Source organism: Cricetulus griseus, chromosome 3 (assembly GCF_003668045.3).
Source record: "Cricetulus griseus strain 17A/GY chromosome 3, alternate assembly CriGri-PICRH-1.0, whole genome shotgun sequence".
In the NCBI taxonomy this organism is placed as follows: Eukaryota; Metazoa; Chordata; class Mammalia; order Rodentia; family Cricetidae; genus Cricetulus; species Cricetulus griseus.
Window position 1 is genome coordinate 243,987,163 of NC_048596.1, and position 72,089 is coordinate 244,059,251.

Sequence of the window (72,089 nt, forward strand, 5' to 3'; positions counted from 1 at the left end):
AAGTGACTGCTGAACTTACAAAACAAAACAGTACTAAAGGGTTCCTGTTAAAATGGAGAAGTGTGCCAGACACACTGTGGCGTATGGGCTGAAGATGGATGTCCCAACAATACAGAGGAACTTTGGGTGACTGTCCAGGTAGTGAGATGTCCTGTCAATTCTAGAGTTTATATATTTTTCCTTCTGTGGTCTTTGATAGAGTTGAAGACAGATAGTTAAGGTTATAGTTTTCTTCAGTTATTATAAAAGATAAGTTATCCTTTTATTTAGACAGAAAAGAGGAAATGATGGGGAATGTACTTCTGTGTATGTTTATCTTATTGATTGTTAAATAAAATACTGTTTGGTCAATGAGACAGCAAGTTAGACAGGACTAGAAGTCAAAGAGGATTCTGGGAAATGTAGTAGATAAGTGGTGATCCAGGCAGGAAGTGACATGGCAAGGAGACTCATATTTAAGCAAAAGAGAAACAGGGGAAAACCTCTTTTCCCCTCCGCTCCTGCTCCAGCGGCACGATGTGATCCACCAGCAAAGAGGGACGCTAATAAGGCATCTGATAAGATAAGTCTTATAAAATATATAGGTTTATGATAGTTAAGACTGAGTTAACAGATGAGAATCCTAGTCATTGACCAAGCAGCATTATACCTAAAAATAAAAAAAATTAAAAAAATCCTTTATAACAAGAAGACTGAATAAAACCTGAAGCATCGTTTTGTACTGAGAAAGTTTAAGCATCTTCAATTGTGTGTGAAAATGAAAGACTTGTTAACAACTGAACCAAACCCAGAACCCTGTGTCTCTGAAATTCTATCTCAGAAGTCAGCTGACAGCATCTACCTGATAATTCCTGCATGGAGTTCACTGTCTGAACTGAGAGGTAAAAGGACACACACCTACTTCTCTGCTCCTGAGTGGAGCTCTATTGGCAGAATCTGCAGAGAAAGTCTTTATCAACACCCATAGCTAAAAAGAAAACTTTTTAAATACTAGATGAGCTTCCCATTTCCAGCTGGACTGTAAGAATAAATGATGAGAGCAATTTTTCAACAAAAACATCATAATTTTTCTTTGAATACTACCAAAGCTGGTTACTTTTACTCCAATTTTGAAGACCAGGTTGTGGGCAGATCTAAATTTGAAGGTTCACAGACAGGGCTTCATATGCTGCAGGTAACAAAAGGTTAGGACATAAGGCTACTGTGCTTATAAGTTTGTCCTCCTGGAGAACAAGCGAGTGCTCCCAGATCCTCACTTTAGAAAGTAATTGGAATGAAGAAACAAAGACTGAGTCAAAGTTTTCTAAAGGCAGTATTGGTGATCAATATCTGAGATCAATCGTCCAGCCCCCAAATTCCAGTTTGTCTTTTTCCAATATGCTCTATAAAATGTTTTCATAATGTGTTCTACATACCCCACTTGGAGCCTTACGGACGTTATGGTTTGTGTCTGTGTGCTAGCTCAGGGAAGTCTGAATTCCAAAGCACTCATTAGAAGGATGCAGATCCAATAATATCTTCCTAAGCTCTTCAACACCAGCCTGATGGGATGAACAGGGTTCCATTCCCCTCTTGGAAAGAAGTCATGAGCTCTTCATTCATGAGCAACTGAGAACACGAGGGATAAGAGAGTCTTGTGGGTAACTGGAGCTCATATTTTCTGGCATTGCTTTGCAGAGTGTACATGCACTGCTCTTTTCAGAGTCCTCTCATCAGGACTGCAGAGGAAGTGGCAGAGGGAGATTATCAGTGCTGGGCTGTGCTCTGGCTTGCTCAAAAGGATGGCAACCCTTATTATAACCAACGATGATACCCAGTGGGCTTCTCTGGAACCAGCTCTTCATCATTCACTCACATTTGTTTTGTAGAACTCTTTCCCTGGGGAATTTCTCCTCAACTGTGTCCAACACAAAAGGGAATGACAATGGGGACTAAAATACTTTATGTTGTATGATTCAAATTTGTGCCATCAATGTAGGAATTTGCTTTCTCTTGTTAAAGGCACCAAGAGAATTCTGTGAAGCCACAGAGAACTGTGGATTCTCTATGGAATTGTATCTGAAATGCATGTTAATACATTGGACAACCACAAATTTCCTATAGACCATGTTCTTATGATCTCAGTTCCCAGTTCACAGAAGCCTATATAACCAAACAATTTCTGTCCTTGTTTGGTTTAGCTTAGTTAAACCATCTCTCTGTTCAATAAAGATTATTACAATTTTTTAAACTTCATAATTTGATTTGTATTTTTAATAAACTTCTCTTATCCAGATTTACTTTACATATTCTAAAATATAGTCTCATATCAGTTTTTCATATAAATAAGTACTAGAAAACTAAAGTATGTCTTATTCCTCCAGTCTATAAATAATATAGTAGTGAAGAACTAAATATATTAATATACAATTCATATTGCAAACATACCTAAGTAGCTTTTAATTTTCTAAATATTCAAGGAAATATAATAAAGATAAGTCATCTACTACATAATGAAAAGTACTCAGCAGACCTCATATAACTCGTGTTACTGAAGGGGAAAAGAATACTCATAAAATGATGTTTACTGTCCTTCCAGAAGTAAATAGAACAATCTTTTTTTTTTTTTCGAGACAGGGTTTTCCTGTGGCTTTGGAGGCTGTCCTGGAACTAGCTCTTGTAGACCAGGCTGGTCTCGAACTCACAAAGATCCGCCTGCCTCTGCCTCCCGAGTGCTGGGATTAAAGGCGTGTGCAGCCAACGCCTGGCTAGAACAATCTTAAAACCACATATCCAGTACCCCAGCAATCATGCTCATGGAAATATCACTTGTAAAGTGGATTAAATGTATGTCAAATGGGATACAGCAAGCAGTCAATTGAAACAATGTTCGTAATGAGAAAATATGGATGGATGGAGAATCTCTCTCAATAGGGAAGGACAAAGTTATCATTACTAGGAGTCAGAAGTACTCAAGTGTGATGTTGTTGAATGAGAAAATAGTGACAGAATTAAAAATAACACAATATTAGTTATGGAATTGTGACCCAATTGATCTAAACATATGTTATTCTCCCTTTTAAACAAAAATTACTGTTTTGTTCAGTTATTAAGAAGAATTCATTGAGACACAAAGAGAACGTCAGCAAGCAATGTTTGTTAGCATAAAATTGTGCTTGCATGGGCAGGGGTGGGACTGAGGATAGAAGGTCAACCCAGTGTCTCAAGACATGTTTTATTGTTTAGTTTTGGGGTTTTGATTTTGATTTTTACCTTTTGTGAATTATCTACTCAAAAAATTCACTCCTATCCTTTAATTGGTGGCTTTAACATATAATATTGTAAATTTTTACATCTTATTTATTGTCTATATATGTGTGTATATGTACAAGTGTTCTCCTGTACATGCATGCATATGTGTGGATGCCACAGGACAACTTGTGAAAGATAGTTCTCTCCTTCTAACATGTAAATTCTGGGGATTGAACTAAGGTCATCAGGTTTGGTGGCAGGCATGTTTGCCTACTGAGCCATGGTGATAGACTGAGTTGGGTATTTTGAAGCTTATGTCCTCCCATGTTGTTCCCATCCACAGAAGTTTGAAATAGAAGCTCTTTGCTTTCTTTCTATCATGATTGTAAACAATGTGTGTATGAGTCATAATGTCCCATAACTTGGTCTCACAATAACTGGCTTTAGTAACCTTTCCCACAATGATAATTGCTTCTGGACTTGCTCTAATGTTGCCCCAATACTTTCAATTATTCATGTATCAATATTTTCATACTGCTGCTCTAATATAATCAAAGGCTTATAATAAAATTTCACATCCTTGTTCCTATTTCGTGGTGAGAAGAAAAACCATCAGGAAAGAACACACACAAACTACCATGATTTATCAGCCCAAACATTCACATCTATGCTTAGGCAGGATCCTTCCCTCTAACATTGTGAACTCTTGCCACTACTTGAAGCCAATCATTCTAATTTCTTGGATCCTTTTCCTCTTCACCTACTAAAATCCTCACTCTTGTATATTTCTTACCTTTCTATGTCATTATTTTGTGATTAGATCTTTCCTTTATTTTTATCTTATATACATGATACAAATTCCCCATCTTAAAAATTCTCTCCTTTACCATGCAACCTTTTCCTACATTGCTCCCTTCCTCTACTCTTCTTTAAGTTTACCTCCAAAAGAAGATTCAGATTGGTTGCTTCATTCTCAGATGCCCCCCGCCGCTCCATCTTCCACATTCTCCTCTCAAGAGTTCATGCAATCACTCACTTGTGCTGGTTTTCTGGGTCTCACTAGACTTAACCTAAAGGTTGACTTTCAGGTCCTACCACACTTGGCCAAGGAGCCACGTTTGAAAGCATTGATCATATTTTCCTCCTGGAAACACCTGCCTTTCCAAGATGGCCCCTGGGCCTGATCCTTTCCTACTTCTCCATCCCTTGTTTTGGCTTTTTGTCATCATTCTGGACTGAAGGTTGTATACATTGTTCCTCTGCTGAGAATTACTCTCCTCAGGTGTCTGACACATTGTCCACTCATCTGTATTATACAGGACTTTGCTGGAATGTACTTTCTGATATCTTCCTCAGCAGAATCCTGATGATGTTATAACCAAATGCCCAGCTATTGAAAATATCAATTGGTAAGAATGACCCATGATTAGTGAAAGGAAAAACTCACAGAGTTTAAGATAAAATATTTCTTCTATGCTGTATTTTGAGTGATATTTAACAATACTCATAAGAGAATAGGGTAGTTTTAATTTATCCTACCAAGTGCCAAAACACTATGCTTTGCAAGTATTCTATAAACATCTGGACAGTAAAAATGTTAATAAGACATAGTAATGTTTTTTTCATTAACTCTCACATTGTTAGTCCCTTTAACCTAGTAGAGTGATGTTAGCTTTTTGAGAGGAATGTGGAAAAACAACATAAGTTTCATTAGAAATGAATTCACATGGAGTTCCATTAAGGGACTTAAAAAACCAGTGTTTCAATAGAATGATTTACTATGTCTTTAAATATCTTCATTGTCACATAGTAAGACTTTGCTGTCAATGAAAAAAGTAATGGAAAAAGAGATTAATTTGGTTTACAGTTTATTTTGACTTATCCTCCACCATGGAGGGGAAATCCTGGTAGTAATGTCATGGTGCAGAAGAGTATGGCTGGGTCTCCTCATCTCTTCCCATGTCTGTAGAATAGGAAGCAGGAAGTGGACACAGAAGTGGGGTAGGGCTGGAAAACCTCAAGCCCAGATCTCAGGGAACTACTTCCTGCAGTGAAGCTCCACCTCCCACAAGGCTCCATATCTTTATAACATAATACCACCAGCTGGAGACCTAGTGTACACACAGTAGTGCTTCTGATGTATACTTAAATTGGTACAATATGAAATGCTCAAATTAATTACCATGATAGCAGGGGAGGCATTGCTGTCAATAATACAGACAGGAATAGATAAATATTCAGAGAATAACCAGTTACAAAATAACAAAACCCCCATATTTTATCTCTTTTCTTTCTTTATGTATTCAAAATATTTTCATACGTTCTCTACACTTGTTTAATTGTACCGCTAAAATAAAATCATGCTTACAATCATTAAGTTGTGTCTCATCCATGGAATTTGGTGACTTTTCTCACATTGGGAAATACTTTCCACAAAGATTAAAAGGACAATTAAAGCCCCATATCACATCCTACTGGATTGAACATTATCAGTAGAGCATCAGTGAACACGGTTGAGCAATTGTTCAACTTATTGTAGGATGAAGCATCCTTTTGGTATATGCCTAAGAGTGATACAGCCATTTCTTGAGGTAAATTGATTTCCTTTTTTCTGTAGAAATATCATACTGCTCTTCATAGTTGCTGACAAGTTTGCACTCCCTCCATCAATGGTCGAGTATTCTTCCACAAACTCCCCAGCATGAGTTGTCACTTTTGTTATTGATCTTACCCATCCTGACAGGTATAGGATCAAAGTAGTTTGAACTGCATTTCCTTGAAAATGACAAGCATCTTAAAGGCAATGGACAATATCATTCAGACAGAAAGTACACTGCAGAATGGAAAGTGCTTTTTACATTTCAAGTCCAGTCAAATAGAGGGCTCATTGTAGTAGAAATATAGAAAAATAATTGTATCAAGGGTGAACATTAGAATGAAATACCTGTTTTCTAGAAGTACTTAGAACTTGAAGAAATCATTATGAAAAAGTGATTGTTTTCTGGGATTTATAGAGTTGCTTCTCTGAAGGAGCTTTACAGCCTTTGCATAACTTTGGTCACAAGATTATCTTGCCACACCTGGAGCATCTTGCATTATTGGGTACTGCAAACAGTACACAATAAGGACTAAAATTACAGGGGTGTGATGTTTTTCTTCAGAAAACATAGAGATAAGATCAGAGGCTTTAGTATGAGGAACTTGTTTACCCCAAAACCAATCTTTGTATAACAATCAATAAATATGCATCTGCACAACTCTTTGAGGTTCAGTTCTTCAGCTCTCCTGCCAGCTGCCACAGAGCCTGAATTACATCCTGGAGTGACCCTTTTTGATTGCCCTGTGCAACAAAGAACACCAGCAGCTCATGTCAAAAATATAAGGAACTCAAGAAACTAGATACCAAAACATCAAAAAATTCTAGTGTAAAATGGGGTAGAGATCTAAACAGAGTTCTCAGTTGAAGAAATTGAAATGACTCAGAAACAAAGAGATGTTAAAGAATAAGTTTTAGATTTTAGTAATAATTGTCAGTTTTCTTTCATACATTGTGATCTTGGTGATGTATCTAAGAATTCATAATAAAAAGTAGGATGATATAGTTTTTTTCAAAGCCGATGCAGTCACTGTCAATCTCCAGTAAAAGTAAGGGCATGTCATTACAGATTGTTTTTCCATTTTTTAATTTGAATTAGAAACAAGATTATTTTACATGTCAATCCTAGTTCCCTCTCCCTCCCCTCCTCTGCTCCAACCCCCTAAGTAAAACCCTACCTATTACTTTCCCTTTCTTCTCCCCAGGGAGGGTGAGGCCTTCCAAAGGTTCTTCAGAGTGTACCATATCCTTTGGGATAGGGCCTAGGCCCATCCCCTTGTGTCTTGGCTCAGGGAGTATCCCTCTTTGTGGAATGGATTCCCAAAGTCCACACCTATGCTAGGGATAAATACTGATCTACTACAAGAGGGCCCATAGATTTGCAACGTCTCCTCACTGACACCCACATTCAGGGGGGTCTGGATCAGTCCCATGCTGGTTTTCACAGCTATCTGTCTGGGGACTAAGAGCTCCCCAGTTGTTCAGGTCAGCTGTTTCTGTGAGTTTCACCAGTCTGGTATGGACCCCTTTGCTCATCACTCCTCCTTCTCTGCAACTGGATTCCAGTTCAGTTCTGTGATTAGCTGTGGGTGTCTGCTTCTACTTCCACCAGCTGCTGGATGAACACTATAGGATGGCATATAAGTCAGTCATCAATCTCATTATCAGGGTAGGACATTTAAGGTAGCCTCTCCTCTGTTGCTTAGATTGTTAGCTGGTGTCATCTTTGTAGATCTCCAGACATTTCCCTAGTGCCTGATTTCTCTGTAAACCTAAAATGTCTCCCTCTATTATGGTATCCCCATTCTTGTTATCATCTATTCTTCCCCTGACTCAACCTTTCTGCTTCCTCATGACCTCTGTATCCCTCCTCTTCTCCCCTTCTCATTCTCCTAGCTCCCTCCCCCCTCTTCCTGTGCTCCCAATTTGCTCAGGGGATCTTGACCCTTTCCCCTTTTACAGGGGACCATGTATGTCTCTCTTAGGGTCCTCCTTGTTTATTAGCTTCTGTGGCAGTGTGGATTGTAGGCTGGTAATCCTTTACTTTATGTCTAAAATCCGCATATGAGTGGGTACATACCATGTTTGTCTTTTTGTGACTGGGTTACCTCGCTCAGAATGGTTTCTTCTAGTTTCATCCATTTTCCTGCAAATTTCAAGATTCCATTGTTTTTTTTTCTGCTGAGCAGTACTCCATTGTGTAAATGCACAACATTTTCTCTATCCATTCTATGGTTGAGGAGCATCTAGGAAGATCTGGCTATTACAAATAATGCTGCTATAAACATCGTTGAACAGATGTCCTTGTTGTATGAATGTTACTTTTGGGTATATTCCTAAGAGTGGAATTGCTGGATCTTGTGGGAGACTGATTCCCATTTTCCTGAGGAGTCACCAAACTGATTTCCAAAGTGGCTGTACAAGTTGGTACTCGCACCAGCTGTGGGGGAGTGTTCCCCTTTCTCCACATCCTCTCCAGTATAAACTGTCATTGGTGTTTTAGATTTTAGCAATTCTGACAGGAGTAAGATGGTATCTCAGATGGCTAAGGATGTTGAACATTTTCTTAGGTTTCTTTCAGCCATTTTAGATTCCTCTATTGAGGATTGTCTATTCAGTTCTGTGCCCCACTTTTTAGTTGGATTTTTTGGTGTTTTAGAGACTTGCTTCTTGAGTTCTTTGTATATTTTGGAAATCAGCCTTCTGTCAGATGTAGGTTGGTGAATATCTTTTCCCAGTCTGTGGGCTGCTCTTTTGTCTTGCTGACTGTGTCCTTTGCCTTACAGAAGCTTCTCAGTTTCAGGAGGTCCCATTTATCAATTTTTCATCTCAATGTTTGTGCTACTGGTATAATGTTCAGGACACTGTCTCCTGTACCTATTAATTCAAGGGTATTTCCCACTTTGTCTTCTAATACATTCAGTGTGGCAGGATTTATGTTGTGGTCTTTGATCCATTGGGATTTAAGTTTTGTGCATGGCGATAGATATTGATCTATCTGCAATCTTCTACATGTCTGAATCCGGTTAAGCCAACACCATTTGTTGAAGATGCTTTCTTTTTTATTGTAAAACTTTAGCTTCTTTATTAAAAATCAGTTGTTAATAGGTGTGTTGGTTAATATCAGGGTTTTAATTTGATTCCTTTGGTAAAACTGTATTTTTTTGCCAATATCAATCTGTTTTCAGGATTATGGCTCTATAATAGAGTTTGAAGTCAGGCATAGTGATGCCTCCAGAAGTTCCTTTATTGTACAGGGCTGTTTTGGCTATCCTGCGTATTTTTTTTTTGTTTTTCCATATGAAGTTGAGTTCTGTTCTTTCAATGACTGTGAAGAATTGTGATGGGATTTTGGTGGGAATTGCATTGAGTCTATAGATTGCTTTTGGCAAGATTGCCATTTTTACTATGTTGATCCTACTTACCCAAGAGCATAGGAGATCCTTCCATTTTCTGGTATCTTCTTTAATTTCTTTCTTTAAAAGCTCAAAGTTCTTACTATACAGGTCTTTCCTGTTATTGGTTAGTGTTACCCCAAAATATTTTATGTTTTTAGTTGCTATTGAAAAGGGTGATGTTTCTCTGACTTCTTTCCCAGTGCATTTATCATCTGTATATATCTGTATATGCATATATCATCTGTAGGGCTACTGACTTTTTTTTTGAGTTAATCTTGTATCTTGCCACTTTGCTGAAGGTGTTTATCAGCTGTAGTAGTTCCCTGGTAGAGTTTTTTGGGTCACTTATGTAAACTATCATATCATATACAAATAGTGAAAGTTTGACTTCTTCCTTTCCAATTTGTATCTCCTTGATCTCTTTTTGTTGTCTTATTGCTCTAGCTAGAACTTCAAGTACAATATTGAAGAGAGAGTGGACATCCTTGTCTTGTTGCTGATTTTAGAGGAATGGCCTTGAGTTTCTCTCCATTTAGTTTGATGAGTTTGATGTTGGCTGTTGGTTTGGTGTATATTGTTTTTATTATGTTTAGGTATGTTCTTGTTATTCCTGATCTCTCCAAGACCTTTATCATGAAGGGATGCTGCATTTTTGTCAAAGGCTTTTTCAGCATCTAGTGAGATGATCATGCGGTTTTTCTTTTTCAGTTTGTTTGTATGGTGGATTACATTGGTGGATTTTCACATGTTGAACCATCCCTGCATTCCTGGGATGAAGCCAACTTGATCATGGTGGATGATTTCTCTGATGTGTTTTTTTTTATTCTAGTTGCCAGTATTTTGTTGAATATTTTTGCATCAATGTTCATGAGGGATATTGGTCTGTAGTTCTCTTTTTTAGTTGTCTCTTTGTGTGGCTTGGTTACAAGGTAATTGTAGCATCGTAAAAAGAGTTTGGCAATGTCCCTTCTGCTGCTGTTGTGTGGAACAATTTGAGAAGTATTGGTATAGCTCTTCTTTGATTTTCTGGTAGTATTCTTCACTGAAGCAATCTGGCCCTGGGATTTTTTTTGGTTGTGAGACTTTTTATGACTGTTTCTATTTCATTAGAGGTTATAGGTCTGTTTACATTGCTTATCTGTTTTGATTTAATTTTGGTAAGTGATATCTATCCAGAAAATTGTCCATTTCCTTTAGATTTTTGAATTTTGTAGAGTACAGGTTTTCAAAATATGACCTGAAGATTCTCTGAATTTCCTCAGTGTCCATTGTTATATCCCCCTTTTTGTTTCTGATTTTGTTAATTAGCATGCTCGCTCTCTCTGCCTTTTGGTTAGTTTGGATAAAGGTTTGTCTATCTTGTTGACTTTCTCGAAGAACCAACTCTTTGTTTCATTGAGTCTTTGTAGTGTTTTCCTAGTTTCTACTTTATTGATTTCAGCCCTCAGTTTGATTATTTCCTGGTGTCTATTCTTCCAGGGAGAGTTTGCTTCCTTTTGTTCTAGAGCTTTCAGTTGTACTGTTAATTCTCTAGTGTGACTAATCTCCAGTTTATTCATGTGGGCACTTACTGGTATGAACTTTCCTCTTAGCCCTGCTTTCAAAGTGTCCCATAGGTGTGGGTATGTTGTGTCTTCATTCTCATTTAATTGTAGGAAGTCTTTAATTTCTTTTTTTATTTCTTTCTTGACCCAGGAATAGTGCAATTGTGCATTATTCAATTTCCGTGAGTTTGTAGGGTTTCTGCAATATGTGTTGTTGTTGAATTCTAGCTTAAAGCATGGTGGTCTGATGAGATACAGGGGGGGCATTACAGTTTTTTATATCTGTGTAGGTTTGCTATGTTGCTGAGCATGTGATTAATTTTAGAGAAGGTTCCATGTGGTGCTGAGAAGAAGGTATATTCTTTTGTGTTCAGATGTAATGTTATATAGATATCTGTTAAACCCAATTGGGTCGTACCATCTGTTAGTTGCTTTGTCTCTTTTTTTCAGTTTCTGTCTGGTGGTCCTATCTAGTGTTGACAGTGGGATGTTGAAGTCTCCTACTATAAGTGTGTGAGGTTTTATGTGTGATTTGAGCTTTAGTAATGTTTCTTTTACGAATGTGGGTGCCTTTTTATTTGGGGCATAGATGTTCAGGATTGAGACTTCATCTTGATGAACTTTTCTTGTAATGAGTATGAAGTGCCTTTCTTCATATCTTTTGATTGATTTTTTTGAAGTATAATTTGTTAGATATTAGGATTGCTACACCAGCTTTTTTCTTGGGTCCATTTGATTGGAAAATCTTTTCCCAACCTTTTACTCTAAGGTACCCTCTGTCTTTGAAGTTGAGATGTGTTTCTTGTATGCAGCAGTAGGATGGATTCTGTCTACGTATCCATTCTGTTAGCCTGTATCCTTTTATAGGCAAGTTAAGACCATTGCCATTGAGGGATAATAATGACCATTGATTGTCGATTCTTCTTTGTTTTGTATTTGTTGGTGGTGGTGTTATTGTGTGTGGATTTTCCCACTTTTTTGGTGTTTGATAAAGTGGGATTATCTATTGCCTATGGTGTTTTGAGCGTAGTTATCTTTGTTGGGTTGGAGTTTTCTTTCCAGTAATTTCTGTAGGGCTGAATTTGTGGATATGTATTGCTTATATCTCGTTTTGTCATGGAGTATCTTGTTTTCTCCATCTATAGTGATTGAAAGCTTTGCTGGATACAGTAGTCTGGGCTGGCATCCATGTTCTCTTAGTGTTTGTAGAACATCTATCCAGGACCCTCTGGTTTTAAATTTTCTATTGAGAAGTCGGATGTAATTCAGACAGGTCTGCCTTTATATGTTACTTGGCTTTTTCTTTTGCTGCTCTTAATATTTTCTCTTAATTCTGTAAAATTGGTGTTTTGATTATTATGTGGTGAGGGAACTTCTTTTTGTGGTCCAATCTATTTGGTGTTCTGTAAGCTTCTTGTACTTTCATTGGCATAACCATCTTTAGGTTGGGGAAGTTTTCTTCTATGATTTTGTTGAATATGTTTTCTGTATCTTTGAGCTTAATTTCTTCATCTTCTTCTATACCTATTATTCCTAGGTTTGGTCTTCTTACAGTGTCCCATATATCCTGGATATTTTGTGTTAGGTATTTGTTGGAGTTGAGATTTTCTTTGGTTGATGACTGTATATCCTCTAGTGAGTCTTCAACACCTGAGATTCTCTCTTCCATCTCTTGGATTCTATTGGTTATGCTTACATCAGAGGTTCCTGATTGTTTAGCGAGCTATTCTATTTCCAGCATCCCCTCATTCTGTGTTTTCTTTATTGTTTCTAAATCTGCTTTCAAACCATGAACTGTTTGAATTGTTTCCTTCACTTGTTTGGTTGTTTTTTTTTCCTTGGCTTTGTTAAGATTCTTTAAGAGATTTGTTCATTTCTTGATTTTTTTGGTTTGTCTTCTCCATTTCATGTAATTATTGCTTGTTTTTTCTTCTACTTCTTTAAGGGATTTTCTTGTTTCCTCTTTAATGGTCTCTATCATCTTCATAAGATAATTTTTAAGGTCCATCTCTTCTTCATTCTCTGCATTGGGCTTTGCAGTTCTTGCTGGTGTGGAGTCCCTGGATTCTGGTGGTGTCATATTGGTCTTTCTGTTGTTGAGTGTGTTCTTACTCTGTCATCTTCCCATCCCTTCTTCCAGTGAGTGCAGGTGGGGTCTCTCCCTCTCTCATTCAGCAGGTGGAGGGTCGAGGGCAGAGGGAGGACAAGGGTGAGGTTTGTCCAGACTCAGGGTGGGCCTTCCGGTCTGGGCAGGTCCACTCTTGTCCAGGGGAAGGCTCAGGAAGAAGCAAATAGGAGTGATCGGGGAGGTTGGGTGCAGAACAGTGCCCAGACTCACCTCAGGCGGCAGGCAGAAGGGGGAGGGGGGCAAGGGTGAGGTATGTCTGGACTCAGGGTGGGCCTTCTGGTCTCTCTGTATGCTTTTTGTACTTTCATTGGCATGCCTTTCTTTAGGTTAGGAAAGTTTTCTTCTATGATTTTGTCGAATATGTTTTCTGTACCTTTGAGTTGGATTTCTTCACCTTCTTCTATATCTATTATTCTTAGGTTTGGTCTTTTCACGGTATCCCATATTTTCTGGATATTTAGTGTTAGGGATTGTTGGACTTAAGATTTTCTTTGGTTGATGAGTCTATTCCTCCTACTGTATCGTTAACTCCTGAGATTCTCTCTTCTATCTCTTGTATTCTATTGGTTATGCTTGTGTCTGTAGTTCCTGATTATTTACCCAGCTTTTCTATTTCCAGCATTCCCTCAGATTGTGCTTTCTTTATTGCCTCTATTTCAGTTTTTTAGGTCTTGAACTGTTTCCTTGAAAAAATTGTTGATATCTTGTATTTTCTGTTTTGTTTTTTCTTCCATTTCTTGTTTTGTTTTGTTTTGCTGTTTTTTTGTTTTTCAAGACAGGTTTTCTCTGTGTAGCTTTGGAGCCTATCCTGGCACTTGCTCTGGAGACCAGGCTGGACTCGAACTCACAGAGATCCACCTGCCTCTGCCTCCAAATTCTTCCATTTCTTTAAGGGATTTTCTCATGTTCTCTTTGAGGCTCTCTATCATTTTCATGAAGATGTTTTTAGGGTCATTGTCTTCTGCTTCATCTGCATTGTGATGTTCAGGTTTTGCTGGTATAGGGTCCCTAGTCTCTTGTGGTGTCATATTGGTTTTTCTGTTGAATGTGCTTTTATATTGTCTTCTTCCCATCCTTTCTTCCGGAGGGTGTATCAGGAGTCTCTTCCTCTCCTGGTGGGTACAGAACCAAGGTTCCCTTCTGGTAGATGCAAACAGATCCATACTCTGATGCCGGTCTTCTTCTCGAGGCTGGAGGCCTTGGCAGTCTCTGGGTGTGTTGGATCCCGCCAAATTCGAATCCCGTGAGCAGTCCCCTGGTCTCAGGTGTCCCCGAGCAGGGCAGTGGAGGACAATATAGATTTTTAAAATTGTTTTCTCATTGAATTATTTACTGTTTATATATACATATATAAACAATGTATATATTATTATTATTATTACTTTTACTGATATATGAGTTCACGTCATGTATCCTGAGCCCATTTGTCCTCCTGTATCCTCATATGTGCCCTCCGCCTTTAAACCTCCCCACCAAAACAATATACATTTAAAAGAAAATACCAAAACAAAACCAAACAACAACAAAATGGAGATTTTCATCATGGAAGCTATGCTGTGGTCCTGTAAGTCACACAGTTTTCTTTTTAGTCCATTCTTCTTTGCTTGCAAGTGTTCATTGGTCTGATTCATTGGTCTGGTGTGAGGCCTCTGGCTTTGCTATACTATAATGGGCTCTCACTGGGGTGGTTCTTGGGTATCCTGTTGTTGTCCTGTGATCTGGAGATCCTGCAGTTTTGGATCTGTAGATTCCTCCTCTTCACATGCTCCAACAATTCATAGTTGAGCTGGAGGTTGGGCTGGGCCAACTCGTATCTCTGGTACAGAGCCTGGGTGGTAGCTGGGTTGGTCAGCCCAGCAGATTTCCCTCATTGTCACTAACCAGGCCAGCTCTCCAGCACTGCCTTGGCCAGCCCATCCAATGCAGCCTGCAGCAAGGAATAGGTCAGTTCTCTTTTTCAGAACCTTGGGTCTGGTTCACCAATTGTTTTTATGTTTTAACATGTCCGTGATAAATTTTGAGCATATAGCCTTTGGCTACCTTCATATTTTTACATGTAACTGATAATGGAAAAGAATAACCATCCTTTATCAATAGTCTGTGGACTGTTCTCACACGAATATATACATGATTCTTTATTATGCTCTGTTGATATGTAGTTTATTATTTTGCCAATACCAAGATGACTTGATTTCTGTAATGTTATATTCAGTCTTTAAATTGAGTAAGATGTACCCCCCCTACATTTTTGCTTTTTATCTATTTAATAACCTAGATATTTTGATATTTCTTTTTATTATTTATATTTGCACAGCTTATATCTGTCAGATATTTTCTGAGATTTGATCTGAATTGCAGTAAAACTACAAATCAAGTTGGGAAGCCATGTCTTAGCAATACTGAGTCTTCTTATCCATGAATATAAAATATCTCACTGACACAAACAATCAAGAGAAACTAATTCATATTCTTAGACCTTGCCATCGAATTCCAGACCACACATTCTTTTCAAGCATTCATGGGATATTTGCAAGTGTTTCATTCAAAATAGTCTGTTACACTCAAATACGATAAACTGGGTAGTTTATGAGTGTCAGAAGTGTATCTCTCATTGTCCTAGAGGTTAAGAAATCCAAGGTAAAGGTGAGGTTTAGTTCTGTATCTGATTCAAAGATGGTGGATGTCCTTCTGCACATATATATGAAGTGTGGTGGCATCTGGTGGGACAAGAAAAACCAGCAACAGGTGTCTTCTTCAGTAAATTGTCAGGGGTTTGGAAGGTGAAATGAAGAATGACTGAGTGTATTAAGTTTTCTTGGGGATAATGAAAGTCTCTCAAAATTAGACTACTGTGATGTTGATTCAGTTCTGTGACACATTAAAAACCATTGAAATGGACATTATAAACGAACAAACGTTATTGTGTGCTTATTATATTTTAATAAAGGTATATTAAAAAGACAATAAAAACTCACTATATTAAGAAAAATATTTGTTAAATATGTTTGCCAAAGGATCATTAACTGAAAGAAAAAGATGACACAAATTAACAGAATCAGTTATAAAAACATCTACAGAGACACCAAAGGAATTCAGAATAGCATAAAGTTACACCTTAAAAACCCATAGTGCATTAAGTAAGACAATTTAAAAGAAATGGATAAATTTCTAAATTCATTCAAATTACCAAAGTTAAACCAAGATGAGATCACCAATTTAAACAGACTCATAAGAATAAGAAGATTTAAATGGAAATAAAGAGCTTTTTGACTAAAAAGACCTCAAACCCTGATGGATTCACAGCAGAACTCTAGAGGACTTTCAAAGGTTTACAACCAGCATTTCTTAAATTCTAAAAATAGAAACAGACAGTATTTCCGAACTCCTTCTACAAATCCATTATTACTCTAAGATAAAGACAAGGCAAGGACCCCATAACAAAATTACAGGCTAATTGTAGGCAGCATTTTTCATTGGTACCATGATCAGCTCTATTCTGATAGCCACTTCCAAATAACCACTAGGGGAATTAATATTAATTAGAAATTCTCAGTCAATAAATCAGGCTTGTTACTAGCTAGCTCTTGCATTTTAATTTAGCACATATTTTTTACTTTTACAATTGTAATTAGACCAATTTTAAATTAGAAAGAAGCTTCTTTTACATGTCAATCCCAGTTCCCTCTCACTCCCCTCCTCCCCTGCCCTCCACACCCTATCCCAACCCCTTTCTGCTCCCCAGAGAGCGTGAGGCATTCCATGAGGAATCTTCAGAGTCTGTCATATCATTTGGAGCAGGGACTAGACCCTCACCCATGTGTCTAGGCTGAGAGAGTATCCTTCTCTATGGAGTGGGCTCCCAAAGTCCATTACTATACTAGGGATAAATACTGATCTACTACCAGATGCTCTTTAGATCGCCCAGAACTTCTAACTGACATCCTCGTTCAGGGGGTCTGGAACAGTCCTCTGCTGGTTTCCCAGCTATCAGTCTGGAGTCCGTGAGCAAACCCTTGTTCCGGCCAACAGTTTCTGTGTTAACCAATATTTTTTATCTATGCTCTGCTCATCCAGTCTCTTCCTGATTCTGCAATTCTCCTCATCTCTTTTTAATCTAAAAGTCCTGCCTAACATCTACCTGTCCAGCTACTGGCCAGTCAGCTTCTTTAATAACCCAGTCACAGAGACATATATTCACAATGTGTAAAGGAATATTCCACAGCTACTACCCCCCATGAACATAGATGCAAAATACATAATTAAATTCTTAACCTGAATACAGGCATACATTTAAAAAAAAAAGCTCTCCCACCATGATTGTCTCCATTAGAGTTTTAATGCTGTGAAAAGACACCATGACCATGTCAGCTCCTGTAAAGAAAAACATTTAACTGGGCTAGCTTATAGTTCAGAGGTTTAGTCCATTATCATCATATGGGTGCCATACAGTCAGACAATGTGTTGGAGAAGGAGCTGAGAGTTCTATATCTTGATTCTAGGCAGCATGAAGTAAACTGTCACACAGGACGAGGCTTAAGCATATATTACATACTTCCTCCAACAGGGCCACACCTACTCAAAGTGGCCACACCTCTTAATAGTGCCACTTCCTTTAGGACAAGAATTCAAACATAAGAGTCTAATGGGGTCCATACCTATTCAAACTACAATCATCTGATTTTATTGTGTAGATTCAGGGATATTTCAACATATGTATTTCAACAAATATATTAAGTCATGCCAATGGACTAGAAGACAAAATTCAAAGAATTATTGCATTAGCTAAAGAAGAGGCTTATGAAAATCCAACACCCTTTCATAATAAAAGTTTCAGAGAATAGAAGTGGAAAAAAACATGAGAAACACAATCTAGGCTACATGTGATAATCCATAGTCAACATATTCTTGAAGGAAGAACAGCATTAAGAATTCCATTTAGGGCTAGGGAGATAAGAGCACTGGCTGTTTTTCCAGAGGTCCTGAGTTCAATTCCCAGCAATCACATGGAGGTTCACAACCATCTGTAATGAGATATGGTGCCCTCTTCTTGTGTGCAGGCATATATGGAGGCAGAATGTTGTATACATAATAAATAAATAAATATTAAAAAAGAATTCCATTTAAAATCAGGAGGAAGACAGGATGGCTGGCCATCATTATTCCTTTCCATATAGGGCTTGAAAGAGCTATACAAGCTGTCAAGGGCACTTAACCCTGATGAATGGTGAGACTAAGATGTTACATCATGTCCTCAGTGCAGTAAAAGGTTTACATTGTGATATTAATAAGATGATTTAAATAATTAGACTCAGGGATAGGGCTAGGTTCCATGTTTTAAAAAAATCTAAACAACTTTATCAACACTAGGGATTATTCAGGGGCCTAGCTTGGGTTCAAGACTCAGGAGAAAAGTATGCCACTATGCAATCAGGGGAATCCACTTCTCCATCAGCACCACAGAAAGAGGAGAGCAAGATTATGGTTCCCATACCAGTTATTTCTTAGTTAATAAGACTCTTTTCACCAACCTTTTATAAGCTTCCTTTACCTCTTTGTTCCTAAGTGTATAGATTAGGGGATTCAGCATGGGGGAAATGATCCCATAGAAGAGGGAAGCCGTCTTTCTCCTGTTCTGAGATTGTGGGGAAGGTGGTAGTAGATACATGGAGATAGCTGTACCATAAAACACTGAAACTACAATCAGATGGGAACCACAGGTCCCAAATGCTTTTTGCCTACCCTCAGCAGATTGGATTTTCAAGATTGCCTGGGCAATAAAAGCATATGATATAAGGATGAGTGTCAGGGGTACCAAATGGAAGACCACACTCCCAAAGAATAATTCTGCCTCATTTGCAGTTGTATCAACACAGGACAGCTTGAGCATTGCAGGCACTTCACAGAGAAAATGATCTATGACATAGTGGCCACAGCGTGGTAGCTGGAGAGTTAGAATGGACAGCCACACTGAATTTCCAAAGCCAATGATCCAGGATACAGCTGCCAACTGGAGGCAGAACCTCTGGTGCATGATGACTGAGTAATGGAGAGGTCGACAGATGGCTACAAACCTGTCCAAGGACATGACTGGCAGCAGAACACACTCGGTAGCCCCCAAGGCCAGAAACATGTAAAGCTGGACTACACAGCCACCATAACTGATAACTTTCCTCATGCTTCGTAAATTTACCAGTAATTGTGGAACTGTGCATGTGATGTAACAAAGATCTATGACTGATAGATTAGTCAAAAAGAAGTACATGGGAGTGTGGAGTTTAGGGTCCAATCGGGACACCAGAATGATGTTGAAATTTCCAAAGATGGTCACTATATAAGAAGTCAAGAAGACCACAAAGAGTGGAAACTCCAGCCATGGTTGATCTGAGAAACATAAGAGAACAAACTCTTCTATGATGCTCTCATTTGTCCAGCTCATGATCAAAGTTTTAACTTATAGCTTCCTGAAACATAAAAATTCAGGATGTCAGTTCACACATATCAAAATGTTTATTTAGATATACTTATTAGCTTTTACAGTTCTTTATAACCACATATTTATTAGCTGTTTTAATTACATATTCTTACTTTACTACCAGTTGGAAGATACTTACATTACTTGGAGCGCATGTAACACACAAACAAATACAGTTGAAATTACAGTTGAACCAATTACGTAGGTATTTCCAAAGTTTCTGTGTCCACACAAACACATGTAAACTGAAAGCTAAATTGCAAAAAAGCAAATAATTCCCTGATTCTTTGCCTTTGTGTTAATTTTTGTTTTTAGTACTTCCTCCATAGCTATTAGCAGGAAAATTTAGAAAGAATATCACCACATCCTTCACTGTCAATGTCAAAAACTGCTGGAGAACTCAAGTTATATTACGTTGCTGGAGTTGCTTTCCAGCCTGGTTCTGCAGCTAATTAGCTCCAAATAAACAAAGGCTTATATTAATTTATAAACTGTTGGCCAAGCTAGGGCTTATGTTCGCTAGAACTGTCTTAGTTATTAAACCATTTCTATCGATCTATATATTTCCATGAAGCTGTGGCTTACCCATAATCCAGCATGTTACTACTTTGGCAGCATGACATCTCTCCCTGGAGGCCTCTCCCTGCCTTTTTCTCCCCAGCCTTCTCCTGGTCCAGTAGCCCCTTCTATGCTCCCTACCTGACTACTGGCGAGTCAGTGTTTTATTCATGAATCAATAAAAAAATATGTACAGAAGGATATCCTTCATCATGTACTCTTTTCTTTCTAAATAAAAAGAATGGCATTAACTTTAATATAGTAAATTTATATAACAAAACATCTATCAAGTAAGAGTTATAATTAGTAATATGTAGTTCATTAATATTTGGCACAATTTGAAAAATTTTCTGTCTTCTATCCTATCTTTGTGAGTCTAAAGTTTGATATGTAACTTATATTTAATGGTAACCAAGGAAAACCGCAACTATCTGTCTTCAACTCCATCAAAGACCTCAGGAGGAAAACATATAAACTCTATAATTTACAGAGACATCTCACTGCCTGGAGAGTCACCAATAGTCATCTTCTATAATGTTGGGGCATCCATCTTGAGCCTATCGCCAAGAGTGTCTGACATAAAATAAGAAAACAACAGACAAGGAGGAAAAGAGGAAAAGGAAGGAAAATATTGCCACTGGTAGGAATTCTGAAGCAGAAAATGGTGATAGGTAAGGAGAGAAGACACAACCTTGAGATTTCCCAAGTTGTTCCAGTGCTTTAAAATGTCACCAAGATCATAGAACTAAGGTGACACTATTCCATAGTCCCTCTAAGGACTGCAAGTTCATTCTGCTATCTTGTTCTATCAGCAATAAAAGTCACCTATCCTTAGAAATGCTCTTGTTTAGATGAAAAGCTGTAGGTTCTCCCTAAGAATAATATCAAAGGGAGACATAGTCTCAAATATTACTCAGAAGGTGGCTCCTTGCATGGGCACAAGGGCTGGGTCAGCAGCCCTTCAGACCCGTCCCAATATGTCAGTTATCTGCAAGAACTCAGTCCCAACCAGACTCTGCAAGAAGCTCTGGCTGATAAGAAGACATTATCTTCTCATCCTTACTAAGACCATTGATTACAAAAGCAATGAGTGTACCCCTGTCATTCTGAAATGAGTGTGTGGTGGCATTTGGCAGCACAGGGACTATCTCCCCATGATCCACAGTAGTCAGAGCACTATGCAGGGAAGGTCTTTGCTGGGAAAGACAGGGATACAGGAAAGTAATGTTCTGAAGGCAATGCAGAGAGCAGACTGCAGAGTGCTAAGGGTTTCACCGAAGTTTTCTCACTTCAGGGTCAAGTTGTGCCATTCTGCAAACACTGAGGGATCTTGATTAAATCCTTTATAACAAGGAGACTGAATAAAACCTGAAGCATCTGTTGGTACTGAGAAAGATTAAGCATCTTCAATTGTTGGTACTATCAGTGTGTGAAAATGAAAGACTTGTTAACAACTGAACCTAACCCAGAACCCTGTGTCTCTGAAATTCTAGTTCAGAAGTCAGCTGACAGTATCTACCTGATAATTCTGCATGGAGTTCACTGTCTGAACTGAGAAGTAAAAGGACACACACCTACTTCTCTGCTCCTGAGTGGAGCTCTGTTGGCAGAATCTGTGAGAAAGCCTTTCTCAACACCCACATCTAGAAAGGATTTTAAATAACAGACTGAGCTTCCCATTTCCAGCTGGACCAGAAGGATAAATGATGAGAGCAATTTTTCATCCAATAGCATAATTTATCTTTAAATACTATCAAAGCTGGCTGCTCTTACTCCAATTTTAAAGTACAGGTTGTGGGCAGATCTATATTTGAAAGTTCACAGTGCTTCATAAGCTGTAGGTAGCAAAAGGTTAGGACATAAGGATACTGTGCTTAAGAGTTTGACTTTCTACAGAACAAATGAGTGCTCCCAGATCCTGACTTAACAAAAGTAGTTGGAATGAAGAAACAAGGACTGAGTCAAAGTTTTCTAAAGGCAGTATTGGTGATCAATTTCTAAGATAAATCACCCAGCCCCCAAATTCCAGTTTGTCTTTTTCCAGTCTGCTCTATAAAATGTTTTCATAATGTGTTCTACATACCCCACTTGGAGCCTTTAGGTACATTATGTTTAGTATCTGTGTGCTAGGTCCAGGAACTCTGAATTCCAAATGCACTCATTAGAAATATGCAGATCTTTTAAGCTCTTTACCACCAGCCTGATGGAATGAACTGTGTTCCAGTCCCTTAATTCCACTCTTGGAAAGAAGTCATGAGCTCTTCATTCATGAGCAACTGAGAACATGAGGGATAAGAGAGTCTTGTGGGTAACTGGAGCTCATATTTTCTGGCATTGCTTTGCAGAGTGTGCATGCACTGCTCTTTTCAGAGTCCTCTCATCAGGACTGCAGAGGAAGTGGCAGAGGGAGATTATCAGTGCTGGGCTGTGCTCTGGCTTGCTCAAAAGGATGGCAACCCTTATTATAACCAACGATGATACCCAGTGGGCTTCTCTGGAACCAGCTCTTCATCTTTCACTCACATTTGTTTTGTTGAACTCTTTCCCTGGGGAATTTCTCCTCAACTGTGTCCAACACAAAAGGGAATGACAATACTTTATGCTGTATGATTCAAATTTGTGCCATCAATGTAGGAATTTGCTTCCTTTTGTTAAAGGCACCAAGAGAATTCTGTGAAGCCACAGAGAACTGTGTGTTCCCTTTGGAATTGGATCTGAGATCCATGTTTATACATTGGACATCCACTAATTTCCTATGGACCATGGTTTTATGACCTCTGTTCCCAGTTCACAGAAGGCTATATAACCAAACAATTTCTGTCCTTGTTTGGTTTGGCTTAGTTAAACCTTCTCTCTGTTCAATAAAGTTTATTACCATTTTTCAAGCTTAATAATTTGATTTGTATTTTCAATAATCTTCTCTAATTCAGGTTTACTTTACATATTCTAAAATATAGTCTTATAGGTACTGGAAAACTAAAGTATGTCTTATTCCTCCAGAAACTATAAGTAATATAGTAGTGAATGACTAAAATATTAATATAGAATTCATATTGCAAACATTCCTGAGTATTTTTTAATTTTCTAAATATTCAAGGAAATATAATAAAGATAAGTCATCCATTACATAATGAAAAGTAGTCAGCAGACCTCATATTACTGGTGCTACTGAAGAAGAAAAGAGTATTCCCAAAATAGTGTTTACTGACCTTCCAGAAGTAAACCGAACAATCTTAAAACCACATATCCAGAACCCCAGCAATCCTGCTCATGAAAATCTACCTTGTAAAATTGGTTGCTTGTATGTAAAGATGGGATAAAGCACACATTTGATTGAAGCAATGTTTGTAAGGACAAAATTTGAGTGGATGGAGAATCTCTCTCAATAGGGAATGGAGACAGTTATAATTATTAGGAGTCAGAGAACTCAAGTGTGATATTTTTGAGTGAGAAAATAGTGAGAAAATTTTGAGTGAGAAAAAGAGAAAATTAACACAATGTTAATTATGGAATAGTGACCCAACTGATCTAAACATACGTTATACTCCTTTTTAAACAATTTTTTTTGTTTTGTTCATTCATTGAGAAGGATTCATCCGGACACAAAAGGACATAAATAAGCAATGTTTGTTAGCATAAAAATATGCTTTTATGGACTGGGCTGAAGTATACAGGATAGAAGTTCAGTCCAGAGTCAAAGATGTTCTATTGTGCAGTTTTTTGTTTTTTATTTTTTTTAACTTTTGTGTATTATCTACTCAAATAATCCACTCCTTTCCTTTTTAATTGGTGGCTTTAACATACGATATTGAAATTTTTTACTATATCTTCTTTATTGTCTATATATGTGGGTATGTGTACCTGTGTAGTTCCGTACATCCTAATGTATGCCATGTGTGGATGCCAGAGGACAACTAGTCAGAGCTAATTCTCTCCTTCTAACATGTAAATTCTTCCTTCTAACATGTAAATTCTGGGGATTGAGCTAAGGTCATCAGGTTTGGTGGCAGGCATCTTAGCATACTGAGCCATGATGATAGACTGACTGAAGCAGATATTTTAAGACTTATGTACTCCTGTATTGTCCCCATCCTCGGTAGTTTGAAATAGAAGCACTTTGCTTTCTGTATCATGAGTGCCAACAATGTGTGTATGGGCCATAATATCGCATAACTTGGTCTCACAATACCTGCCTCTACTAACCTTTACCACACAGTTAATCCCTTCTGCCTTTGCCCTAATTTCTCCCAAATGCTTTCCAGTATCAATGTATCTACTATATCTAAATGTTTATAATAAAATTTCACACCCTTGTTCCTATTTCATGGTGACAATAAAAACAATCATAAAGAACCCGCACAAACCCCCATGACTCATCAGCCCATTCACATCTATGCTTAGGCAGGAGCCTTCCCTCTTACATTGTGAACTCTTGCCACTACTTGAAGCCAATCATTCTAATTTCTTGGATCCTTTTCCTGTTCACCTACTAAAATCCTCACTCTTGTAAATTTCTTACCTTCCCATGTCACTATTTTGTGATAAGATCTTTCCTTTATTTTACCTTATATACATGATACAAATTCCCCATCTTAAAATTTCTCTCCTTTACCATGCAACCTTTTCCTACATTATTCCCTTCCTCTGATCTTCTTTAAGCTTTCCTCCAACAGAAAATTCAGATTGGTTGCTTCACTCTCAGATGCCTCCCGCCACCCCGTCTTATGTCTATGATAAATTTTGAGCATATAGCCTATGGCTACCTTCATATTTTTACATGTAACTGATAATGAAAAAGAATAACCATCCCTTTGTCGATAGTCTGCTGTCTGTACATATGCATGATTCTTTATTCTATTCTGTTGCTATATTGTTTATTACTTTGCTACTACCAAGATGACTTGATTTCTGTAATGTTATAGGAAGTTTTTAAATGGAGTAAGATGAGCCCCCTACTTCTTTGCTTTTTATATTTTTAATAACCTAAATATTTTGATATTTCTGTTTGTTATTTATATTTGCACAGCTTATATCTGTCAGATATTTTACTGAGATTTGATCTGAATTGCAGTAAAACTACAAATCAAGTTATAAAGCCATATCATAGCAATATTGAGTTTTCTAATCCATGAATATAAAATACCTCACTGACACAAACAATTAAGAGAAACTAATTAATATTCTTAGACTTCGCCACCAAATTCCAGACCACACATTCTTTTCAAGCATTCATGTAATATTTACAAGTGTTTCATTCAGAATAGTCTGTTACACTCAAATACCAAAAGTATATCTCTCTTGGTCCTAAAGGTTAAGAAATCCAAGGTCAAGGTGAGGGTTAGTTCTGTATCTGATTCACAGATGGTGTCTGATGGGGAATGCCCTTCTGTATATATGTTTCTCTTATTGGTTGATGAATAAAACACCGTTGCCAATATGGCAGGAAGATAGGTGGGACTGTGAGAAGAGGAGAATTCTGGGAAAGGTAGGCAGAGCCAGCCTGTCACAACAGATGCCATGTAGGCCAACAAAGGAGTAACAGGTCTGGGCATACTCTGGTAAGCCAAGGCCATGTAGAAATACATAGATAAGTAGTTATGAGTTAACAATTAAGGCAGAGCTAGCCAATAAGAGTCCCTAGCTGCAGACCAACAGATTATAATCAATATAGCATCTCTGTGTGTTCATTTGGGGCAGAGAAGGATGGTGGTACCTAGTGGAACAAGAAAAACCGGCAACAGGTGTCTTCTTCAGTGAATTGTCAGGGGTTTGGAAGGTGAAATAAAGAATGACTGTGTTTATTACTTTTTCTTGGGGAAAATGAAAGTGTCTCAAAATTAGACTTCTGTGATGTTGATTCAGTTCTGTGAACACACTTTAAAAACCATTGAAATAGGCATAATAAATGAACAAACTTTATAGTGTGCTGATTATATTTTAATGAAGATACTTTGAAAAGAAAATAAACCTCACTATATTAAGGAAAATATTTGTCAAATATGTTTCCCAAAGGATTAATTAACTGAAAGAAAAAGATGACACAAATTAACAGAATCAGATATAAAAAGGGAAACATCAACAGAGACACCAAAGGAATTCAGAATAGCATAAAGTTATACCTTAAAAACCCATAGTGCATTAAATAAAGCAATTTAAAAAATGGATAAATTTCTAGATTTATTCAAATCACCAAAGTTAAACCAAGATGAGATCATCAATTTAAACAGACTCATAAATATAAGAAGATATAAACATTAATAAAAAACTTTTTGACTAAAAAGAGCTCAAACCCTGATGGATTCACAGCAGAACTCTAGAGTTAGGTTCAAAGGTTTACAACCAGCACTTCTTAAATTCTGAAACTAGAAACAGACAACATTTCTGAACTCCTTCTACAAATCCATTACTCTAAGATCAGGGCAAGATATGACCCCACAACGAAACTACAACTAATTGTAGGCAGAGTTTTCCCTTAGGACCATAATCAGTTCTATTTTGATAGCCACTTCCAAATAACCACATCTTAAATTAACCAATGTTTTTTTACCTATGTTCTGCTACATGGCTAGATACCTTTCCTTAGTAGGACAAGTTCATCTCCTCCCCAAGTCTCTTCCTGATTCTGCAATTCTCTTCTCTTTTTTTTTTTTTTTGCCTGAAAGTGCTGCCTAACATCTACCTGTCCAGCTACTGGCCAGTCAGCTTTTTTATTAATCCAATCACAGAGACATACATTCACAAAGTGTAAAGGAATATTCCACAGCTAATATCACACATAAACATAGATGCAAAATACTTAATTAAATAGTTAACCTGAATACAGGCATACATAAAAATGCTCACATACTATGATTGTGCCAGTTAATATTTTATTGCTGTGAAGAGACACCAGGACCATGGCAGCTCCTAAAAAATAACAAACATTTAACTGGGCTAGCTTATAGTTCAGAGGTTTAGTCAGTTATCATCATGGTGGGTGCCATTCAGGCAGACAATGCATTGGAAAAGGAGCTGAGAGTTCTATATTTTGATCCTCAGGCAACAGGAAGTGAACTGTCACTTGGGCAAGGATTAAACCTTTCTCCAACAGGGCCACACCTACTCCAAATGGCCACACCAATTAATAGTGCTGCTCCTTTTGGGGCAAGATTTCAAAATAAGAGCCTATGGGGGCCATACCTATACAAATCACTACAACAATCAAGCTGACTTTATTGTGTAGATTCAGGGATATTTCAACATATGTAAATAAACAAATATTATAGGTCATACCAATGGACTTGAAGAAAAATTCCAAGAATCATTGCATTAGATATAGAAAAGCTTAGGCAAATTCAACATCCAATCATATTAAAGTTTCAGAGAGAATAGAAGTGGAGCAAACATGAGAAACACAATCCAAGCTACATGTGACAATCCCATATTCAGCATATTCCTGAAGGAAGAAAAGCATTTAGAATTCCAATTAAAATTAGGAGGAAGACAGGACTGTTTGACATCATCATTCCTTTTCTATATAGTGTTTGAAGGAGTGACACAAAGTGCCAAGGGAGCTTTCCCCTGATGAACAGTGATATAAAGATATTCTATCATGTCTTCCATTCAGTAAAAGGATTACAATGTAATGTTAATAATATGAACTAAAGAATTATACTCAGGGATAGGGTTAGATTCAGTGTTTTCAAAAAATCTAAACAACTTTATCCACACTAGGGAATGTTCAGGGAACTAGCTAGGGTTCAAGTCTTGGTGGGGAGGATATGCCACAATGTAGTCAGGGGACTCCACTTCTCCATCAGCATAACAGGAATAGGAGAGCAACCTGGGTGCCCTGTAGCTTATGTTTCCCATAACCACCTTAATTCTTGGTTAGGAAGACTCTCTTGACCAACCTTTTAAAGGCTTCCTTTACTTCTTTGTTCCTAAGTGTGTAGATTAGGGGGTTCATCATGGGGGCAATGATTCCATAGACGAGAGAAACCATCTTCTTTGGGTCCTTGGAGTATGGTGAAGGTGGTATCAAATACATGGAGATAGCTGTACCATAAAACAGTGAAACCACTATTAGATGGGAGCCACAGGTCCCAAATGCTTTTTGTCGACCCTCAGCAGATTGGATTTTCAAGATTGCTTGGGCAATAAAAGCATATGATATAAGAATGAGTGTCAGAGGTACCAAATGGAAGATCACACTAACAAAGAATAGTTCTGTGTCATTTATGGTTGTATCAACACAGGACAGCTTGAGCATTGCAGGCACTTCACAGAGAAAATGATCTATGACATAGTGGCCACAGCGTGGTAGCTGGAGAGTTAGAATGGACAGCCACACTGAATTTCCAAAGCCAATGATCCAGGATACAGCTGCCAACTGGAGGCAGAACCTCTGGTGCATGATGACTGAGTAATGGAGAGGTCGACAGATGGCTACAAACCTGTCCAAGGACATGACTGGCAGCAGAACACACTCGGTAGCCCCCAAGGCCAGAAACATGTAAAGCTGGACTATACAGCCACCATAACTGATAACTTTCCTCATGCTTCGTAAATTTACCAGTAATTGTGGAACTGTGCATGTGATGTAACAAAGATCTATGACTGATAGATTAGTCAAAAAGAAGTACATGGGAGTGTGGAGTTTAGGGTCCAATCGGGACACCAGAATGATGTTGAAATTTCCAAAGATGGTCACTATATAAGAAGTCAAGAAGACCACAAAGAGTGGAAACTCCAGCCATGGTTGATCTGAGAAACCTAAGAGAACAAACTCTTCTATGATGCTCTCATTTGCCCAGCTCATGATCAGTGTTTTAACTATGGATTCCTGAAACATAAAAATTCAAGAAGTCAATTAACACATATTAACATGTATATATAACATGTGCTTATTAGCTTTTACAGTTCTTTATAACCAATGTTTACTATCTGTTTTAGTTACATATTCTTACTTTACTACCACTTCAAAGATATTACATAGCTTTTATTGCATGTAACACACGAACAAATACAATTGAAATCACAGTTGAACCAATTGCCTAGGTATTTCCAAAGTTTCTGTGTTCACACGAACACATGTAAAATGAACGGTAAGTTTTTAAAAGTAAAATGTTCCCTGATTCTTTGCCATTGGGTTAATTTTTGGTTTTAGTACTTCCTCCATAGTTATTATTAGGACAATTTAGACCATATTCTTCACTTTGTAATTCAAAAACTGCTGGAGAACTCAAGTTATAGTATGTTGCTGAGTTTCTTTCCAGCATTGTCCCACAGCAGATAAGCTCCTCAAAAACACAAAAAGACTTATATTTCTTTGAAACCTTTGGCTGAGCTAGGGCTTTTTTGGGGGGGTTTCAAGACAGGGTTTCTCTGTGTAGCTTTGGAGTATATCCTGGCACTCTCTCTCTCTGGAAACTCATAGCTGCCTCCCGAGTACTGGGATTAAAGGTGTGTGTCACCAACGCCCGGCCAAGCTAGGGCTTCTTATTGGCTAGGTCTGTGTTAATTATTAACCCATTTCTATTAATCTATGTATTGCCACGAAGCTGTGGCTTACTGGTAATCAAGCATGTTGCTCCTCCCATAGCATGACCTCTCTCCCTGGTGGTCCTTATCTGCCTTCTTCTCCCCAGCCTTCCCCTGGTCCAGTACCCCAGTCTATGCTTTCTTCCGGGCTACTGGTCAATAAGTGTTTAATCATCAACAAATAAGAGAAACATATATACAGAAGGACATCCCCCAACATCTCATCATTTCTGTCTAAATAAAAAGAATGGTTTTAACTTTAGCATAGTAAAATTATATATAACAAAGCAGTTATCAAGTAGGTACTGTAGTTAACATTTAGCCCATTGTCATTTGGCAAATGTAAGAAAATATTCTATCTTCTATCCTATCTTTGTGCGTCTAAAGTTTGATATGTAAGTTATATTTTATCATAACTAAGGAAAACCATAACCATAACTGTCTGTCTTCAACTCCATCAAAGACCTCAGAAGGATAATATATAAACTGTAATTGACAGAGAAATCTTGCTGCCTGGACAGTCACCCAAAGTTCTTCTGTAATATTGGGGCATCCATCTTTAGCCTTTAGGCTAAGAGTGTCTGGCATAAAATAGGAAAGCAAGGAATGTAAGAGGGGGAAAAGAAGAGATGGAAGGAAAATATTGCCACTGGTAGGAATTCTGAAGCAGAACACAGGATGGGTAAGGGGAGAGGACACAATCTGGATATTTCCCAAGTACTTCCAGTGCTTTAAAATGCCACCAAGATCATAGAACTAAGGTGACACTATTCCATTGTCCCTCTAAGGACTGCGAGTTAATTCAGATGTACTGTTCTATCAGTAATAAAAGTTACCTATCCTTAGAAGTGTTCTTGTCTAGTTGGAAAGCTGCAGGTTCTCCCTAAGTATAACATCAAAGGGGATGTAGCCTCTAATATTACTCAGATGGTGTCCCCTTGCATGGACATAAGTGCTGGGTCAGCAGCCCTTGCAGACCCATCCCCAATATGGCATTTATTTGCTAGAACTCAGTCCCAACCAGACTCTGCAAGAAGCTCTGGCTGATAAGAAGACAATACCTTCTCATCCTTACTAAGACCATTGATTACAAAAGCAATGAGTGTACTCCTGTCATTCTGAAATGAGTGTGTGGTGGCATCTGGCAGCACAGGGACTATCTCCCCATGATCCACAGTAGTCAGAGCACTATGCAGGGAAAGTCATTGCTGGGAAAGACAGGGAGACAGGAAAGTAATGTTCTGAAGGCAATGCAGAGGGCAGACTGCAGAGTGCTAAGGGTTTCACCGAAGTTTTCTCACTTCAGGGTCAAGTTGTGCCGTTCTGCAAACACTGAGGGATCTTGATTAAATCCTTTATAACAAGGAGACTGAATAAAACCTGAAGCATCTGTTGGTACTGAGAAAGATTAAGCATCTTCAATTGTTGGTACTATCAGTGTGTGAAAATGAAAGACTTGTTAACAACTGAACCTAACCCAGAACCCTGTGTCTCTGAAATTCTAGCTCAGAAGTCAGTTGACAGTATCTACCTCATAATTCCTGCATGGAGTTCACTGTCTGAACTGAGAAGTAAAAGGACACACACCTACTTCTCTGCTCCTGAGTGGAGCTCTGTTGGCAGAATCTGCAGAAAAAGTCTTTCTCAACACCCATAGCAAAAAAACAAAAAACAAAAAACAAACAAAAAAAAACACTTTTTAAATACTAGATGAGCTTCCCATTTCCAGCTGGACTGTAAGGATAAATGATGAGAGCAATTTTTCATCAAAAACTTCATAATTTTTCTTTAAATACTACCAAAGCTGGCTGCTTTTACTCCAATTTTGAAGACCAGGTTGTGGGCAGATCTAAATTTGAAGGTTCACAGACAGGGCTTCATAAGCTGCAGGTAACAAAAGGTTAGGGCCTAAGGCTACTGTGCTTATAAGTTTGTCCTCCTGGAGAACAAGCGAGTGCTCCCAGATCCTCACTTTAGAAAGTAATTGGAATGAAGAAACAAAGACTGAGTCAAAGTTTTCTAAAGGCAGTATTGGTGATCAATGTCTAAGATCAATGGTCCAGCCCCAAATTCTAGTTTGTCTTTTTCCAATATGCTCTATAAAATGTTTTCATAATGTGTTCTACATACCCCACTTGGAGCCTTATGGACGTTATGGTTTGTGTCTGTGTGCTAGCTCAGGGAAGTCTGAATTCCAAAGCACTCATTAGAAGGATGCAGATCCAATAATATCTTCCTAAGCTCTTCAACACCAGCCTGATGGGATGAACAGGGTTCCATTCCCCTCTTGGAAAGAAGTCATGAGCTCTTCATTCATGAGCAACTGAGAACACGAGGGATAAGAGAGTCTTGTGGGTAACTGGAGCTCATATTTTCTGGCATTGCTTTGCAGAGTGTGCGTGCACTGCTCTTTTCAGAGTTCTCTCATCAGGACTGCAGAGGAAGTGGCAGAGGGAGATTATCAGTGCTGGGCTGTGCTCTGGCTTGCTCAAAAGGATGGCAACCCTTATTATAACCAACGATGATACCCAGTGGGCTTCTCTGGAACCAGCTCTTCATCTTTCACTCACATTTGTTTTGTAGAACTCTTTCCCTGGGGAATTTCTCCTCAACTGTGTCCAACACAAAAGGGAATGACAATGGGGACTAAAATACTTTATGCTGTATGATTCAAATTTGTGCCATCAATGTAGGAATTTGCTTTCTCTTGTTAAAGGCGCCAACAGATTTATGTGAAGCCACAGAGAACTGTGTGTTCCCTAGGGAACTGGATCTGAGATTGACGTTTATACCGTGGACATCTGTGAATGAGCTTCCTGTGAACATGTTTTTATTATCACAGTTTGTAGAAGGCTACATAACCAAATAATTTCTTTCTTTCTTAGGTTTTGCTTAGTTAAGCCATCTCTCTCTTCAATGAAATGTCTTATATTTTTTACAAGCTTAATAAGTAGATGGTGCCTTTCCTGGGCAGATGGTCCTGGTTTCTCTGAGAAGGTTGGCTGAACAAGTTATGGGAAACAAGCCAGGAAGCAGCTCCTCTGCATGGCCTCTATATCACCTCCTGCCTCCAGGGGGTCTAGCCCTGTTTGCATTCTATTATGACTTTCTTCAGTAATGAATAGCATTGCTGAAGTGCAAGCCTATTAAACCCTTCATTCCCAACTTGCTTTTTGTCATGGTGTTTTGATGAAGCAATAGAAGCCCTACTAAGAAACATATCTTTGAAGTAACCCCAAATAATGTTTGTTTCTCAAATGCCAATGCCAGGAAATCAAGCATAGAAAAGAAACTGGGGGATTTTCAAGAAAACACTGCCCCTGTTTCCACTGCTTCTCAGTGTGTTGTATGGCATGCCATCTCCATGTGATACTATGACAGCAAAGGCTTTGCTGGTTATGGTGGACAACAACAGTGATGCAGGGAACATGGCAGAGTAGAAACACCCAGATATTGGGGGTATCTCCACAAGTCTGATATAAAACATAAGATGTTCTTACTGAATGGAGGACTGTGAGGTAGGGAAAGGCACTGCTGTATTATAATCAAGAGTAGATGACGAGAGGTCAGGCAGAATTCGGGGATACTCAGTTTTAGATCTGTAGTAAGATAACACGGACTCTAGCATCTGGTGCAAGGCAAAATGGTATGCAAAGGGAGAATCCTCTCCCTCCTGCAGGGCTTCTAGCAAGAGAAACGCCTCAGCATCTACAGATGGTGTATTATGGTACTGTACAAGTTTAATGCAGGAGATCATGATCCCCAAGGCAGACACAGAAGAATGTGTACCCAGCAGTTCTTGGCTCTCAGGTGCACATATGGAGACTCCCCCTAAAAGAAGCCTTGCAATCACATGTTTTGACAGTCGAGAGCAGAAGCCCAAGCCTGTATTTTGTATTTCCAAGACCCAGTGAATACCCCTCTCCCCTGGCCAAAAAATGAAACATAAAAAACCTGAAAAAATAATTTGATTTGTATTTTTCAACAATCTTCTCTAATCCAGATTTATTTTACATGTTCTAAAATACAGTCTCATGTCAGTTTTCCAAATAGGTACAAGAAAAGTAAAAAGTATGTCTTATTCCTCCAGAAACTATAAATAATATAGTAGTGAATGGCTAAAATATAATAGAATTCATATTGCAAACATACCTGAGTAGTTTTTAATTTTCTAAATATTCAAGGAAATATAATTAGGATAAGTCATCTATTATATAATGAAAAGTAGTCAGCAGACCTCATATTACTGGTGCCACTGAAGGAGAAAAGACTATTCCCAAAATAGTGTTTACTGACCTTCCAGAAGTAAACAGAACAATCTTAAAATACATATCCAGTACCCCAGAAATCATGCTCATGGAAATCTACCTTGTAAAATGGGTTGCTTGTATGTAAAGATGGGATAAAGCACATTTGATTGAAGCAATGTTTGTAATGATAAAATGTGGGTGGATGGAGAATCTCTCTCAATAGGGAATGGACAAAGTTATCATTACTATTAGTCAGAATACTAAAGTGTGATATTGCTGAGTGAGAAAATAGTGGTAGAAAAAAAAACACATTGTTAATTATGGGATAGTGACCCAATTGATATAAACATATTTTATATTCCTTTTTAAACAAAATTTTCTGGTTTTCTCAGTTATTGACAAGAATTCATCCAGACACAAAGGGAACATCAAGTAATGCTTGTTAGAGTAAAAATATGCTTGTATGGGCAGCGGTGGAGTATACAGGATAGAAAGTCAGCCCAGGGTCTCAAGAGATGTTTTATTCTTTAGTTTTGTTTTTGTTTTTGCCTTTTGTGTATTATCTACTCAAATAATCCACTCCTCTCCTTTTTAATTGGTGACTTTAACATATGCTATTGTAAATATTTACATATTGTCTATATATGTGGGTATGTGTACCTGTGTTGTCCTGCACATCCTAATGCATGCATATGTGTGGATGCCAGAGGACAACTAGTCAGAGCTAATTCTCTCCTTCTAACATGTAAATTCTGGGGATTGAACTAAGGTCATTAGGTTTGGTGGCAGGCATGTTTGCCTATTGAGCCATGGTGATAGACTGAATTGGATATTTTGAAGCTTATGTCCTCCCATCTTGTTCCCACACACAGCAGTTTGAAATAGAAGCTCTTTGCTTTCTTTCTATCATGGTTGTCAACAATGTGTGTATGGGTCATAATGTCTCATAACTTGGTGTCACAATACCTGGCTCTAGTAACCTTTACCACACAGATAATTCCTTCTACCTTTGCTCTAGCATCTCCCAATACTTTCACTCTTGTAAATTTCTTACCTTCCCATGTCACTATTTTGTGACTAGATTTTCCTTTATATTCATCTTATAAACATGATATAATTTCTGCCATCTTAAAAATTCCCTCCTTTATGTTACAACCCTTTCCTACATTACTCCGTTCCTCTGCTCTTCTTTACAGTTTTCCTCCAACAGAAGATTCATCCTGGTTGCCTGGCTCTCAGATGCTCCCCCTCTGCCTTCCACATTCTCTTCTCAGAGTTCATGCAATCACTCACTTGTGCTGGTTTGCTGGGTCTCATAGGACTAAATGTATGCATTTGTTTTCAAGCTTACCACACTTGACCAATGAGCCACATTTTAAAGCATTGCTCTTATTTTTCTCCTGGAAACACCTTCCTTTCCAGGATGGCCCCTGAGCCTGATCTGCTCCTACTTCCCCATCCCTCTTTTTTGGCTCCTTCTCACCATCCTGATCTGAAGGTGGTGTACATTGGTACCTCTGCTGAGAACACTCTCCTCAGTGTCTGACCCATTGCTTCCTCATGTCTATCATACAGAACTTTGCTGGAATGTACTTTCTGATGTCTTCCTCAGCAGAATCCTGATGGTTGTTATAATAAAATGTCCAGCTATTGAAAATATCAATTGGTAAGGATGACTCAGGATTAATGAAAGGAAAAACTCAAAAAAGCTTAAGGTAAAATGTTTCTTCTGTATTTTATTTTGAATAATATTTTATAATGCTCATAAGAGGATAGGGTATTTTTAATTTATCCTATCTAATGCAAAGTGGTATACTTTGTAAGTTATTCTATAAACTGCTGGACTTTAAGATTATTAGTAAAACATAGCAATTATTTTCATGAGTTCTCATATTGTTTGTACCTTTAATCTAGTAGGGTGATATTAACTGTTTTAGAGAAGAATGTGGCAAAACAAAATATGTCTTATGGGAAATAAATTCACCTGGAGTTCCATCAAGGGGCTTACAAGACCAGAGTTTCAATAGAAAGATCTACTCTGTCTTTTAATTTCTTTATTGTCACATAATAAGACTTTGCTGTCAATTTAAAAAAAAGGCAACGTAAAAAGGGATTAATTTGGTTTATAATTTATTTTGGCTTATACTTCCACCATGGAGGGAAAAGCATGGGAGCAATATAATGGTACAGAAGAGTGTGGCTGGATCTCCTCACCTCTTCATCTGTCTGTAGGACAGGAAGCAGGAAGTGGACATGGAAGTGGGGTATGGCTGTAAAACCTCAAGCCCAGATCTCAGTGACCTACTTCCTGCAGTGAAGCTCCACCACCCATAAGGTTCCATAACTTTACCACATAGTGCCACCAGCTGGGGACAAACACTGTCCAAAAACTGGAGCTTCTGATGGATATTTAATTAGGTACAATGTGAAATGCTCAAATTAATTACCATGATAGCAGGGGAGGCATTGCTGTCAATAATATAAACAGGAAGGGATAAATATTCAGAGAATAACAATCACAAATATTATAACAACCCCACATTTCATCTCATTTCTTTCTTCTTGTATTCAAAATATTTTCATAGCATATATGAAGAGTCGAGAAATGAAACTAAATATTTGATGTAAGAAGATCCCCCTGTCTTCTCTTGCCATTGACAGGTAGATTAGCTATTAACAAGAACTTTCTCCTCTTAATTTTGCTTTATATGTTTTCTTCGTTAGTTTCTGTTGTTTGAAAGTCAAGCATGACTCATTAGGGTCAATTATGTATGTGTATGATATAAATTATACAGGCTCTGTGAGTCAATTGGAAATATTAAAGCCAGATAATTGAAGTAATTGTTTTGGCTCTTGGGTAGGCATTTGGCACTAGAAAAGCACATTGGAATTTTGTAGAAAATAACAAGTGTTTCTTCTACATTATTTCTAAGATCTTTCTTTTCTTTCATATTTCTTAAGGACCTGCTAGCCACAGTCACTATAGATTTTTTAAAGTGGTGATGACATGCACAGTTGGTTTTGTTCAAAGATAGATAATTGTTTTTGTTCAAGTTAGAATCCCTTGGTTATATACTTGAGGAACTTGAGAGGGCACAGTGGTTTTCAATATAGGAGGGGTATCATACTCCCTCAAGCTGTCTTTCCCATTAAGTGTCTCTTCTGTCTGTAATCCTAGACCATCATTCCTAGGTCTAATAGTGTATAAAGAAGGTTGGTAAAAAGACAAAACCTAAACTTGATCATTCCTTGCTACACATCCATGCTCCCCTTCCCCAGGACTTTCTTTATGGCCTCTTTGACATCTTTGTTTCTCAGAGTGTAGATCAGGGGGTTAACACTAGGTGTGACAATGGTGTAGAAGAGAGTGAGGAACTTGCCCTGGTCCTGGGAGTAAGTGTTTGCAGGCTGGAGGTACATGTATATGATGGTGCCATAGAAGAGAGAGACAACAATTAAATGGGAGCTGCATGTGTTGAAGGCTTTCTTTCGCCCAGCAGCTGACTTGATCCTAAGCACTGCTCGGGCAATGTAACCATAGGAGATAAGGATGAGGATAAGTGGTGCCAAGATGATAAAAATGGCCAAGGCAAAAGCTAATGCCTCCAGGGCCATAGTGTCCACACAGGCCATGCCAATCAGCGCTGGCATCTCACAGAGAAAATGGTCCACCCTTCTGTGCCCACAGCGAGGCAACATTAATGTCTGGGGTGCCATGATGAGAGAATTGCTGAAGCCGCTCAACCATGCCACAGAAGCCAGCTGCCCACAGAGCCGAGGGTGCATGATGACAGTGTAGTGCAGGGGCTTGCAGACAGCAGCATAGCGGTCATATGCCATGACAGCCAGGAGCACACACTCTACCCCTCCCAAAGCTAAGACAAAGTACAGCTGGATGGCACAACCCACATAGCTGATGGTCTTGTCTGAGCCCCCGAGGTTATAGAGCATCTGTGGGATGGAGCCCGTGGTGAAACACATGTCCAGGAATGAGAGGTTGGCCAGAAAGAAATACATGGGTGTGTGCAGCCGAGAATCCAGGGCTGATAGCAAGATGATGGTCATGTTGCCAAGAAGAGTCAGCAGATAAAAGAAGAGAACTACCACGAAGAGGATCAGCTCTAGGCGAGGACGGTCAGAGAAGCCCACAAGGATGAAGCCTTCAAAAGAGCTGCTGTTGTCCTTTTCCATCACCTGTGAGCACATATTACCTAGGAAGAGAAAGACAAGGGTCGGTGAGAATCGCAGATGTGCTGTCTCAAAAGAGAGTGACTGGTAAACTGGTACAGTGGGAACCTGTTTAGAGATGCTGGGTGCTTGAGCTAAAGTTTCAATAGGCAATGATACAAAGCATCAACTGGTCTGAAAAGTATCAAATTTGATTTTTTAAAGCTCTAGCTGTGGTTATTGTCAACATTTTGAATCACACTCCTTCGTTTGCAGGCTGTAAAATACTATCTCATCTTCTATAAGGTGATTGATGCCAGGCATGGTGGTACATATCTGTAACCTTGCACCTCAGAGACAGACAGAAGTAGATCAGGTGTTCAAAGCCAGTGATTTGGAGACTATTTACAAACCTGTCTCCCCGAAAGGTTCATTAATTTAGACAGCATCAACAGTCAAAATTTTCCATCATTTTTAAAAATAGGGAAATGCCTATTAGTCCTTGTAGCCTGTGCCCTGTGGGTATGATAGGGGCTTCTTCCTAGATTAGGGACATGGACTTACTGTTGGGTGAAAACTCTCATGAATCCTGAGAAATCAAGAATCCAAGCCAAACCCATGAGGATAGAAGTGACCCAGCAAAATGTGGGAAAGAAGCTTATCCTGTCATTACCCACATGTTTATCTGCCGGTCCCATCCATCCAGCTGACTGTAAAACAACCCTAATATCCTATGTCAGAGAAGATAATAACTATTGACTTACATCATTGTTTCAGCATTCTCTGCTCTGCTTACTCTATACCTCCGTGATATTGTTATGGCTTATATCACTAATGGCTAAAATGTGTTTTATCCCCATAAAAGGGTCACTTTTGTAACATTGATAAATCCTTCCCACAAACATTAAAAGGACAATAAAGCCCCCGAGCCATTCCCAGTGGAATGAATACAGAGCATCCTCTTAGCAGTTTTTTCTTCCTTTTATGCTATATTCTTACAGTAAACTTTGCTTCTAGAGACTCTATACTGACTATTTGTCCCAATTTCACAGCACTAAAAGATGTTTTATCTTCCATAGCATTTCACAGTCTCAGTTTCTGGCAGTGGTTTTATGTCTTAGGGCAAATGTTCTGTGTGATACAAGCTAGCCATTTTTTCCATATTTTCCTAAGCATTTAGTAAAAGGCAATAGAATAGTGACTTTTATTAGAAGCAAATATATCGCTTAGGTACCCTAGAATGCAAAAATAGTTTGTTCATTAAACATTAACACCCTGGAAATGAAATTATTATCAAAGTTTTCCTAGTAGAGGCTGCAATAAATTTCTCCATTTGTAATGGGTGGGTGTGATAATTTCAATAATCTCTAGGTAAATAGATAGTGTTTTGAGAACTGCCAGCCAATGCTTATGATTAGCCTGCAAGGCTTTAATGCTTTCTCTTGTAAAATGTAAACTTAGAAAATTTCAAATGAACTTGAGGTGGGGGGTTACCACCTGATGAAGAGAAAAGTGAATCAAACTATGGGATTTAGAGTGTTTATTATTTCTTATATAGCAAATGTGTGACCATAAGGGAATAGCAGTTAGTTCTGAGTGGTAGAATGCATTTTTTGTTAGTCTTTGTAATTCCCTTTACATTTTTAAACATCTTAAAACATAACATAAATTATGAGTTATGGGTTATTTAAATAATAATGGGGCTAATAATACTTAGCTGTTTTGAACTAGGTACTAATGTTAACTATTGGATGTAATCTAGCTCACCTCATCTTCTCAGTCTTCCCCAGGGATCAGCCATGTGATTATTCAACAGTATTGATTAAGCCACTGAGGCCAAGAGAAAAATCAAATTAACAGTCTTGCCTCCCTGGCTAGCACATACGAGATCACCTGTAGTTTTTATCTCATAGGACTCTAGCCACAAACTTAGGCAGAACAGTGATCATAATAAATAGGCACACAACAAAACTTGAACTGTGATGTTGAGACTTCATCTCATGTGTTTTGATCAAGTTTCAAGAAAAGCCTTGTTTGTAAATTCAGCAAGGCAAAGAGCTATTGTGGCAAAGAAGCAGAAAATATCCCCATATTTTTGTTCAGGAAATGAAAAACACAATTAAATTTTTCTGCTGTATTAGTACTAAGCACCCTGCACCCAGCATTCTGTAGAATAAGCCTACTGAAGCCTTGGGTATCTGGAGGGAGTGACTGTGACTGACAGTGACTTTATGACACTTGTGCATGTACATGAGTGTGTATTGATTGTAAAAACAGAACATAAACCCTGCTTCTTTCCTTTTCCATTCTTCTTAAGTCAACCCCGGATCACTCAAATATGATTATAGTCACCAGTGTTCCACTCTGATTCATTGGCTCAGTCACTTCTGTTCTTTACCCAGCCTTCCCCTTGGGAGGATTGCTTCCTTACATTTCAGATTCTAAACAGAGAATGAATACATCTTTTGTTGGTCAAAAATTTTATTTTAAATACGTGTATATCTGTCCTTACTTGAACCTAAATGAACGACTTTAAATAGCAACATGGCCATTCCTCCACATGGGATACTCCATTAACTATTTAGCTTCAGCAACATAGCTTGTCATTTTTAGGATTTAAATGCTTTTCTATCATTTTGAAAAACAGTACAAACATTTACCTGTTTTATGATTTCTGGATCCTTGACCAGGTAATTTAACCTTTACATATTCTTTTAAAAATCAAATAATGTTCTCATAGCAGCTGCTATCTAATTACCTTGTCAGGTACCAGCATGGAGTGTACTGCTTAGATTATTCAGAGGAGTGAACTAAAGAAGTCCCAGAGTTAAGAACGGCGAGGATGTTCAGAGTTAGCCCACTGCTCATTCTGTGCATGCAGTGATCAAAGACCCATAAGACCCAATAAGGAGAGCATGTATTCTCTTTACAGAATTTGTGTTGAAGTTCAAAGTCCCAGCATCACTCAGTATTCCTTATGCAGGGTTCTCACATGATACAGGATTATAATCAGTATCTTTAGCCCCAGGGTTTTACAATTCAGTAGGTTCCAATGTTTTCTAAATTTATTTCTGGGAGAAGAACTCCGCTAAGGCACTCACAAATCTTTCTCTAGTTTCTACATAGAATAAATTATATTTAACCACAATTTTAATATATAATAAAACCTCTGGAAATTAACATATCAAATTTAGAATGATCTCATCAGCAGCCTGAGGTTCTCAAACATCAGATCATTGATAATTTACAGGCCCAGGTCACAGGATCAATAACTTACCAAATTTAATCTCACCCTCAGAAATGCCATGTCCACAGCTCCTTCTCTTTCCTGGAACTTCACTTGGAAGTCAAGTGGAGTTACCAAAGTATGGACAAGGAGAGGAGAAAGATCTCTTTAGGAAGTCTATGAGAAAGGAGCTAAATCAAGGGACAATAGGACCTAGGAGAGTGTAGTGGGCCTGGATGAAGAAAGAATGTTGGTGAACACACTGGACTCATACCACCCACGCTGTAACATGAAACCCATCTACAGTCTCCCAGCCCCACATGCAGAGCCAGAAGTGCAGTTTGGGAGGTCTTTGATGATCACCAGCATCAGTAGGTGGTGCATAAGGATCTAAGCACTCACATCTAACCTGCAAGAACATCTTATGGGTGTCTGGGTTGATATAGGATTGGTTACTTCCTGCCTCACTCCATGGGGGACTTCTAACACCCCCACCTGAATTCCCTTAGCTAATTATTGCTAACAAGAATTGGGAGTGTGTATGGTCTCATAGGAAATACTGCTATTTCCAACACACTCTTTCTCCCTCTCTGAAATTTGGTGTGTGCATGAGAGGGGGAAAGACAGGGAAAGAGAGAGAGAAGAGGGACAGGGAGAGGGAGAGGGAGGGAGGGAGGCAGAGAGAGAGAGGAAGAGAGAAAGGAAGAGAGAGAGGGAGAGGAGAGAGAGAGAGAGAGAGAGAGAGAGAGAGAGAGAGAGAGAGAGAGAGAGAGAGAGAGAACTAAGTATTCCTGGTGGAGTCTATTTTGATCAAGGCTGACAGTTAATAATGAGCATTAGGCCATTAGTGACCCCATATTTGGCCCAGAATGGAACCTAGAGTCAAGGAAAAGAAGCACAGGACTGCATGCTTGTGTCATTTTCCTCTTGTGATAATAGCCTACACTATCTGCCCAGTCATGCAATTAAAGAAGCACTGTTACTTAATTATCTTCATCAATTATTAGCCAATTTTCTATGCAGTTTTAAGATCCATAGCAACAAGTTTAGTGGAATATTTTCTATTTAAAACATATTAATCAAAAGGAGGATGGTTTAAAAAGAGAAAAATATCCCATTTTATATTTAAAATTAACACAAAAACATGTTAAAATAATTTCACTTCCATATTAGTAATTTGATATAAAATGGTTACAACCTCACTGATACCTTCAACTCAGAAAACAAATCAACCCATTTAGGTTAAAAAGCAATGAATATCTCTGTCAGCTCACTTTAATTATTGTTACGGTCACAAGGAGACAATATAGGAACAAACACAAACTATGAGCCTGTGTTTTGTACTTAGCTGTCAGTGACTTGTAAGGGAGATAAATTTCACATATGTTCCTGAAGTCAGAAATGTTAGTTGAGACACAAGAGATAGCATTGTACATTTAAGATATATTGACATTGTAATGATCATTATTGGTAACCCACTAACTTTACTGACCATTTCCGGGTACTTGATTAATTAGAAATAGAACACATCTGATAATTACCATGCTAGATACTTTATCTTAAATATAAACATTATTAAAATAGTGTAATTTAACTTTAGCACCACTAACTATACTGATGAGGATGGAATATTTTGACTAGGTACAAGGATATTACTATATATAATTAGAAGCAGTATATAGTGTTTTTGTTGTCAGCCAAAACTGAATACAAAGATGAGCAGTTAGAGTGATTCACATGAATTCTGCTTTTCAGTTTAATTCTTGGCACATGTGAGCTATTTCACACTTATATTCAGATATTGGCTTGTGCTGTCCCCTTACTTTAGCATTTTCTTATGAAAACTAGGAAGAAAAACCTAGAGAATTTGATGCTGTCAGTAATTTCTTGAGATAATGAGTCCCTCTGAGAAATGAAGAAAAGGAGTTCCATAGGGGTAGAAACAATGGAAGTCGAAAAATGGTTAGCCAGGAAAAAATTAAAAACTATCTTTGTTTTTATTTTTTCCATTTTACCACTGTTTTTGCTCACATTTTAACAAATTATAACCCATTATAATCTATTACAACCCATAAGTCCTTTAAAATGCATTCAAGTTTATAAGATAGGAATATTATAGTGTGCAAAGCTTGGAATGGAGTAAAATAGAGCCCAAACATAATGTGTTCACATGTTAATGCAATATAATGTGACATCATAGAACACCTCAGAGAAGGGGGCAGAGTCTACGTCAGCATGTTCTCTCTTAAGTGCAGCTGCATCCAGACACATTCTGTTGCGTGGAAACTTCGTCCATTACCACAGGAGCACTGGTGAGCAGAAGACATTACTACTACAACTTTAGTTATGTGTAATCAGAAAAGTCGATGTCAGGGATTCATTAGTTCTCTGAATTTTATTTCTTTAATCTGCCTTTGATGATTTTTGCTTCACTCATACTCCTCAGCTGCTCGGTTCACCTGCCTTTCAGAGCTGGTTCTGTCTTCTCATCTCTGGCTGCAACTCCACTGTTCTAAGTGCTTCTTCACTTAAAAATGAATTTTATTTTTTAATTTTTTGAGAGAGGGTCTCATTCTGTAGTACAGGGTGGCCCTGAACTCATGGCAATCTTCCTGCTTCAGTGTCCTAAGGGATGGGATAACAGGCATGCACACTACAATCGACTTCATTTGTTAATTTTAGTGTCTCGTTGCTTCTAAACATCCTTCCCTTCGCCTCAAAAGGAAATTTTCTAAAACATAAGTATTGTCAGCCCACACATAAAGTCCTGACATGGAAGTCCTTGGCCTAGAAAAAAAATGAATATATTGTTAAATACTGATTTTTACTCAGAGAAAATTCACATTTTCAGCTTTATCTAAGAACTGTGGGGGGGGGGGTGCATGCGTGTGGGATCAAAGTGTTTTGTCCAGCTTTCTTCCTTGTTTCAGACCAGTATCCCAGATGGTCTGGCCCATTTGCTTCCAGAGCTCCCCCTCGCATCTTGCATAGGAACACTGCGATACAGACACACTGCTGCATCTGCACAGGAGCACTGTGATACAGACACACACTGCTGCATCTGCACAGGAACACTGCAATGCAGACACACACTGCTGCATCTGCACAGGAACACTGTGATACAGACACACACTGCTGCATCTGCACAGGAACACTGCGATACAGACACACACTGCTGCATCTGCACAGGAACACTGCAATGCAGACACACACTGCTGCATCTGCACAGGAACACTGCAATGCAGACACACACTGCTGCATCTGCACAGGAGCACTGTGATACAGACACACACTACTGCATCTGCATAGGAACACTTCGATACAGACGCACACTACTGCATCTGCTTTTACATGCGTATCATTTGGGGTCCAAACTCAGGTGCTCGTGCTTTTGTGAAATGCTTTTTTATGCAGAGTCATCTGTCACTCCAGCTTCTAACAATTTTCTCTTTATTTTGTGCATTTGAATCCTTGGAACCCAAGTAAAAAGCTCAGGAGTGGCTCCGTGCACCTGTAACCCCAGTGTTAGAGGGCATGGGGAAGAGATAGGAGAATCCTCAAGGTTTGGTAGCTGGCCTGTCTATAAAAACTTGTGAACTCTAGCTTTATCAGGAGACCCTGCCTCAAGAAAGCAATGCTGAGCAGCAACAGAGAAAGAAACTTAATGTCAAATTCTCCACATGCAAAAGAACAGACTCACATGCACACCCACAAGTACTTCTGCACATACCCAGATGAAAAAGTTACAGTTATCACTAACAAAGAAATGTAAGGTTCATTATCCAGTCATCAGATGAAGATAATTAAGCTGTCTCCATTTCCAAGCTACTATGGATAGAGCGGCAATGAACATGGTTGAACAAATATCTGTGGTATGTGATGTTGAGGCCTTTGGGCATATGCCAAGGAATGGTATAGCTGTGTCATATGAGAAATTTTTCTTTTCTTTTTGAGAATTCTCTGTTCTGATTTTCATTGTGTTGGCACTATTTGCTATCCCACCATCAATAAATGAGGGCTCCCTTTTGCCCATATCCTCACCAGCATTTGTTGTCAGTTATTTTCTTGCTTTTTTCTAATTGCTAAGGATACTGAATACTTTTATGCTATTTCTTAGCCATTTTGTTTCTTCTTTTGAGAATTCTGTTATGATTCAAAGCCCAGGTTTTGAATAGGTCATTTGCTTTTTTGATTGTATTTTGAATTTATATACTGTGGATCTTTGTCTTCTATCAGTAGTACAGCTGGCAAAGATTTCTCTCCCACTCTGTTGGTTTACTGTACACTCAATTGATTATTTCCTTGGCTATTCAAAAGACTTTTCATCTCATGAGGTCCCACTTATCAACTGTTGGCCTTAATTTCTAGGCTAATTTAGGAAACCCTTTCCTCCACTTATATCTTGTAGAGTATAACCTATGTTTTCTTCTAACATTTTCAGTGTTTTAGGTTTCACAGTGGGGTTTTTGATCCATTTGGAGTTGATTTTTGTTCAGGGTAACAGATATGGATCTAATTTCATTCTTCTACATGTAGACATCTAGTTTTCCTAATATCATTTGTTGAAAATGCTGTAATTTCCCCAGTGTATAAAATATATCTGGCATCTTTGTCAAATATCAGATGGCTGTAGTTTTGGGTACTGGGTACTCAATGTTTGAGATTTCTATTTTGCTCCATTAGTCTATATGTCCATGTTTGTGCCAGTACCATAGTGTTTTATTACTATGGCTCTGTGATATATCTTGAAATATAGAACAGTAAACCCCCCAAAATTGTTCTTTTTGATCAGGTTTACTTAGGCTATTCAGGATCTTTTATAGTTCCAGATGAATTTTAGGACAGCCATTTTTTTCTTTTTCTGTGAAGAATGAGGTGTGGATTTTGATTAGGATTGCATTGAATCTGTAGGTTGCTTTTGATAGGATGGTCATTTCACAATTTAATTCTAGTATCCATGACAGGGATGTCTTTCCATTTTCTAGTGACTTCCTCAATCTCTTTCTTCAGAGATTTGAAGTTTTCATTTCTGAGATCTTTACCCACTTGGTTAGGCTGCTCCCAGATGGAACTTGAAAATATATTAAGTAAGGTGGTCCAGACCCAGAAAAACAATCCCATATTCTCTGTCATCTGTGATTTCAGATGAGAGAGATGTAAGTATATAGCCTTGAGTAACTGCAGGAAACAGGGAAGTTAAAAGGTAACACAATGGAGGGGGAGCAGGCAGCAGGGAGGAGAATGAATACTAGACAGGGGAATAGCAGGGTACAAGTGATATGAAGGGGAAATGGGAAACCCAGGGTCTAGGGATTTAACAGTGGGATGTGATTACAGAAGGTGAAGGAAGGAAACGGGGGAAATAATACTAAAAATATTTGAAAATCCATAAAATCATATTTTATTTACCTAAAATTGCGTACAATACATACAAATGTATGATGTATGTGTTTGCAAATACATATATAGGTTAAATGAAATTATACAATTAAGGCTGACAATGCTCCCTCCAAGAGCTAAAGCTAACAAAATACTCAGTACATGCATGATAACCCCCTTTTAAGTTGTTGGTTAAGGGAGTTTTTTTTTATTTTATTTATTTATTTTTTACTATTATATGGAGGCTATTTTTTTAATTTATTTATTAGTTCTAGTTAGGGAACAAGCTTGTTTCACATGTAAGTCCCTTCTCCCTCTCCCTCCCCTCACCCCCATCCCTCCTCCCCCACCCCCAACCTACCCCACACTCCATCCACCCACCACTCCCCAGGCAGGGTAGGGCCCTCAACCGGAGCTCTGCAAAGTCCACCAAATCTTCCTGTGCTGGTCCTGAGCCCTTCCCCATGTGTCCAGGGCCAGAGTGTATCCCTTCACGTGGGATGGGCTATCAAAGTCCCTTCTTGCACCAGGGAAAAATACTAATCCACCACCAGAGGCTCCCTGGAATGCAGAGGCCTCCTTATTGACATCCATGTTCAGGGGTCTGGATCAGTCTTGTACTGGCCTCCCAGACAGCATCTGGGGTCCATGTGCTCTCCCTTGTTCAGGCCAACTGTTCCTGTGGGTTTCTCCAGTTGGTTAAGGGAGTTAAGAAGTTCAATACAGAATATTCCTGTTGCCTTCTGCTACTTCTCAGAGCTTGAAGGTAAATCCCTATTGCTGAAGATTCCATGCCCTTCAGGCACAGAACTCAGAGGATCTGAGTTGGCTCTGATCTGGAAGCCACCTCCCTGTGGACTAGCATTCCTATTGCTGGGAGAAGTTATGCAAGGTCCCAAGAAAGGAAAGCAACCAATATTCCCACCCAGATGTGAAGCCTATAAATCATAACGATCGCTAGCATTGTAAGACCTCACTAAGTTATGATAGTGGCACTTATGTCTTGGTGGTAACACACACCTGTAGGGGACAATGTAAGCTATGCCTGCTAGAAGCTGGCTACAGGTGTGCCTGGCCACGCCTGTCAGGGCATGGTCAAGGTGAGATCAGTTTGACTCGTGATAGGGTTTAAGGGGCTGCAAGACACATGGGAGCCCCTTCTCTTTGGCCTCCCTGCCTTGCTGCCCCTGGCACAATCTGGCTTGCGTTTGGCTGGTATTTTTCTAATAAAGGATATCTTTATCCCAAGCTCCTTTTGTTTCTTAATATCTGGTGCCTAACGTGGGGCTGTCTTTCACTTTACAGAATTTGGAAATTTGAAATATGTGCATCATACTACAGACACATTCTCAGGGTTCCAATGGGCTACTGCTCTCAACTCTGAAAAAGCTGAGACTTTTACTACACACCTGCTAGAAGTGATGGCAGTTACAGGTACACCTGAACAGATTAAAAACTGACAATGCTCCAGCATATGTCTCCACAAAAATGCAACAGTTTTTCAAATATTATAACATAAAGCATGTTATACCATACAATCCTACAGGACAAGCAATGGTTGAGAGATCTAATAGAACACTTAAAGGAGATGCTCCATAGACAGGCTATGGAGCCTGGTAAGGGAAGACAACCCCCCCCCAAACATAGATTGCATAATGCTTTATTGACACTAAACTTTCTTAATGCCAATGACAAAGGACAAACAGCTGCAGAAAGACACTGGACTATGGAAAAAACTGCTGAACTGAATCAGCCAGTATACTTCAAAGATGTACTAACTTTTATATGGAAAGCTGGATATATGTTACATTGGGGTAGGAGTTTTGCATTTGTTTCCACAGGAGAAGAAAAACTTTGGATACAATCGAAGTTGATCAAGATTCAAGTTGAAAAAGACAAACCTCTCAACAAGGACAAATGACAGGCACTTTAGTAAGATATATCTCATAAACTAAATAAAAACCTCCCAAAGGAAAGGGAAATGTCTTGCTTCTATTTTCACAGGAAAACTCATCTCCAGAAGTCCAAGAACACTACATGGGTAGATGCTTAAGGCGAGAAGGTAGCTATAACCATCAAACAAAAGGAACATGCCATATGGTAAACTTTACAGCTGTCTCTCAAATAACTCTATTTCTCTTTATTTTCCTAGTCCCCATTCAATGAAATCAATGCTGGATTTAGAGTTGAATTTGGCTTTCCTGCACTAAAATCCAAGTACGTTGTTTAACTAAACTTTAGAGTTTCTGTATTATATCAAAAAGCCAATTGATATAATACAGAATGAGAGAAGAATTTGGGGACTGTCTTTGTCTTTCTTTGCTCTTTCCTTCAAGGTATACACTGTCTCATAATCATTATTTTTCCACGGTTGCCTTTTCCAGCATGCATACATATACAAGCAAACATTTCTCTGCTAACACTTATGTTTGAGTCCCATGCAACCAATAAAGACCCGCCTGACAGCAATCCCTGGACGCTCCGGAAGGAGATTGGGCCATATCTCCTAGACTGCACTGGATACAACTTATTCCATTTCAACTGATACTCTGACCAGAGCTTCAGGTACAAACTTCAATCAAATTGAGGATTTCAACCTAGATCTTCAATCAAGCAAATCCCATCTAACATGGACTGGATATAATCCATTAGAGACTTTCACTATACTAACATTTTCTTCCCTCAGGACCCCATGAGGCTACCGCTGTCCCATTTCAACAGGAAATAACTTGGAGGATGCTATGCCCCCATCCCCCATTATTGTGTATTAGAGTAATGTAAACCTAATTAGGGATAATTTAACTATTGTTTATGGTTGGGATTGGAAGGAGGTTTCAGGCTTGGACACCTCTTTTCAGATGACTTTAGGGTTTAGCTGATGTAGACATAGTTAGGATATGTCAGGCTGGAGAGATGGCTCAGACGTTAAAGGCTGGGCTCACAACCAAAACTATAAGGATATGTCATAGCAGATTATTGTAAGCCTAGTTAGGGATAACTTACTATTGTTTATGGTTGGGATTGGAAGGAGATGTTCAGGCTTGGACACCTCTTTTCAGATGACTTTAGGGTTTATCTGATGTAGACATAGTTAGGATATGTCATAGCAGATTATTGTATCTTCTTGTATTTCACCTTTATGATTGTTAATTTTGGATACTTTACAGTATTAAGTTTTTATCCTCTTTTAGACTAAAAGGGGAATTGTAGGGGACAATGTAAGTCACTCCTGCTAGAAGCTGGCTACAGGTGTGCCTGACCACGCCTGTCAGGGCATGGTCAAGGTGAGATCAGGATGACTCATGATAGGGTTTTAAGGGGCTGCAAGAAACATGGGAGCCCCTTCTCTTTGGCCTCCCTGCCTTGCTGCCTCTGGCATGATCTGGCTTGCGTTTGGCTGGTATTTTTCTAATAAAGGATATCTTTATCCCAAGCTCCTTTTATCTCTTAATACTCACCTTTTATTTGGACTTAATTCTTACTAAACTGGAGGGAAATCATGCCTGCTACTGCAAACCTAGCCAATGACCCATGGTCAGGAGGTCATGGATCTTTTTTTTTTTTTTTTTTTTTTTTTAGTTCTAGTTAGGGAACAAGCTTGTTTCACATGTAAGTCCCTTCTCCCTCTCCCTCCCCTCACCCCCATCCTCCTCCCCCACCCCCAGCCTACCCCCCACCCCATCCACCCACCACTCCCCAGGCAGGGTAGGGCCCTCAACGGGGGCTCTGCAAAGTCCACCAAATCTTCCTGTGCTGGTCCTGGGCCCTTCCCCATGAGAGGTCATGGACCTTAAAAGAGAATCTACTACTGCCACTTTACCAACCTAACATAATTCCTAACAACATTCTACATGCTTGTCCTTATATCCAGATAAATGTAGCTCTCACCCCTTGTCAAAAGCTTCTCTTTGTAACAGACAGAAACCATTAAAGAAAACCACAACTGTTCAAAATGCAGAGAACAGCTGATCCTGGGATACACAGCCCAATGGTTATATCTACAATACAACTCCTGGAGTTAAGACTCAGGAACATTGATGAAGAAAGGGTGGAAAGACTGTAAGTCAGACTATCAGGATATCAAATGTGAGACTGTGACTCCTAGAAATGACAGGATTGCTCCACCCAGATAACCCCACAATATATCTGAACAAGACCTGAACAAGGACAATACCAATAGACATACTAAAGGGAAAGGGGAAATCTCAGGGGCCCTCCCTCTAAACAAAGAACTACAGGCAAATGAGGAATGCTGAAGAAGGAAAACTAGTTCTTCCCAGGGATCAGTTCCCTAATTCATCATCCAATACAAAATAAGTAGTCAGTCACATCTCTCTATATATCTCAAAGAAAAATAGGCCATAAATTTAAGAGAAGGTGGGGATGGGGACATGGTAAGAGTTGAAAAGATATTAATATGTTTGAGTCTTTAAAAAGAAATAAAGTTGGGTTCAGACCAGGCTGGTAAAACCCACAGAAACAGCTGACCTGAACAAAGGGGAGCTCTTGGTCCCCAGATTGATAGCTCGGAAACCAGCATGGGACTGATCTAGACCCCAGGAACGTGAGTTTCAGTGAGGAGACCTCAAAAATCTGTGGGACCTCCTGTAATAGATCAGTACTTATCCCTAGCATAGGTGTGGACTTTGGGAGCCCATTCCACATAGAGGAATATTCCATGAGCCAAGACACTTGGGGGTGTGCCTAGGCCCTATCCCAAAGGATATGACAGACTCTGATGACCCCCTATGGAAGGCCTCACCCTCCCTGGAGAGCAGAAAGGATATGTGATAGGTAGGGTCTTATTTGGGGAGGGTTGTAGGGGAGGAGAGGAGGGAGAGGGAACTGAGATTGGCATGTAAAACAATCTTGTTTTTAATTCAAATAAAAAATCTGCAAAAAAAGAAATAAAGTCTTTAAAATATAGGTTGTAAATTTAATACTATAATATAGTATCATCGAGCATTTCCAAATATGTAAAAATGTATATAACAAATTAAGAAAATATTAAAAATGCATAATAGAGCTAAACAGACATTTCTCAAAAGAAGACATAAAAATGGCCAGTAGAATTTGCTAAATGTTACGATCATCAGGGAAATGCAAATCAAAGCCACAGTGAGCAAAGACCAGGTGTTATGAGAAAACGGTAAGACTGCTGAGGGTGTAAGAAAAAATAAAAGCTGTTACAGAACCAAGTTTAAGTAAGAAAGACATTATAGAAAACACTTTGAAGTCCCATAAAGAATAAAAATAAATGGAGCTAACATATGACCCAGAAGTTTCACTACTGGATATTCAACAGAGAGAATAGTCATTTGTACTTCCTTGTTTACTGTAACACTACTTACAATACTTACAATACAAGAGATGAAAGCAGCAGAAATGCTCATCAATGATGAATGCCAAAGAAAACTCAACAGGGCATAGGTGGAGCCCACCTTTAATCTCAGCAGATGTATGAAGATCTCTGAGTTTGAAGCCAGCCTGGTCTACAGAGTGAGTTCCAGGACAGCCAGGGCTACACAGACAAACCCTGTCTTAAGGAAAGAAAAGAAGGGAAAAGAAAAGAAGAGGAAAGAAAAAAGTGGCATAATATATTTCAGTATACAATGGAGTGTCACCCAACCAGGAAAGGAATGAAAGCCTTCTTGTAACAGTTAGAACTGGAGATAGTTATGCTAAGTGAAATGACCCAAACTCCTAAAGACTGGCAGTGCACCACCACCTCGGTTGTGGAATATAAAACACTGGCCTTGAGAAATACAGAGTAGAACATTGGTAACCAAACATGGTAGTGATCAATGGAGGCTAAATTACAGTTAAATAACAGTAAGATGTTTCAGTGTGCTGCTGTACAGTAGAGTGACTGGAGATATTTCATACTGTATATTTTTAAAAGATAGAAGAAAGGTTTTAAAATGTCTTCATCACACATATTTGGGATATGTTCAATCTGATTTATACATTACTCCACATCTATATATATTAAAACATCACATATTACCACATTAACATAAAATTGTATGCTTTTGTACATTGGCTGAAATAAGTTTACTTTGTAAAGTATATTTTTTGTGGATAGCATAGAGTGGGTTCATTGAATGCTATGGCAATCTGGATCCTTTCACTGGACTTTAATAACATAGGGTAAATTTTTGTACAAAAATGGAGTAAAAATATCACACATTTGCACAATAAGATTGTTATTTGTAATATAGATTATGCAGATAAATGAAGTGTTAATGAGACAGTGTACTTGATGTGTTTGTTGAAATTAAATACAAATAGACAAGTTCTACTGCTTCTAAATAATCTTATCACCCATGTGTCAAGTCAACAAAACAAACCAGCACATTGTTACTATCATTATGCCATTCAAGATGAAGTTTTTATGGGATTCATTGTCAATCATATTTCAGTACCTTGTAATGGATAAAATGAAGCAGATGTGTGCATATTGATTTTTGTTAAATTTTACCAACTTATTTCTTGATTTTACCTTTATTCTTATTTCCTATATCTTTAGGATAATTTTTTCTCATGCCATTGTCCTTTTTGTATCATTTATTTTTATGTGTATTGGTGTTTTGCATGCTTAATTATCTATGAACCACCTATGTACCTATTGCCTACAGAGAACAGAAGGTCAGAAGAGGGCATCAGATCTCCTAGAACTGTAGTTATAAATGATTGTGTGCGGTCATGTGGACACTTGGAATTAAAGAGCACTGGTTGCTTTTTGAGAAGACTGGGGTTAAAATCCCACTATCCACATAGTGTCTTATAACTGTCTGTAACTGTGAATCTAGAGGATCAAATGCCTCTTTGAGCCTCATGAATACTGCATGAACATGGTAAATGGACATATATGCAAACACCAGTACACATGAAGAAATTAAATAATATTCTTCAGCACTTTGTTGAGTTTTGATAGCCATGAGGAAGATGTATGAATGATGGTATGTTATACCTCAAGGAAACTAATAAGGATTCAATAAGCATTCTTCTTGCACAAAAAAGTGAATTAAATAAGTGGTGGATATAACTGTATGAGGAACTTTTGAGAAATCACTTGCACTACAAGTTGTGCTTTCATGGTTAAAGGAGAGAAATATATGTACAGGAGAAATTTTTCAAATGCAAAAAAGAAATTGATTCAAATTCTAAAATTCAGCTTTATTATTGTTATTTATTTACTTTTGGTAGATGAGAGAAAAAGTTTAAGAGAAGTAGAAACAACAAAATTAAAGAATTGAAGATTTAATTAAAACTGTAGAAATTGTCATTCTATTTTTTGGTATAGTATTGTTTCTTAAATGGTGTATAATTTTACTCTAGGTCTAATAACTAGGAAATTCTGATTAGGGAGCAGAATGTAGACAGTTTTATAGAAATAGCTAGATCTACAAATGTCTGAGAAAATAGAAGAGTTCTGACTTTTGCATGTAGATGAGATATTCATGTAAATAAAATGAATTATTGGGGGGAAAATCTAAAAGATGTATTTTCGACTGGGAGATGTCAAAGACCCTCACGAAGAACAAAAATGATATAAAGCCTGAAAGTATAAAGATTGTAAGATTAGAAGTTTTGGATGTTCATATAAGGTCACTTCTCAGGGCATGCAAAATTAATGCATATAGGAAGTAGAAAACAATAATATGTTTTTTTTCTTTAAGATTATGAGGAGGATCATTATAATAGTTCCATGGGGCACAAAACAATATAATATATCAGTCCGTAAAACCTTGTATGAATACGGTTATATTTAGTATTCCCTATTTTGTGACCAAGAAGACCCTTGCCATCAACCTCTTAACTGCGCCCTTTACCTCTTTGTTCCTAAGAGTGTAGATGAGGGGGTTCAGCATAGGGGTGATGATCCCATAAAAGAGGGACACCATTTTTCCCCGGTCCTTGGAGGCAGGGGATGGGGGCTGCAGATACATGTAGATGGCAGTACCATAAAAAAGTACCACGACAATTAGGTGGGAGCCACATGTCCCAAATGCCTTTCGCCGACCTTCAGCTGACCTGATTCTCAACACTGCTTGGACAATAAAAGTATATGATATGAGGATGAGAGTCATTGGTATTAAAAGGAAGACAATACTTATGAAAAATTGTTCAGCTTCAATTGCTGTCGTATCCACACAGGACAACTTGAGCAGGGCAGGGATCTCACAGAGAAAATGATCCACTTTATTGTGACCACACCTTGGCATCTGAAGGGTCCACGTGGACTGCAATACTGAGTTGCTAAAGCCGCTGATCCAGCATGCAGCCGCCAACTGGAGGCAGCGCCTTTGGTGCATGATGACTGCATAATAGAGAGGCCTACAGATGGCTACAAACCTGTCAAAGGACATGACGCCCAGGAGAAAACATTCAGTGCAACCCAAGGCCAAGAAAATGAAAAGCTGGGCCACACAGCCACCATAGCTGATCACCTTCTGGGCGCTGCATATGTTGATAAGCATCTGTGGGACTGTGCTCGTGGTGTAGCACAGATCCAGCAGGGACAGGTTAGTGAGGAAAAAGTACATGGGGGTGTGGAGTTTGGAGTCCAGGCGGGACACAAGAATTATCATCATATTCCCAAAGATGGTCAAGATATAGGACACCAGAAACACCACAAAGAGTGGCAGCTCCAGCCATGGCCGATCTGAAAACCCCAAGAGAATGAATTCCTCTGGGATGCTCTCATTGGCCAGATTCATGGTAAATGGTGCAGCCTCTGGGTCCCTGGAACACAAAGGGTTAGTAAGCCGGTGAACATGTTTAGTGGCTGCATCAATTAGTTATGAAGTGATGATGTCAGAGTATTTCATCCATTGACAAACTGATCCTGTTAATAGGAGAAAAGTATTGACAAAAGGTTCAGTGTCAGCCAAACCTTTCAGAGGTGTATAGGGATTCCTAACAGATATTAGCAAAGTGATTTCAAGTTGACAGCACTGTATCAGTTTCTACAGTCACAGAGCTGTTCCTTTGGTTTTTTGCTGTTCAGTAGATGGGTCTTTCTGGGGTCTTTCTACCTGGGTATCTGCTGTTGGGGGATATAGATATTGCTCATGTTATTTGAATTCACTTAAATTTCTCCTCAGAATCAGTGAGAGTGTCTGGATGTAGGCATTTGTTGGAATTATTTATGCTACAACCCTAACAATCAGCTTCAATCCCAGGAGCCAAGGAAACATAACCCAAGAATGGGTGTTATCTTTTGTGTAAACTAATTGACAGTGTCTGGTCCACACTAGCACTGTTGCTCGGCCATGTGTGTCAGAATGCTGGGATCCTTTGGGTGGAGGGGAGTCAGAATCCTAAGTAGTAATATAAAAAATACAACATCTAAAAGGTATGGATCCCAGAGAAATCTCAACAAGAAACTAAGTTTTTAAACTTAGTTATCAATATGAAATTTATTTTTTTTACATTTTTGTCTACAGTCATTAAAATATCAGCTATGAGTATTGGCTTTTTCCTCCACTTATTCTAAAACATTTAGATCCCCTCATGGATTAGGGATTTAGACAAATAAGATATGAAATGATGTTTCAATGTATTCTCCTCTGTGTGTGTGTACGTGCGTGCGTGTGTGCGTGCATACGTGTGTGTATGTGTGTGTGTGTGTGTGTGTGTGTGCATGCTGGTGGAGCTAGTTTGTACACACACACACACACACACACACACACACACACACACACACACACACACACCACAGCACATATTTGAAGGCCAGAGGGTACCTTGTTTGAGACCGAAATTCTCTTTTGTTGTTCATGTTGCATATGGCAGGGTAGCTGGCCCTCCAGATGGAGGTGATTCTCCTCTCAGTACCTCACCATAGTTATTTTGTTTTTTTGAGGCATGGTCTCACATATCCCAGACTGTCCTTAAACTCACTCACATTTTCTTTCCTGTGACACCTCGTTATTTTATGCATTCCCAAAGTACCTCGTACCCATATGAGAGTGTCTTTCAAATATTTTTTTCTAAATTATGTAGATGAGCAATAGGAGTCTTCCCCACCATAAAGCTAATAAGGAAAGGTTTTACATAATGTTTACTCTTTAAAAAGATGAACCATAAAGGCAGAGGCTTGGTTTATGATCCTCTAACTTAGGTTACTTTCCAGAGAGCCAAGATCTGCTTGAGCAGCAAGCTGAAGGGAAAGCTGAACTGCTGTGAAAGCCACGGTTCCTACCGAGATGACAATGTCATCTAATGCTCAAATCCTGGTGTAGGTTATTTAGAAATTTCTTATATATTGCACTTACCTCTAATTTAATAGTGAGAAACAGAAAAAAATGTTTTCACTTCCATAACATCTGCCTATCAAACAGAATTAATTTAAAGGCACAAGCAAAATGCCACTTCCTTATACTTCTTGGTCATATACTTGTTCAGGTGGAATGAACTGAAGTTCTTTAGCTCTTCTTGCTGGGAATCCTGAGGTCTCCAGTCAGAGTTAACTGGAAGGTGAGCAGGATGCACAGGTGATGCCCAGAAGGTGTGGTCCTGGAGTCATGTCGATTACACTTCAGTGAGCTAATCACTATTTTTGAAGAGATATTTTCTGATTGGGTTTTAGAAATGGGGAAAATTCCATTTTCAGCCAAATGCTGGTGTGGCCTCTGGGAAAAATCTCATCATTGTTCCTTCCTTTATACTGCTCACTAGGGGCTAACCAACCTCTTGGACCAATGGAAGACAGGGAGGAGCTCTGCAAAAGGGATGTCACTCTTTCATTGTTGTTTGGTTCAGGAAAAAACTTTCTCCAGGGACCAAATCCTTAACTGTGTAACACTACAGCAGTGATGATGGGGAATAGCAACAATGAAATCTTCCCAACTAAAAACTGAATTTTGTACCCAACAGGGCTTCTTTTACACTTGTAAGTTAGAATTCAATGAGTTTTATGAAGTTATTTGATTTCTTCTGCTCTTCTTCTCTTTTCTTTTTTCTTTGTTTTTTTTTTTTTGAGACAAGATCTAGATATATAGTCTAGGCTGTCCTAAATGTCAAGATCCTCCCACCTCAGTCTTTCAAGTATATGGATTTACAGGGGTGCGTCATCACATGGATTTACAGAGGTGCGTCACCACATCTGGCCATTGTTTAATCAGATCTATCCAGAAGGAGATAATTCATTTTGTGTTCCCCAATATGCCATCTAAAATCATAATGTAATACCTTTGATTTCCACATCATCAAGAGACCACTATTTAACCAATCCTTTTTTAATTGCTTATCAAATCTGTCTATGATATATTTCATATAAGACAAATTTGAAAAAATGTATTTATATCCAGAGTATCTTTTATTTCATGGGGTTATTCTTTCTAGATTAAGTTGCTATTAGAGGGTTGTATGTGGCCCATTCAGTTGTTTTGTTTAAAATCTATCTACCATATATTATTTAGTTAAAGCAGAATGTATTATATTATAGTTTTATGATGTGCAGGTTCACTGCAATTTATTTTTAAGGTCCATAGATTTAGAAGGCATGCTTATAACTGTAAAAAAAACTAAACTTTCAATAGGTTTGGATTTAAAAATCCAATATACTATCAAATTTTAAAAAATGACAAAGGGTTGAAGAGTAGCCAGCTTGGAGAAGAGCACACCCAAGTGATCAATATAAGAAATCAGCTCCAATTATCCAGGAAGTCCATATTATACAAATGATAAAACACTGTATTCTCATCAAATTTTTAAAAGGATATCTGAGTGTTGTAGGCTTTCTGAAATACATAAGAAATTTGGTCCTTTCATATGCTTTTCTCATTTTATTAGTTTTGAGAATTTCATATATGTGTTTTGATCATATATACCCTATTCCAAACTCCTCCACGTTCATCTCACTTTCCCAATGCACTCAACTGTATCCTCACGTTCTATTTAAACCTTTCAAGTCCAGTTTGTGCTGCCCATATATTATCCTTGGACGTGTGGTCTTCACTGGGGGATGGTCAATTCACAAGGGGCTGCAACCTTACAGAACACTGACTCTCCCTCTTCCAGAAGCCATTGATTGACAACAGATCTTTAGCTAGGGATGGGACTTAGTGTGTGCCTCCCTCCCCATGTTGGGATTTTGTCTGGCTTCATCCACTTTCTGCACAATGTCTCAACCACCATGAATTCATATGTAGAAATCTGCTGTGCATACAAAAGACTGTTTCTTTTGGTTCTTAAAATATCTAACCCCCTCTTCTGCAATGATCCCACAGCCTTGAGCAGATGAATTGTGATACAGATGTCCCATTTAGGGCTGAGCATTCTACCATCTCTTATTTCTGTACCTTGACCTGTTGTGAGTCTCTATGTTAGTCTCCACCTACAAAAAAAAAAGAAAAGAAAAAGAAGAAGCTACTCTATTGGGGGTTGAGAAATACACTACTCTGTGGGTACAATGATAAGTCATTAGGAGTTTGTTTAATTGTATGCACATTTAACAGAGAAATAGAGTTTCTTCCCCCAGAACCTAGGACCAGTGTAGCCATAAAGTCTTGATTCAGATAACAGGAACAGCCATGAGTTTCAACTAGTAAAGTTCCATCTGAAATCCAATCAGAACTTGGTTGATTACTCCCATGATATTCATGTCATTATTGAACATGTATCTATGTCTTGCTGTCCAGTCATTGTATCTCTCAATGTTCACAGCTGGGCAAGATAAATGATTACTTTTTTCTTCTGGTATTGTGCATAGCCTCTTCTAGATCTAGGAAAGCTAGCTATTAGGGATGGGATGAATCTTCTAGATAATTACTAGCTTGAATTCTCGGTGTTCTATAACTCAAGTGTGTGATGCCTCAGAAATGGGGTCGTACTCTGGGGTTTTGAAGAGTAACCAAAAGCAATGGCAATAGCCTGTATTAGTTGGAAACTTATGGAACTTCATTGGCTAACCACTCAAAAAGAGGCAATCGGTTGTTGTCATTGTGTGTGTGATGGGTGCATTTTTGCACTGTTTTAGGTAACTCTGCTTAAACTCTTTATATACATATATATGTTTATTTTAGAAAGCTTCTGCTGCTTTCCATTGGACTTACCCAAAATGTCGTTAGTGTTAGCTATCCTTTCCTATGTTCCATCCCCTATCTTGCCCTCTCACCCTGTCCATAACTCTTCCTGTGCCATTATTCTCCTCTAATCCTCTATGCCATGGCTTTTCATTTCCTTTCCTTTGAAATCCACCCTCCCATGGTCCCTTACCAATTTTCTGACCTTAGTGATATTCCCAATGGAGCACACATATCTGAGGATTCAAAGCTAACATCCATAAATGAATGCATATGATGTTTGATTTGTTTTTTTATGTGTGTCTGGGTCATGTCATTCAGAATGATTATTTTCTAGCTTCATTTAGCTGTGAAATTCATAATTTCTTGAGAGCTGTATAGTATTTTGCTATGTAAATTCCCCATACTTTAATTATTCATTCATCATTGCTAGATGTCTAGACTGTTTCCATTTCCTAGCTATTGTGACTAAAGCAGCAATAAACACAGATGGGCAGGTATCTGTGTAACAGTAGACAGTAACCTTTGGATACTGTCTATGGACATTGTGATAGACCTATTTCTTGACTTTTGAAGAACCTCTGTTCTGATTTCCAGAGTGTCACTCCAGTTTGTTCTGCAGGAAACAAGCATTTATCTTTCCCCACACTCATGCTAGGAGGTTGTTGTCTTTTTCTTGGAGTAGTGGTTGTCTTAGCTATGTTAAGTTGAGTAGTTTGAAATTTCAAAGCAGTTTTAATTTGAATTTCCCTGGTAGCTAGGAATATTGAACATTTACAAATATGTTTCTTATCCATTTTTGAGAGCTCTTTGTTCAGGTCCATGACACATTTTTAACTTGTATATTTATTTTCTTGATGTTTACTGTGGTTATTTTGTAGTTGTTGTTCTTTATATATCCCAGATACTAACCCTTTGTGAGATGTATAGATATTAAAGATATTGTCCCATTTTGTATCTTCACTTGAGTGATGGTGTCTTTTGCTGTATAGAAAGTTTTAGTTTCATGAAATCCCATTTATTAATTTTTAGCCTTGATGCCCAAGCTATCAGGGTCCTATTCATAAATTCCTTTGCTGTTTCAGTAAGTTCAGACATATTACCTATTATTTCCTTTATCAGAGTCAGGGTATAAAGTCTTATGTTGATCCATTTGGAATTGAGTTTAGTGCACTGATCAACAACTATGTTTTTTTTGTTTTTGTTTTTTTTCTTTAATAATACCATGCTGTTTGTGTTACTATAACTCTGTAGTGTAACTTGAAATCTGGGATGATGATTCCTCCAATATCTCTTTTTTTGCTCAGGATTATTTTCCTTGTTCTTGGTCTTTTGTTTTTCCACACAAAATTTAAGATTTATTTTTGATTTCTGTGAATAATTGCATTGGAATTTTGATAGTGATTGCATTGAAATTGCTTTTGGCGGGATGGCCATTTTCACATTGCTATTCCTATGAATTCATGAGCACGGCAGTTCTTTCCCTTCTGTTATCCTCTCCAGTTTCCTTTTTCAATGTCTTAAAGTTTTCATTGTTGTCTTAGTTAGGGTTTCTATTACTGTGAAGAGATGCCATGAGCACTGCAACTCATATGATAGAAAGGATTTAATAGTGCTGGCTCACTTACAATGAGAGTTTCCTGACTGCATGCAGTCACATGTAGTGCCAGAGAAACAGTTGAGAGTCCTATATGTTGCAGGCAACAAAAAGTGATCTCAGACACTGGGTGGTATCTTGAACATCTATGAGAACTCAAAGCAGGCCTCCATAGTGAATGACACACTTCCTCCAAGGCCATACTTTCCAAAAGCGCCACTCTCTTTGGGGGCCTTTTTCTTTCAAACAGCCACATGCCACCCTCTGGCTCTGAAAGGTTTGTAGCCATATCATAATGCAAAAACGCATTCAGTTCAACCTCAAAAGACCCCATAGTCTATAGCAGTCTCAAACTTACTTAAAAGTATAAAGTTCAAAGTCTCTTTTGAGATTTGTGCAATCCCTAAATTATAATCCCCTAGAAAATCAAAATAAAAAAGCAGATCACCTTCCAACATATAATGCACAGGATATACATTACCATTCTAAAACAATTGGTAGGGAGAATAGTGAGGGAATACTGAACTAAAGCAAGACTAAAAACCATCTGGGCCAACTCCAAACACTACATCTCTAAGTTTGTTCTCAAAATGCTTGTCAGATCTTCAAACACACTTCTTTCTCTTGAGCTGGTTCCACGCCCTGTTAGCAGTTCTCCTCAGCAGGTATCCCACAACTCTGGCACTTCCAACATCTTGGGGTCTCCAAGGCAATCCAGGCTTCAATTTCATAACTTCATGCAATGTGTTCTCTATGCCTCCTTTCAGGGACACCCCTGACACATGCCTCAGAAGCTTTCCTTAGTAATGGAGGCAAATTCCATAGCCCCTTTCTTCTGTCCTTAAGTCCAGACCCATGTAGCCAAAGCTGCCAAGTTGTGCTGCCTATTCAGCCTGGAACCCAGTCCCTCATTCAACTATGTCTTCACCAACTTTCTGTTTTCCACGTTTCCTTCACTGCCTAAGATTGGCCATCCTGAAAGTGGATCTGTAGACCAGGCGGGCCTTGACCTCAAAGATCTTTCGATTACATCTTCACCAACTTTCTGTTTTCAACAGATACCTTCACTACCTAAGCTTGGCTGTTCTGGAATTTGTTCTGTAGGTCAGATTGGCCTCAAACCTGGAGATCCATTAGCCTCTGCCTCTGGAGTGCTAGGATTAAAGGTGTGAGCCATCACATCAGGCTCCAAGCTTTTCATTATTTCTTTTTCACAGGTTGGAAACTTAGCAGGGTGGGATCTTGCCCTGAAGTTAACACTCCCTTTATTCAGTTTCTTAATCCATGATTTCCTTGAGCACAGGATTTAGCTCTATTCTACTTCCTGGTGCCCCCTTTTTTAATTTGTACATTTTGTATTTTTCCTTGCTCTACTTGCTTTATCAGAGTTAACACTAATAACCACACAACAGAGTCTATGTTAGGCTGTTTTGAGATTTCCTCTGCCAATTAGATTAATCCAAAACTCTTCACTTTAGTGTCAGGCAGACTCTTTGGACAATGGCAAAAAGCAGCCACTTTCTTCACCAAAGTATCACAAAACCAGTATCTAGGCATGGTGCTAACATTCTTCTCTGAAACCTCTTGATCCAGGCACCCATAGGTCAAATCACACTCAGTACCACTTGTGATCAATTTTCCTTTGGGAATCCAGCTCACAAAAAATGACATGGAAACCTATTATTAATCATGAAAGCTCAGCCTGTAACTTAGGCTTGTTCACTAGCTCTTATAACGGATGTTAACCCATTTCTATTCATTTATATATTGCCATGTGACTCGTGGTTTTTACCTTTCTTCCTGTATGTCCTGCTTCCTCTGTAGCCAGCTGGCAATCCCACCTTTTTTTTCTTCCCAGAGCTCTCTGTCCCCAGAAGTCCCGCCTAACCTCTTCCTGCCCAGCTAATATCTATTCAGTTCTTTATTAAACCAATAACAGTGACATGTCTTTTCACAGTGTAATCAAATATCATATAACATTTCCCCTTTTTATCTAAATAAAAAGAAAAGGGTTTTAACTCTAACAAAGTAAAACTATATATGATAAAAACATTTATGATACAATCATATATTTATAGACATCAGATCTCCTGGGACTGTAGTGGTAAATGATTATGTGTGGCTATGTGGACACTGGAATCTGTGAGAGTACAAATGATGATACACAGGATTGGGATGACGTAGGTTAATTTTATTGGGGAGAAATCACTTACATGAGAAACCGATAACCCAGGATCAATACTCTGAAGATCCAAGCTCAACTGCTCCCCAGGACCCGACCAGAAGCCAGAGAGAGAGAGACTGTCCCTGACCACAGACCAAAATCCCACAGTCTCACGTATGCACCTGTGACCACGCCCACAAATTGGCATGGTCAGCGCCACAAGTACATAGTAAGATCTCTCACTACAGGAATCGAAGAGCACTGGTTGCTTTTTGAGAGGACTGGGGTTCGATTCCCACCATCCACTTGGTGTCTTATAACTGTAACTGTGAATCTTGAGGATCAAATGCCCTCTTCGAGCCTCCATGAACACTGCAAGCACATGGTGAATAGACATATGTGGAGACCAAACCCCAGTACACATGAAGAAATTAAATAATATTCTTCAGCACTTGGCTGGGTTCTGAAAGCCATGTGGAAGATGTATGAATCATGGTATATTCTGCCTCAAGGTTACTAATAAGGATTCAATAAGCATTTTCTTGCTTATGAAAAGTGAATTAACTACGTGGTGGACAGCATTGTATGAGGAGCTTCTGAGAAATCCTTTACACTGCAAATTGTCTTTCATGGTTAAAGGAGAGAAATGTGTGTACAGGAGAAATGGTTCAAAATTCCCCCAAAGAAGTTTGATTCAGATTGTAAAACACAGCTTTGTTATTTTTAACTTTTTGGTAGATGACATAGAGTGAGACTTTAAGAGAAATAGAAACTAAAAATAACATAAAAGAAATGAAGATTGAATTAAAACTGTAGAAATTATCATTGTACTTTTTTAGTATAGTGTTGTTTTTAAACAGTGTGTAATCTTACTCTAGGTCTCATAGCAGAGGCATTTCCAATTAGGGAGCAGAAGACATAGATGGTTTTACAAAAATAGCTAGATCTACAAATGTCTGAAAAATAGTAGAGTTCTGATTTTTGCAAGTAGATAAGAATATCCATATGTATTAAAAATGTATTATTTCTGGGAAAATGATCCACAAATGTATTTTAGACTCTGAGATGGCTAAGAAACATTGCCAAACATAAAAATGGTATAAAGCCTGAAATGTAAAGCTTGTATAGTTAGCTGTTTGGGAGATCACAAAAGTCACTTCTCCTGTCATGGAGATTCTACAGCTTTGGATCTGCGGGTCTGGCACCTTTACATGTTCATCAGTTCAGGTATGGAGTGAATGTTGGGGTGGGTTAATTATTGCACTGATTCTGGGCATGGGTAGTAGCTGGATTACTAAGCCTACCAGCTTTCCCTCATATCCCACTAAAGCAAGCTCTCCAGCACTGCCCTGGCTAGCTCACCCATGGCAGCAGGCAGCAAGGATCAAGGCCAGTTCTCCTGTTCCCATGCCCTCAGGGCTGGCTCACCCACACCACACCACCAGGGGGGCAGCTCTTCTCTTTTGCCCATGCGAGGTACAGGACCCACTCTCCCAGTGGCTGCAGCTGGTAAGGGGCATGGTCAGCTCTTCTGCTCTCATGCCCCAGAGGCCATCTCTCTCTCTCTTGACATAGGTGGCAAGGGAGTGGGAGGGCCTTGATGATGCCACCACATGGCAGATCACACCACCAGGGTCACACCATCAGGGTTGCCTCACCTGCATCCCTGCCAACAGGGTCAGCTCTAGTGCACAGCCCAGGTGAAATTCAGGGCCCATTATCTTGTGTGCTTCAGCCAGTGAGGGTCAGGACCGCGTCTTCCAAGGCAACAACAGGATATCTAAGAGGAGTCCCAGCGAGGGTCCAGTATTGATGGTGTAGTAGAAGGGCCTTCAACCAGACCAATGACACATTGCAATGAACAGTTACAAGTAAAGATGAATGCACTTGACTAAAACATATACTGTGTGACTCACTGTGTCGCACCTCAGCTTCCATGCTGAGACTTTTCTTTGTTCGTGTTTTATATAATTTATTTTATTTGGGGGAGGAGGTTGTAAGAGCAGAGAGCTTATACAGGCTTATACAAAGAGATGGTGAGATGAATGGGATCAGGAAGCATGGTGTGAAATCAACAAAGAACAACACAAAGTTTTTTTTTTTTAAGGTCACATCTCACAGCATGTGAAATGAATATACCAAAGCAGCAGAACACAAATATAGGTTTCTGTCAAAAAGATTTTATTTGAGGACGATCACCATCAGAGTCCCATAGGGAGCAAAACAGTATAACTTATCAGGCTGTAAAAGCTTATATAAATACAGTTCATTTGTATTCCCTATTTTGTGACCAAGAAGACCCTTGCCATCAATCTCTTAACTGCTCCCTTTACCTCTTTGTTCCTAAGAGTGTAGATGAGGGGGTTCAGCATAGGGGTGATGAGCCCATAAAAGAGGGACACCATTTTTCCCCGGTCCTTGGAGGCAGGGGATGGGGGCTGCAGATACATGTAGATGGCAGTACCATAAAAAAGTACCACGACAATTAGGTGGGAGCCACATGTCCCAAATGCCTTTCGCCGACCTTCAGCTGACCTGATTCTCAACACTGCTTGGACAATAAAAGTATATGATATGAGGATGAGAGTCACAGGTATTAAAAGGAAGACAATACTTACGAAAAATAGTTCAGCTTCAATTATTGTCGTATCCACACAGGACAACTTGAGCAGGGCAGGGATCTCACAGAGAAAATGATCCACTTTATTGTGACCACACCGTGGCATCTGAAGGGTCCACGTGGACTGCAATACTGAGTTGCTAAAGCCGCTGATCCAGCATGCAGCCGCCAACTGGAGGCAGCGCCTTTGGTGCATGATGACTGCATAATAGAGAGGCCTACAGATGGCTACAAACCTGTCAAAGGACATGACGCCCAGGAGAAAACATTCAGTGCAACCCAAGGCCAAGAAAATGAAAAGCTGGGCCACACAGCCACCATAGCTGATCACCTTCTGGGCGCTGCATATGTTGATAAGCATCTGTGGAACTGTGCTCGTGGTGTAGCACAGATCCAGCAGGGACAGGTTAGTGAGGAAAAAGTACATGGGGGTGTGGAGTTTGGAGTCCAGGCGGGACACAAGAATTATCATCATATTCCCAAAGATGGTCAAGATATAGGACACCAGAAACACCACAAAGAGTGGCAGCTCCAGCCATGGCCGATCTGAAAACCCCAAGAGAATGAATTCCTCTGGGATGCTCTCATTGGCCAGATTCATGGTAAATGGTGCAGCCTCTGGGTCCCTGGAACACAAAGGGTTAGTAAGCCGGTGAACATGTTTAGTGGCTGCATCAATTAGTTATGAAGTGATGATGCCAGAGTATTTCATCCATTGACAAACTGATCCTGTTAATAGGAGAAATGTATTGACAAAAGGTTCAGTGTCAGCCAAACCTTTCAGAGGTGTATAGGGATTCCCAACAGATATTAGCAAAGTGATTTCAAGTTGACAGCACTGTATCAGTTTCTACAGTCACAGAGCTGCTCCTTTGGTTTTGCTGTTCAGTGGATGGATCTTTCTACCTGGGTATCTGCTGTTGGGGAGATTTAGATATTGCTCCTGTTATCTGAATTTACTTAATCATCTCCCAGAATCGGTGAGAGTGTCTGCTTGTAGGCATTCGTTGGAATTATTTAACGTCATTTCTCCACTATGCCTGCCCTTCCCTCAAATGAGTGCAGACATATGACATCTGCCTAGTAAGTTTTCAGACACAGTGTCAGGAGACTCTTCCTCTTATGCTCATGTCACAGAATCTACACAGAAGTGTTTGCTGCTGTGATAACCAGGCTGGCAGGCATGGCTCATCCACCCCCAACCCCTTTCTGTAACTAGTTTCATTGCCCTGAGAATGCTTCTTGTGCAGTGATCCTCAGGTTGCTCATTTGTAGATAAAGATACAAATGCATATTCTGGCCTCTTGGAACTCACAGGAGCACCCCACTCAGCCTGACTCTGAATGGAGACAGAGGAGTGTGCTCAAGGCAGCCACAGTGATACAAGGATGGGAATGCTCAAAAGATTCATGTGAATTTCTACAGTGTTCAATTTCCAAATAGGTCAGTGATGCAAATAGTTATGTTACAACCCTAACAGTCAGCTTCAGTCCCAGGGGCAAAGGAAATATATCCCAAGGATGGGTGTTATCTTTTGTTTAACTGATTGACAGTGTCTGGTCCACAATAGCACACGCATTGGGCCATAGGTGTCAGAGTGCTGGGATACTTCCTAAGTATCTTGGAAGTATTCATATAGCAACTACAACATCTAAAAAGTATGGAGCCCAAAGAAATCTCCACAAGAAACTAAGTTTTCAAACTTACTTTATCAATATGAAAGTTCATTTTGTACAATTTTTCTACAGTCATTAAAATATTAGCTATGAATATTGGTTTTTCCTCCACTTACTCTAAACCATTTAGTTCCCCATATCTATTAGGGATTTAGACAAATAAGATATGAAATAATGTTTCAATGTCTTCTCCTGAGTGTGTCTGTTTGTGTGCATGCTGGTGAGTGCTAGTTTGTACACACACACACACACACCACAGCACATATTTGAAGGCCAGAGGGTACCTTGTTTGAGACCGAAATTCTCTTTTGTTGTTCATGTTGCATATGGCAGGGTAGCTGGCCCTCCAGATGGAGGTGATTCTCCTCTCTGTCTCTCATCTCGATAGAAGCACTGACATTCTGAAGAGCACCATGCGCTCAGGTTAATGTGGTTTCTGTGGTTTTGAATTCAGGTCCTCAAGTCTGTGTGATGAGGCATTTATCTGCTGAGCCATTTTCTCAGTACCTCACTATAGTTATTTTGTATTTGTTTTTTGAGGCATGGTCTCACATATCCCAGACTGTCCTTAAACTCACTCACATTTTCTTTCCTGTGACACCTCGTTATTTTATGCATTCCCAAAGTATCTCGTATCCATATGAGAGTGTCTTTCAAATATATTTTTTCTAAATTATGTAGATGAACAATAGGAGTCTTCCCCACCATACAGCTAATAAGAAAAGGTTTTACATAATGTTTACTCTTTAAAAAGATGAACCATGAAGGCAGAGGCTTGGTTTATGATCCTCTATGTTAGGTTACTTTCTAGAGAGCCCAGACCTGCTTGAGCAGCAAAAAGAAGGCAAAGTTGACCTGTGAAAGCCACAGTCCCCACCGAAATAACAATGTCATCTAATGCTCAAATCCTGATGTGAATTTATTTAAAATTTCTTATATATTGCACTTACCTCTGATTTAATAGTGAGAGACAGAAAAGATTGTTTTCACTTCCATAAGATCTGCCTACCAAACAGAATTAATTTAAAGGCACAAGCAAAATGCCACTTCCTTATACTTCTTGGTCATATACTTGTTCAGGTGGAATGAACCGAAGTTCTTTAGCTCTGCTTGCTGGGAATCCTGAGGTCTCCAATCAGAGTCAACTGGAAGGTGAGCAGGATGCACAGGTGATGCCCAGAAACTGTGGTCCTGGAGTCATGTTGATTACACTTCAGTGAGCTAATCACTATTTTTGAAGAGATATTTTCTGATTGGGTTTTAGAAATGGGGAAAATTCCATTTTCAGCCAAATGCTGGTGTGGCCTCTGGGAAAAATCTCATCATTGTTCCTTCCTTTATACTGCTCACTAGGGGCTAACCAACCTCTTGGACCAATGGAAGACAGGGAGGAGCTCTGCAAAAGGGATGCCATTCTTTCATTGTTGTTTGGTTCAGGAAAAAAACTTTCTCCAGGGACCAAATCCTTAACTGTGTAACACTACAGCAGTGATGATGGGGAACAGCAACAATGAAATCTTCCCAACTAAAAACTGAATTTTGTTCCCAACAGAGCTTCTTTTACACTTGTAAATTAGAATTCAATGAGTTCTATGAAGTTATTTGATTTCTTCTGCTCTTCTTCTGCTTTCTTTTTTTCTTTTTGTTTGAGACAAGATCTGGATATATATAGTCCAGGCTGTCCTAGATGTCAAGATCCTCCCGTTTTAGCCTTTTAAGTATTTGGATTGCAGGGGTGCGGTCACCACATGGATTTACAGGGGTGAGCTGCCACATGGATTTACAGAGGTGCATCACCACATCTGGCCATTGTTTAATCAGATCTATCCAGAAGGAGATAATTCATTCTGTGTTCCCCAATATGCCATCTAAATTCATAATGTAATACCTTTGATTTCCACATCATCAAGAGACCACTATTTGACCAACCCTTTTTATTGCTTATGAAATTTGTCTATGATATATTTCATATAAGAAAATTTGAAAAAATGTATTTATATCCAGAGTATCTTTTATTCCATGGGGTCATTCTTTCTTGATTAAGTTGCTATTAGAGGATTATATGTGGTCCATTCAATTGTTTTGTTTAAAATCTATCTGCTACATATTATTTAGTACAAACAGAATGTAGTGTATTTATATTTTTATGATGTGCAGGTTCACTGCAATTTATTTTTAAGGTCCATAGATTTAGAAGGCATGCTTATAACTGTAAAAAAAAAAACCCTAAACTTTCAATAAGTTTGGATTAAAAAATCCAATAAACTACCAAATTTTAAAAAATGACAAAGGGACGAAGAGCAGCCAGCTTGGAGAAAAGCACACCCATGTGATCAATATAAGAAAACAGCTCCAATTATACAGGAAGTCCATATTATACAAATGATAAAACACTATATTCTCATCAAAATTTTAAAAGGATATCTGAGTGTTGTAGGCTTTCTGAAATACATAAGAAATTTGGTCCTTTCATATGCTTTTCTCATTTTATTAGTTTTGAGAATTTCATATATGTGTTTTGATCATATATACCCTATTCCAAACTCCTCCGCATTCATCTCTCTTTCCCAATGCACTCATATGCAGAAATCTGTGCATAGAACAGACTGTTTCTTTTGGTTCTTAAAATATCTCAACCCCCTCTTCTGCAATGATCCCAGAGCCTTGAGCAGATGAATTATGATACAGATGTCCCATTTAGGGCTGAGCATTCTACCATCTCTTATTTCTGTACCTTGACCGGTTGTGAGTCTCTATGTTAGTCTCCACCTACAGAAGAAGAAGAAGAAGAAGAAGAAGAAGAAGAAGAAGAAGAAGAAGAAGAAGAAGAAGAAGAAGAAGAAGCTGCTCTATTGAGGGTTGAGAAATACACTACTCTGTGGGTACAATGATAAGTCATTAGGAGTTTGTTTAATTGTATGCACATCTAACAGAGAAATACAAGTTTCTTCCCCCAGAACCTAGGACCAGTGTAGCCACAAATTCTTGATCCTGATAACAGGGACAGCCATGAGTTTCAACTAGTGAAGCTCCATCTGAAATCCAATCAAAAGTTGGTTGATTACTCCCATGAAATTCATGTCATTATTGAACATGTAGCTATGTCTTGCTGGCCAGTCATTGTATCTCTCAATGTTCACAGCTGGGCAAGATAAATGATTACTTTTTTCTTCTGGTATTGTGCATAGCCTCTTCTAGATCTAGGAAAGCTAGCTATTAGGGATGGGATGAATCTTCTAGATAATTACTAGCTTGAATTCTCGGTGTTCTATAACTCAAGTGTGTGATGCCTCAGAAATGGGGTCGTACTCTGGGGTTTTGAAGAGTAACCAAAAGCATTGGCAATAGCCTGTAATAGTTGGAAACTTATGGAACTTCATTGGCTAACCACTCAAAAAGAGGCAATTTATTGTTGTCATTGTATGTTTGATAGGTGCATTTTTGCACTGTTTGGGGGATCTACTTATACTCTTTATAGACATGTATGTGTTTATTTTAGAAAGCTTCTGCAGCTTTCAATTGGACTTTTCCAGAATGTCTTTAGTGTTAGTTATCCTTCCCTATGTTCCATCCCCTGTCTTGCCCTCTCATCCTGCCCTTAACCCTTCCTGTGCCATTATTCGCCTCTAATCCTCTATGCCATGGCTTTTCTTTTTTTTTTCTCCTTGAAATCCACCCTCCCATGGTCCCTTCCTAATTTCCTGACCTGAGTGGATATTCCGAATGGAGCACACAACCCTGAGGATTCAGAGCTAACATCCATAAATGAATGCCTATGATGCCTGATTTCTGTGTGTGTGTGTCTGGGTCATGTCATTCAGAATGATTATCTGCAGCTTCATCTTTTACCTGTGAAATTCATAACTTCTTGAGAGCTGCAGAGTATTTTACCATGTAATTTCACCATGCTTTATTTATTCATTCATCATTGCTAGATGTCTAGACTGTTTCCATTTCCTAACTATTGTGACAAAAGCAGCAATAAACACAGATTGGCAGGTATCTGTGTAACAGTAGACAGTATCCTTTGAGTCTCTCACTATGGACAGTGTGATAGACCTATTTCTTATCTTTTGAGGAACCTCTGCTCTGATTTCCAGAGTGCCACACCAGTTTGTTCTCCCACCAGCAGGAAACAAGTAGTTCCCTTTCCCTATGTCTATGTCAGGTGTTGTTGCCTTTGGGGGGGGGCGGGCGGGTAGGGCTTGTCTTAGCTATTTAAATTGGAGTAGGAAATAATGTCAAAGCAGTTTTAATTTGCATTTCCCTGGTAGCTAGGAATGTTGAACATTTATAAATATGTTTATCATTCATTTTTTCTTTAGATCTCTTTGTTCAGGTCCATGGCCCATTTTTTTGTTTTTGTTTTTTGTTTTTGTTTTTGTTTTTTTGAGACAGGGTTTCTCTGTGTAGCTTTGAAGCCTATCCAGGCACTGGCTCTGTAGACCAGACTGGCCTTGTACTCACAAAGATCCACCTGCCTCTGTCTCCCGAGTGCTGGTATTAAAAGCGTGTGCCACCACCACC

General features: G+C 38.8%; 5 protein-coding genes across 5 annotated transcripts; all 5 read right to left on the reverse strand.

Moving 5' to 3' along the window:
- Positions 1-18,391: 18,391 nt before the first annotated feature.
- LOC100763594 (olfactory receptor 11-like) lies at positions 18,392-19,333 on the reverse strand. The gene has a single exon (XM_027409488.1). The coding sequence runs from the start codon at positions 19,331-19,333 to the stop codon at positions 18,392-18,394; it is 942 nt and encodes a 313-aa protein (XP_027265289.1).
- An 8,452-nt stretch (positions 19,334-27,785) lies between these two features.
- On the reverse strand, positions 27,786-28,727 carry LOC100763311 (olfactory receptor 11). The gene has a single exon (XM_027409486.1). It carries the CDS (start codon positions 28,725-28,727, stop codon positions 27,786-27,788), a length of 942 nt encoding a protein of 313 aa, XP_027265287.1.
- An 8,224-nt stretch (positions 28,728-36,951) lies between these two features.
- LOC100762822 (putative olfactory receptor 2W6) lies at positions 36,952-37,905 on the reverse strand. Its single transcript, XM_027409482.1, has one exon. It carries the CDS (start codon positions 37,903-37,905, stop codon positions 36,952-36,954), a length of 954 nt encoding a protein of 317 aa, XP_027265283.1.
- A 16,347-nt stretch (positions 37,906-54,252) lies between these two features.
- LOC100770161 (olfactory receptor 2B2-like) lies at positions 54,253-55,194 on the reverse strand. The gene has a single exon (XM_027409483.1). It carries the CDS (start codon positions 55,192-55,194, stop codon positions 54,253-54,255), a length of 942 nt encoding a protein of 313 aa, XP_027265284.1.
- Positions 55,195-65,545: 10,351 nt separating this feature from the next.
- Positions 65,546-66,487, reverse strand: LOC100769871 (olfactory receptor 2B2). The gene has a single exon (XM_027409484.1). The coding sequence runs from the start codon at positions 66,485-66,487 to the stop codon at positions 65,546-65,548; it is 942 nt and encodes a 313-aa protein (XP_027265285.1).
- Positions 66,488-72,089: the final 5,602 nt, after the last annotated feature.

Bases quoted from the DNA above. Each gene is read 5' to 3' on its own strand.
- LOC100769871 (XM_027409484.1), bottom strand. From the start codon at position 66,487: ATGAATCTGGCCAATGAGAGCATCCCAGAGGAATTCATTCTCTTGGGG.
- LOC100763594 (XM_027409488.1), bottom strand. From the start codon at position 19,333: ATGAGCTGGACAAATGAGAGCATCATAGAAGAGTTTGTTCTCTTATGT.
- LOC100763311 (XM_027409486.1), bottom strand. From the start codon at position 28,727: ATGAGCTGGGCAAATGAGAGCATCATAGAAGAGTTTGTTCTCTTAGGT.
- LOC100770161 (XM_027409483.1), bottom strand. From the start codon at position 55,194: ATGAATCTGGCCAATGAGAGCATCCCAGAGGAATTCATTCTCTTGGGG.
- LOC100762822 (XM_027409482.1), bottom strand. From the start codon at position 37,905: ATGTGCTCACAGGTGATGGAAAAGGACAACAGCAGCTCTTTTGAAGGC.